Consider the following 72,089-nt stretch of genomic DNA (forward strand, 5'->3'; position numbering starts at 1 on the left):
AAGTAAATACCATGATTCTGCCCTGCCCAATAAGTAGGGTATAGGCAGGATAAAATGGAGCATGGGTGAAGCTAATACCGTGAAGGAAAAAATTATTTGATCCCCTGCTGATTTTGTATGTTTGCCCACTGACAAAGACATGATCAGTCTATCATTTTAATGGAAGGTTTATTTAAACAGCGAGAGACAGAATAACGCATTTCAAATAAGTTATAAATTGATTTGCATTTTACCCAGTGAAATAAGTATTTGACCCCTTTGCAAAACATGACTTAGTACTTGGTGGCAAAACCCTTGTGGGCAATCACAGACATTTCTTGTAGTTGTCCTCCTCTTTGCAGACTCTCTCCAAGTCATTAAGGTTTCGAGGCTGACGTTTGGCAGCTCGAACCTTCAGCTCCCTCCACATATTTTCTATGGGATTAAGGTCTGGCGACTGGCTAGGCCACTCCAGGACCTTAATGTGCTTCTTCTTGAGCCACTCCTTTGTTGCTTTGGTCGTGTGTTTTGGGTCATTGTCATGCTGGAATATCCATCTACGACCCATTTTTAATGCCCTGGCTGAGGGAAGGATGTTCTCACCCAAGATTTAACGGTACATGGCCCCATCCATTGTCCCATTGATGCGGTGAAGTTGTACTGTCCCCTTAGCAGAAAAACACCCCTAAAGCATAATGTTTCTTCATGTTTGACAGTGGGGATGGTGTTCTTGGGGTCATAGGCAGCATTCCTCCTCCTCCAAACACAGCGAGCCAAATAGCTCGATTTTGGTCATCTGACCACAACACTTTTATCCAGTTCTCTTCTGAATCATTCAGATGTTCACTGGCAAACTTCAGACGGGCCTGTGCATGTGCTTTCTTGAGCAGGGCAACCTTGCGGGCGCTGCAGGATTTCAGTCCTTCACGGCGTAGTGTGTTACCAATTGTTTTCTTGGTGTTTTCTAGCTGCCTTGAGATCATTCACAAGATCCTCCTGTGTAGTTCTGGGCTGATTCCTCACCATTCTCATGATCATTGAAACTCCACAGGGTGAGATCTTGCATGGAGCCCCAGACCGAGGGATGTTGACAGTTATTTTGTGTTTCTTCCATTTGCGAATAATCGCACCAACTGTTGTCACCTTCTCACCAAGCTGCTTGGCGATGGTCTTGTAGCCCGTTCCAGCCTTATGTAGGTCTACAATCTTGTGCCTGCCATCCTTGGACAGCTCTTGGCCTTGGTGGAATCTGATTGATTGATTGCTTGGGTAAATCTTCAAAATCAGCAAGGGATCAAATAATATTTTCCTTTGCTGTGTTCCTTCTATGGGCCGTGGCATCATCAGAATGATATGGAGCGCTTCCAGTGCCAAAATCATTGATCATCACAGTTAATACTGCAGTAGCCTCACCTGTAGAGCACACACACTTGTCTGTTTTATTTATTATTGCTGCCTGGGCTAGCCTTGTGCAGGAATCCAGGACTGCTCTGCAGGGATCTCTTTGAGACCGATGTTACCAGGTCACCTGATGTCTTGCACACCCTGTGGCTTCTGTCTAATATTCAGCCGCATCGCGAGATTCTGTCAGTGTGGTCGTGCAATGGCTGACCTGGTTTTTAAATGAAATTGGAGGCAGGAGAGTTTGAAATAGATTTGTTGTGGAGGTTGTCCAGAACATCCCTACTTGGTAAGATAAACAATTAAATTATTAAAAATACCCTTGTCTTTTTATGGATTGAGTCAGAACATTTCCATGGGGGGGCAAGTACCCCCTTCTTGCCCCCCCCTTACAGGCACCCATGCACATAATTCACCATCTCTATCTCTTTGCACATGCCACATGCCCAACTGTTTCTTGATAAGTGGGTTGATCCTGCATCTAAAAATGCAAGTGATATAGGAGCCAAAGAGGCATAACTGTGAAATAATTTTCATCGATTCATAAAGCAATATTATTTCATATTTTATATTTTAAAGCAAACAAAACATACAAGAGTTTTCTCACACCGATACTGGTGTATTAATTTAGTTTCTCACGGGTTCCCCTGTGTTTATGGAAAAAGTTAAATCTACCCATGGCAGAATGTGGCACAATCAGAGCACACATAGCACTACTCAACCTCAATGAACGTTTACAACCCAACATTGCAATAACAAAATAACAAATAGTGGAAGTCAGATATAAACTAAATGCTAAATGTATGTGGAAAAGCATTTTTGTACCAATTCACATTTATTAGTTTGTATTCCTCTTAAGTCAGCCAAATGGAGCGTTAAAATTAAATAAAAGGGTTAATGGCTGTTTTGTGCCAACCAAATGGGTGAGCTCAGCTGTGCCTATTCATTTTGTTGCAGTAGAAGACATGATGTCATCCATTTCTTTCATCTGGACCATCAAGGGCTTTTATTCCTCTTTAATTTCCTGTGGCCAGCAAAATGCCTTTTTGGATAGTGGTCTGAGCAGGTTTTCAATGCAGTGGGCACCATTCCCTATGTGTTCTCACAAAGAGATGTTAGTCTATCAGCTGAACTCACTTCTGTCAAGCAATGAGGTAGGGAAATGCACTTTAGTCTTGATGTTAGGTATTTCTGAGATAATCTATGCATAATAAATATTTTTTTGTTCATTTCCAGGTGGATTGATGGCAGAAGTACCCTAGTCACTTAAAAGAGAAATGTTTGCTATTACATCTTTTAGCATAAGTGAATTCATGTTTTGAAAGTATTGATAGCTTGTGTACATAACAGTGTAATTCTTTTGGAGAAATTTAGGTTCAAATTTTACCTCATGAAGGCTAAGATTAGTGGCAAAACCAGTGCCTGGGTGCAGGATTTCTTTGGTGACTCCTGGGCCCCTGAGTCCCCATAACTAACACACACACTAACATCCAAACTCGCTCAAATACGCATACTCACTCTACCACCATAAACTAACACACACTCTATCACCATATAAGCCCCCTCTCTCTTCAGTGCAATGTGAGTTGCCATCCTAATACCTTGGGTCATGTAGCATAGCATTATAGGACCCTGCTGAGTGCCACAGTTATAAGGACACCTGGATGTAGTGCCCTGCTTAACAGTAGTGCAGAAGCAAAATAATGGGGGGATACTCTTATGACATAGTCAAAAAGGTGGGGTTTTAATAATATTTTGCTTATTTCTATATGTAAATAAAATTACATTTAGTTTATACCAATTAGCCATAACATTATGATAACCTGCCTAATAGACCTCAGAAGGTGTGCTGTGGCATCTGGCACCAAGACTTTAGTGATGCATCCTGGTGCTGTGTGTTCTCCAGGTAAGAGACGCACACACACCCGACTATCCACACAATGTTAATGAAAACGTGATTCATCAGACCAGGCCACCTCCTTCCATTACTCCGTGATCCAGTTCTTATGCTCACGTGCCCAGTGTAGGTGCTTTCAGCAGTGGACAGGGGTCAGCATGGGCATCCTGATTGGTCTGTGGCTACGCAGCCCCATACGCAACAAACAATTCTGACACCTTTCTATCAGAATCAGCATTAACATTTTCAGAAATTTGAGCTACAGTAGCTAGTCTGTTGGATTTGATCGCGCGGGCCAGCCTTTGTCCCCCACGTGCATCAATGAGCTTTGGCTGTCCATGACCCTGTCGCCAGTTAGACTCCAGGTTAGCTAACTCCTTACTCTAATTAGCTTTTGTTGAAGTGATTGTTTGAATGTTTGAATGATGTATTCAATATGGACAAGAACAATACAATCATTTGTGTGTTATTAGTTAAAACAGATTGTGTTTGTTCATTATTGTAACAAATGAAATGAAAACAAATGCCATATTTTAAGCCAAATATTGTTGATTGGACCCTGGGCAAGCATTTGCTTGCCACCTCCGTGACATACAATCACACTACAACTCCTCTGTGGGACACCCCTGTGGTGCCCCCTCCCCCGTCATCTCCCCAAGAGTGCCTTAGTTCCCTCCTTTACTGTGCCACACCTCTCTTTTCTTCCCTCATGTGCTTAGGGTATAGATCAAATAGACATATGGAAATACAGCATTGCAGGTATACATCAACTAAATAAAACATACAAACCCTGTATTTGCAGGTATTAAAAAAATAACACATGAAGCAGAGCATTGTAGGTACAGAGCAATTAATAACACACAAACCCAGCCTTGTAGGTATAGATCAACAGAAAAATCCCAAACTCAGCATTGTATAGGTCACAAAAATAATGCATGGAACCCCTACATTTTTGACACAGATCCCAGGTCGCTAACCTCAAAAATCAGCCCTGGCACCCAGACAGCATGTCAGTGCTATCTTTGCCCCAAGCAGCCTCCTTGTGCCACCTTTGCCTCAAACAGCCCCCCTGTGCCACCTTTGCCCCAGGCAGCCTCCCTGTGCCACCTTTGCCTCAAACAGCCCCCCTGTGACACCTTTGGCCCAAACAGCCTCCCTGTACCATGCTTGCCCCCCCACGTACATATCTGTGCTATCACACACATACTCATTCATTCACTCAATTCACTAATACTAATTAATTCACTCAATCACACGTACTTGTTCATATGTTTTCACACACAGCACCACCATGCCAGATTCCTTTGCCCAGGTTACTACTAACATCACTGACCTAGAACACCTCCATAGTGACCTGGAGGATACGGTTACGCAAGGGAACCAATCATCTACCATACAACTTCTTATGATGAAGGTTGATTGGAGTAAATGAAACAACTTGAAAATTCTCAGTCTGCCCCAACACGTCAAAGCTCACCAACTTCTAAAGACTATCTAGCGATAGCTCCCGGGCATCTTGGGATTGGACCATCCAGAAGATCACCCACTAATCGCTTGGGTCAGGAAAAAAAGAAGGCTAAATCAGACCAGTCATCTTCAAATTGCTAAATATTCATAATAAGTCTAAGACTCTTGTGGCTTGCAGATCTAAGGGCGAACTAACAAATGAAAACTACAAACTGCTTCTTTTTCAAGATTATTCCCTGCTGGTCACATCATGGAGAAGGGTGTTTTCACCTGTGTGTAAAATGTTGGATAATATGGGAATATATTTCTTCCTCATGTATATGGCTTAACTGAAGATTCAACATGAAGACCAGACTTACCTGTTTGATACACCTACAGATGTGCAGGATAAACTCATGAAAGGCAAAGTTTCGTTGACCTCCACACTGTTACATTTGTTTATTGACTGTTCCATGTTTTACCTAATGGATTTGTTTTTGTTTCTTTCTAATCAATCAATTTCCCCTACTAAAAATTTCCATACAAGGTCTTTTTTGGAATGGGACCATTCCCAGGTGTCAGGACAGGGGATGTCCTTGGTTTAATTATATCTTGGTGAGATTGCTCGTGATCTGAACCCAGCCACCCCTAGTATTTTAGTAAAAGATCAGATTTGACTAGTTACATTGAATGTAAAGGGGTTAAATACCCAAATAAAATGTAAAAACAGTTCTTAATAGATTGCAGGACAGGAAAGTGAGGAAGAGACACTCTCACACTTTCAATGTCATGTCTCGCTTTTACGCACCTCCCAAGTGTGATGGCCTATGCTTTCAGGTTGCCTTAGGGGGGCTTGGCTTGACTCCATACAGACTGGGTATTAGTGTTGCTATAGAGATGCAATAGCAAGCCAGCAACAAATAAATTAAAGATACATTCTCAAGGTGTGGGATGCCCACCGTGATCCCTTTATTTAGCCACACTTCCTTTTCTTCAATGTACCTAAAGTTTCTGTTTGTGGTTATATGTTGACTACATCTTTTGCCTCATCTTCTTTTATTACACTTTTTGGAATTATTGCCCTTGTGCAGTCATTCACTGTTTTTCCCATCATCAACTGCTTGGAACAGTTTCTCTGTTTGCACGTGTGTGCGGCTATCTCTCCTGCTCCTGGACATCACCTGCAGTAAGAGACTCTGACATTGCACTCATTCACGTTCTCCTAAACTCTAATTCACCATCACCTTCTCCGCCAGGAGCTTCCATGTCCCTGTCTTTTTGCCGTGCAACTCTGCTTCCTGTCTTGCATCTTCTTGTTCTGTTTTTTTTTTCTTCCGCCGATCCTTGTATCTTCTTTCTTTATCCGCTTCTCCGTGGACATGACCTGCCAGAGAACTTCACCTCTCCCCCAATTGATGTGGGACTGTATCCTTGTGTAATATACTATGCATCATAGGTGTAGACTGATGCTGACATGATTGCTGAAGCAGCCGGAAGCTAAATATATGTCCTTTTGTTGTGTTTGATGCAATAAACTATTTAAGTTCTTTAAGAGCGTTTTGATGTTTGTTTTCTTTTCAATTTTTCACCCTATACATATATATATATATTTATAGTAACTTATATAATATGATAATGGTATCTAAAGAAAGCCCTTCTTGTCCTGAAAAAACAATATATAATTTGTGTGGGTTCGCCTAATGAGAGAGAAGAAAATTGCAGCTAAACATGAGCACCACAGAAATGTTAAAACAGCCATTGTCTCGAAAGGTACAAAAAGCACAAGTGATAGGTACCTTTAATAAATATTTTATGGCATAAGCTGTGACAACAACCGTCTTAAAAAACTGCACTTTTCACTTGTAACCTGAGACAAACTATGCATCATTATGTGTTACAAGTTTTTATTGTCATGAATGCATTTTAAAATATATAATTGTCAGTGGGTAAAAATGTAGCTTCAATAATAAAAAAAATAGTGGTGGGCCCAGATGTAAAGAATGTGAAGGCAGTCTGCCTATATTAACAAAACATATTCCCTGAGACTTTTAAAAAAAGCATTTACTGCAATTATCACACACTGATTACATTAAGTCATCTCCAAAAGTGAAGTTGGTCAGTATACCAAAGAGAATACATACCAGATGTCACAAAAAAATGACTGTGACCCTTCTGATGCAGCTATTGCACATGGTCATAGAAATCATTGTTCTGACCATCTGGAGATAAAAGCAGATCTGTCACGTTCTCTTAATATTACATTTTACAGTCCTATACACTAAATAAACCTATGTAATTGTAGCTACATAATGAATTTAATTATGCCCATAATGCAAAAATATATACCTATTAAAACCCACATTTCCTGTATAACATGGGAAAGGGTATCTTCATTTCTTTTTTTCTCATGATTTGCATATTTATTAATTCATTGTCACTCACCTACATCCAGTCTCATGCTCTTTTACACTCTCTCACTCACTCTCTCAATGTCTCCCTAACTTCTCCGCTAACTGCTTTCGTGTACCTGTCTCCTTGCCCCACAGCTCCGCTTCTTGGTCTTCTTTGTTCTGTCTTTGTCCCTGAACCTAGTCTCCCGGGGAACCTCCACAAAAGAGCGTATCCTCCAGGCACATCCTCTTCCCCCTAATAAAGGAATAGGAAGAGTGCTATCTCCACCGAGAGGCCACAATAATTCAGATGGATTGTGGAGAAAGAGAGGCGCAGAAATGGTTCTCTTTCTCCACAAATCTATAGGACCACCATACTGCCTCAAATGAGGCATGTGCTCAGAAAATCCATCAGAAGAAATCCCAAGTTTGAAAAACAAAAATGCATATGTTCCAATTTAGACCATGTTATTTCTCATGATCATGTGAAACCTGTGTATATGGGACATTGTTGAATCCAGAATACATTTTTCATTCATGTTCATATCTAGTCAGAGAAAAAAACGGGGTAATTGCATTTTTTGGAGAGAAAAAAAAACATTTATCACCAGCTTTGGAAGGTGTTGATGTGAAAACAGATGCAAAAAACCCTGGGCTGTCTACTTTCCAAATTTAGTTTTCTTGGATTAAATTAAAATATGGGCCCACCTTTCGTGCACATATCCAGTCAGAGGAAACATTGGTGACATTGTAATAAAGCACGTCCATATACCACTAAGCAAATACCACTGGTTGTCTAGTAATCAAAAACATACAGTTTTGTTCGGTTAAATAGAAATATGGAACAACCATACTGCATCAAATGACACAGGGCCCAGTAAATCTGTCAGTAAATAATCCAAGTTGGAAAAACTAAACTTTTTAATACTAAATTATAAACTATATAAATGAGAATCATTTTAGAAAAAAATCACTAGAAAGTGCTGAACACTAAACTAAATGCAGCATTACAAACACCATCTTAATATTGGTAAAGACTCAAAGCCTTCCCATAGATAGTTCCCCTGAAGGGAAACAAAACCAAATGGTTCTTTGTTAACATTATTTACTATGATTCATATTCTAATCCAAATATGGACTACTGCGGTGCTGAGCAATATCATGACATACATTTAATTCCTTACAAGGCTGTTGCTGAAGTACATTCACAATGTCCTGTCTAAATTATTGGATTAAGAATGTAAATTTTACAGTACATTGTAATGAGACAAAGTCGTCGCATTGACTATGTATTATACAGAACCAACTAGGCCAGGGGTGTCCAACCTGCGGCCCTCCAGCTGTTGCAGGACTACATCACCCATACAACTCAGCCAGCCCCTTAGCTGAAAGAGCATTATGGGAGATGTAGTCCTGCAGCAGCTGGAGGGCTGCAGGTTGGACACCCCTGAACTAGGCCATCCTTCCTGGAGATACTTGAGTCCTTTATAATGCACTTCATTGCAAGTCACAGTTTAGTGAATATACCACTATTTTTGCATTTTTTTGCATCTATTTATATTGTTGAAGTCTCGAAGTCAATTTATTTATCTACCAACAATTAACTTGTTCATAACAAGCAAAAAGAAATGAGTGGACGAGCAGGACATCTTCCACGCTGTTCTGAGCTCCTTTTCCATAGTCTGCTGAGTTATATTACGATTGCAAATCTGAGTTTTGACAGTCTGCTAGATTTCAACTGGATTAGCTAAACACATGGGGAACTGATACTTTGTAACAAAATTGCTTTTTGGTAATTATTGCATCTTAGAGCCTGTAAGCACTGTCATACCCCTTGAATATATGTATTGTATTAAGCGCTGTGTAAATTGTTGGGGCTATACACATAAAAGATAATAATAACATTGACATTAAAGGGACGTTCCAGCCATCACACATACAAATTATAATGTTTATTATAGCTGCATGATGCCTTTACACTTTTGTGGTATCTAGAGAACAAGGTCATGGTTTTGACATCGGAAAAGAGTAGTGGGTTCACCTGCCTCCACAAATGAGTTGAAAGAGAGTAAGAAAAAACTTGGACAATTAAACAAAAGCAACACATCTCTAATTTTATGCAATGCAGAGTAAGTGATGTAATAGGTGAACATAATATTTAGAACACAATGCGGTTTAATAGATGACAAAGCAAGTCAAACAACGTTTTGATCAGTTGCTTAGAAAATAATCCCCAGTGACAGAAAATGTCACCACTAACTTGTATTTCTAATGGATATCCATAAGGACCTCGGCAATAAAGTCTCTAGTGAAGATGGACATATGGATCCTGCAAAGTCAGTCTCTGGAGTAAGGAACTTTGTTTTAAAATTTACTAGGTTTCCTGGTTAATACACTCACACAGATTATACTTTTTTCAAAGCACACAAAGCTTTCTTCTGACACATGTATTCCCACTAAAAGAAATATAAACATGGCTGAAGAGCAATACTCCAAAATTTATTAATTTTCCCCGATTTTGGGAATACCTCATACATACTATATATATTATATAATATATTCTGTATACCTTTCTTAATGTGCTGACCCAGAATAAATAGCCCATTGTGAAGGTTCTCTATAGTGACTCACCCAATGCTTTTGTATTTCTTTTTTAAGGCAAGAAGGGCTTTCTTTAGATACTAGTATATGATCATATCACCTAATTTACAAAAAAAATGCTAAGCAGATTCTAATATTTGTCCTGAGTTTAGAAACACCAAATGTTTAAGGGCAATAAGTACAAGTAGCGTATTGCTATTTTAAAACCTTTTTTTAATCTGTTCATCCTGTGCCCATGTGCTATTTAGGACATCTTTCAAACCGGCTAATTCAACTTACCCTGTTAAACCATATATTTTTGAAAACTAGACACCATCTGGCATGGCAATTGTTAACCGTATGTTTTTGTGCGACGTGCCTGGCATGTCAGTTGTCGTCAAGGGATTAAAAACGAATCTCCATATTTCACATTAAAAATGAATTTCCAAAAATATTTTTTTTTCTGTTTTAAAACATTTTAGATAATACAATATTTTTAGCCAGCTGCATATTTGTTCTGTTATTTTAGCACAATCTTGACTATCGCAGTGCCTGTGGATATACAGTGTGATGTTTGAGCAGGAAAGTCATGCGAAGTGGAATTAACAGTGGTCAGATCTAACATGCAAGTTTCTCTTTAAGAAGCTGGAAAACACATCCAATTTTTTTAAGTGTTTTATGTTCTTTTTTTAAGATCAAAAGGTGGTTTGATTACTTACAGCATTAAATATAAGTACTGTATTTGCTCGATTATAAGACGACCCTGATTATAAGTCGACCCCCTAAAATCTGAATATTAATTTAGGAAAAAAAGAAAAAGCCTGATTATAAGACGACCCTACAGAAAAAAAGTTTTACTAGTAAATAATAATTCATGTAAACTATTTTTTTGTTTTTAATTTCCTTTTATTTACCAACCTGCCCCATTTATGCACATCTGCCCCCAGGCATGCCTTATACCCTCCTATATGCCACTCTGCCCCATGTTATGCCCTTTAACCCCCTATATCTTAGTCTAATAGTCAGACCTCATTTGAGGTCTGATTAGAAGACGACCCAGATTACAAGACGAGGGGTATTTTTCAGAGCATTTGCTCTGAAAAAAACCTTGTCTTATAATCGAGCAAATACGGTATTTCTTCAAATTGGTGTTACTACACAAAGGTGTTATTAAACAGTGCAACACTCCTATTATTCAACATTGTAAAATATCATGACTGCCTACAACGTTAGCCTCCATGTCTGCAGATAAAACGAGTCTTCCAAAAAAAAAAAAAAAAAAAGTCTTCTTCAAAGCTAAACTGGCAATACCACTTTCATCATTTTATTCAAGGCTCAAGAAATAGTATAAGTATATTTTGTCCATTAACCTTGTGTAAGTCATGATCTGTGTCTGAGTGGCAGGTCCAGCATTACCCAATTACTTCCTGTCCTGATATTCTCCTTGTCCTAATACAACGTTTGCCTCAACATCAAAAATCAAGAAAAGTAGGGAGATAACTTAATGGAATGGAATTATGCAGCCCCCCCCATATACACATAAGGAGAATTTGAATACTTTTATAAATGTTAGTTAAATCTGTAAACACATTACATATGATAGGGGAACAAATGATAAATGAATACGGGAACAAATGATAAATAAAGCCATCTCTGCTAAAAGTAGTAAAGCAGGAAAAGTGTCAAAGAGGAACAGTCTATGCAAAACTATAAAAACTGACACTCGACATGTATAAGCAAGCTCTAAAAACAGTTTTGCACATTCACAGACTTTTTAATGCATACCTCCCAAGTTACACTTTTCCTTTTAAGTCCCCCGATCTCTTTTCTAGGCACTCAGAATGTTTGGTGGGTATCATTGTATCAGTTTTCTACAGCCCTAAAGGCATTCTAAGTGAGTACTCAAATACCAGATACCAATGGGATATATGAGAAATCCCTACCCTATAGCAACAACTCTAGTCGCTGCCCTAAAAAAAACAAAAAAACAAAAAAAAACTTGTGTAGTTAGTGCAAGAAAATATTGAAAAAGAAAAACACAACAACCCACATTCTTAAATAAATTTAGAGTTAAAAGTTTATTCATTCAACATCTCACATTACAAATATTTAAAAATTATATGCATACTGGTATAAATAGTCATTTGCAAACTATTTAATAACATTAATATTTCACTAGCACTTCAACAAATGAACTCTTTAAAAAAGGAACTTGTGTTATATAACTTAGAGTAGAACATACAAAAATATGAACTTAAATGTGAAAATGACTTTTAATAAAAAAATGAATTACCTTTATTTAAAATGCTATAATAAATACTACAACCTCCCCATACACAGTAAAAACTATGTGTAAATTCAGCCAAGTGGTACAATTAACTGACATACTTAAATAACTTGTTTTTTCCTTCTGATAAATGAGCAATACATTGGAAAAGAAGAGAACATCGGGGTTAGTAAAAACTAGACATCCACTTGTTAATAGCTTCACTTCCAAAAAATATAACAAAAGGAATCTGATGTAAATTATAAAAACTAATTATGCTTTCAAATTTAAAGATATAAAAAATAAAACAGTTGAATACAATATTGTCCCAATTCTTACAATGTTATCAATCACAGTAGCTTTAACCCTTGTATATCTGGAGGCATGTGGTTCTCCATAAGACCCACGCTCTGCCAGGGCTCCAGAGGCTAAAAAGAAGGTAACAAAATAACACCAAATGACTAAAACCTCTTTAATTCCATTTCTTTAAAAAATAATCTCAGTTTTACATTAGTAGAAAGATTGATTTCTGATTCTTTTTTTTTTTTCTTTAGAAACACCAGCAAGAAAGGATTACTAGAACAGTAGAAAAAACGACATTTTAATGCCTGCAATTAAAAACAATGAAGAAATACACTGCAAAGATCTTCCAAACGTCAGAAATAAGTATTGCACATAACTTGAAGTTCAACTCGCCACAATTCATTATCACATTCAAGTTTTAAATCACCTTTAAACAGAAGGCTTAATGCTTCAAAACCAAAAAGGAAAAAAAAAAATACAAACAAAACAAAACCAAAAAAAAAAAAGTGGGATTATCAAGTCTTTCCAAAAGCACTGTTTCTAAAATGCTAGTCATTCACTACAAACGTTTAAAGTTGCATTACGCAGAGGTCTGTGTATGGAGAAGTATATATATATATATATATTATATATATATACTAGGCCAAAGCATTGGGCAGTGAGGGTTTTCATCACGTTAAAAACAATGTAATGCGGCTTCACTTCCACCCTGGGTATGCGATTACTTGAGTGGCTTTGCTGCTGAATATTAAGCTATGTTACTCACTGCCGCGGCGGCCCATTCAGCAGAAAGCGGGTTCGAGAAAATGAACAGGGAAATTATTGGTATGAAGAGACTCGAGAAGTGTATGCTATATATCACATGCTTAACCCCAGCTTATTCACGGAAGAGGTTGGTTAACTAGTAGCATACATTATACTAGGAGCCATGAATCCATATACAGGGAAACTAAAAGGAAAGCAGGTTCATTTTATACTCTGTAAATTGAAGTGTTACCAAGTCTTCTGTAAACACGCTTTTCACACAATAACAACAAGTGTATATTAGTAGAATAACATTTTGTTTGTTTTTTTTGTTATATTAGTCATGCATACTAACATTACACATCTTGAACCAGTTTTTCTGGTTTTATTTCTTGAATATTTCTTTTCAATTAAAACTGAATTCATATTTTTTTGTTTCTCTCAAAAACTGCAGATGTATTTCTGCATTAAAACACCTAACATTAAATTTTTCATTAATATTTAAAATGGCTAAACATTCACCAAAAGAAAATCTGCAAATTTAGTATAATTATGTAAATTCTTTAGAAAAAATGAAACATACGAAGAAGCGGAATACATTTTTTTTTAAATTATATCTCTAAACTACTATTTTTTTTTTTGTTTTTCCAAGGGACTAAAAGACGAGATTAAATTATCACTTTCATGCGTTTTTGTTTTTTTTCCAAGGTTAGATCTTGTACACTGTTAAATGAACTATACACCAAATGTTTGGTGTGGGCTAGGATATCTGAAGCCGCGCGAGCTTTTGTGTCTCTGCAGATTCTGAATTAGCATTACCAGTGCACGACATCCATCATTCGAAATGTATGCAGAGCACTGAAATGTATAAAAAGCAGAATAAGAAAATAAAAATTTATTAAAATTATTTATCTTAAAAAATGAAGTTATATGAAGATCTCTCCGTAATAAAAGTACAAAAAGCTACTCTTTGCAATATGAAAAATTGAGGTATTGCATAAAGAGATATCCCGCCAGTGAAAAGTGGGCCTAAACGCTCACTTCTGGAAACATAAGATATATAAAATTAGTGCATAACAAGTGTACAATATGTGCATGACAAAAATAAGTTAGCTACAAAAAACACTGTACCGAAATTCAGCAGGTCATGTACAAAGGGAAATAAAAAAAAAAAGAAAAAATATTCGTCAAAAGCTAGCTTCCAAACAGTGTTTTATTTCTGGAGGGTTAACCTTTTCCCTGTTCCTTTGCTGCAGAGGTTCCTGCAGTACAACGTCAGCCATTGTGATCTGTTGTCCTTTGGCAGTGAAAAGGTTAAATCACTGCCACTGTTTATCGGTAGGAATGGCACTCTAGCACACCCAACGCCAGCCTACAAGCTATTCCAAAGCATAAAAAGCTTAACACAAAACCACAAGTCTGGAGTTTTCATTGACTAGAATTATACAAGAGCACCCACTGCAGATTTTTTTGTTTCGTTTTGACATTGTGGTTTAGGGATTAGTTTTACGAGCAGCTCCCTTTTCTAAATTTCAGTATTTTTCAGCAAATGTCTCCATTTTGCACTGCTTTTTAAAAAAACAAACAAAAATAAAAAAAACACCGGCAAGAGTGATATAAACTAGCTTTGGGAAACGTTTAGCACTGATGGATGATTTGTTTCATGAAAGGCAAATATCTCAAAGTATATATTACTTTTGTACGTTGGTAAGGAATTAGGGCTGGAAAAGCAAGACTTTGGATATAGTAACCAGCAACGCTGAAGCAAGTCTTTGGTTTCCACAAACCCATCGAGATGATGATACAGAAATGCCATTCGGCGCAACACGGAAGCTACATTCTCGGCTACAGGTAAAAGGCTTAGTCTCTATTCCCATCGCCGATTCTCATCTTCTTAGGCCGACATCAACTTCTGGTTAGAGCTGCTGAGAATCTATGTACACCTAAGGCCCTTTTAAGCTTCTTGTCATCGCCCTGTGCATAGTGTTTCAGTTACTATCCAATAGTATGAGCTATTCTGAAAACAAACGGTTTTCTGGAAAAATAATGCATTGCCGCAACTGAGCCCAACGTCACTACAACAACTAAAAAACAGGCACCCTATTACTCTAATAAGAACCTAGAATGCTTTCAACAACCGATAGATATTTACCGACAAAAACTCTAAATTCACATTGCGCAAGCATTCAATATTTGAACAGGATTATACGGAAGAGTCTGTGCTCGGCTTTTGCAGGCGAGGACAATTCTGCAGTGCTTTATGTGTGGACTGAGACACCGAAACAGTAAAGATTACCCACTATCTAAGCCGCTTCAGCGCCATAAGCATTTGCACACTTTTCAAGTCACATTCAAACTCTAGCACATACATTAAAAATATATATATATATATATAATCTGTACCAAGATAAGATGACATTTAAATTTAAATGGGACAGCTAGATAATGGAGCTTATGTAAAAAGAAATGGCAGCCATTGGAAATACTGCATTAAGGGCAGCACCCTTTGTGTGCTAAGCAGTTGTGGCCGTCTTGACCAACTACGTTACAGTACAAACGTTTTATTTTATCACACCAAGGAACACACTACTGCAGATCAGACTGCATCCTCTAGAGTCAACAGACAATGCAGGTGGGTAAAGTGACTATGCCGATGAAAGACCTTCATTAGCCCCTTAGCTGGCTACTATATATGTTTAATGTTGACTGCAATCCACTGTATCTTCTTGTAGGCAATAAAGGGGTTAAGCATACAAACAGGCCTCTTTCTTACAGTACAGACTCAAGACAGTGTACGCAAAATCATCTTACGCTCGAGGTATCTAAAGTTTTTCAGTGTCAAAATGGAGAGCAAAAGCTGGCACCTGATGAAGGGTTAAGTAAATCTGGTCTATACAGATATATATTAACCATAAAAAAAAATCTATACATTTGTTCTTTCGGAGAGCAAATCCTTGCCTTCTATCACTTATCCTATTTATTTTTGCTTTGGTAGGAGTTTAGGGTTGGAGCTTTGACTTGTTTTAGGATATTCACTTTAATTATTTTTTAAGATTATATATAATTTTTTTCTTTTTATTTCTGAAAAAATAAATAAGTGCACTCCCCTCAGTAGTAACGTCACGCAGCATTTACATTCTCTTAAAAGCTTAAATGCAAATAGATTACTGTTAAAATACTCAAAAGCTCAAAGGAGATTTTAGCCAGTTCTGTAGATGTCAATTCAAGGATATAAAAAAATATAAATTTAAAAAAACATAGGTAAATATTGGAGGCATTTGCCATTTTATTTTATATTTTGAATTTCCTCCCAATAAGTACATTTGCGTTCTGCAATTTTTTTTTTCCATCTTCTTTTTTTTGTTTTTTTTATACAGGCAAATGCAAATTCTTCCAATTATGTATAAGAAAGAAAAAAACAAAACACACAATAGAAACAATAATAAATAGAAAATTAAAAAAGGAACAAAATAAAAATAAAATCTCCCTAAGTAAAAAATAAGCTGTGTCAAACAGACCAATAGTGTTATTGTGGTTGCATGGTTACATTAAACAGTATTATATTTATTTAATAATTTAATAAAAAAAATACTCATTTGCTTTCTCTAGGGCAATAAGATTTCTTATCTTCACCTCTCCTCTGAGTCAAAATAAAAAATTTAAAAAAATTATATATTAATTGTTGCAGTCTCCCTGCTCCCTTGGTTTTCAGTAAGGACAGCATGAAACTTGCATGCATCAGAGTGACATTATGAACAAAAAAAGGCGTTCTAATACAGTTCTCAATGACACAAGACTCTACAAAATACCTATGTGTAGGTCATTCTTTCGTTATACTATTGTTAAAATACAGACTACGACAAAGGGACATGCGTTCCTAAGGATGGTAGAAGGGAGGGAGAACAGAAGAGTGCACTTATTTGGATGCTTGCAAGGCGAGCTAAGCAACGGAGCTGCTCAGTTCCAGCGGAATGAAATATGCCTTGGGCGATCTCCTCCCTCCTTCACCAGTGGCTTGTGGAACTCCCGGCCAGCGCGTGAATGGATAGCAGCCCAGCAATATTCACAGTAATACTGCAGACAGGTAACGTTAGCACAGAAGAACGGAGCAAATTTGCCACTGCAACGAGCCCCTTGACATTCGTCACACAGCTGGTCATCCAAGACATATGGCTTCACTTCCACCTGCAAGCACAAGTTGCGATAGAAAAGTTTGTTTATTTGTAACAAAATGACAAATCAGCTAAGGTTCATCTATTTAACATACTAGACAGTGCAGCTTGCATTATTATTTGTCTAAGAGCAACAGCACACTCAAAAGGCACAACGTAAAAAAAGGAGGAACAGGTAGCAGGTTGAAATGCGTGTGTATATTAAGATTCAGTCCATATGATAATTCCTGCGGCATAAAAAGCCAGCGGTTCCAAGGACCATAAATGGTGGCAATACAGAGTGTGTAAATGTATACATAATTCAGTATATATAGTAGGGCCCTGCAAATCTCAACCAAATATATAATATACATATACTTAAATATAAAAACAGCCTGCTAGAGTCGAAAATGTAAAGACATATTGGCCTAAAACACATAGTGAATAAAATTCTAGTCTGCAGTAGCGATTCTATTTCAAAACTTAAATCTTCACACTATACAGGTTTATGGATTATAGAGTGTTCTGATGTTTGGCAATAGGTTTTTATCTCCGCAAATCAAGTGAAAAAATATGCCATTACATCACAAGTCAAAGTAGAATAATCCATCACAAATAAAAAGGCCACACAGCGACTCACCCGTTTATCTATCTCTCCGTGCTGCAGCTGAACAAAGCGGGCACTGATAGCAGCTATGTAACTCTGTTGGTTGGAAAATGCAACACGGCCGGCTCCTTTGGGGTATTTTAGCTCAGGATCCGTGTCTATGCCAGCGTAGCATACTCCTCCATACAGACGATCCATTATCATCGCTAATTCCACTGAAACACAAAGTCAAAATCAATATAGTGCTTAAACGAATATATATATATATATATATATATATATATATATATATATATATATATATATATATATTCTATTTCTATACAGACGCAGCAGTGTACAATGTCATGTACGATGGGTGCATTATTTAGCAAACCATACACTTTGCTCTCTTGCCTAAAGAGCAGACCAGGTTAGTTTGCTAATTTTATTTGAATGATTACATATTCACTTGGATAAGGACATCGAACCAACTCACTTTTTGTTAGACTATGCATGGGGACTTGTATATGGTTTTACAATAAAAAGAATAATAATGTTCATCAATTCTTTATCAATCCTGGACAAAACAGTATACAAACTATCATGTATTACTAATAGAAATTGAATGTACACAAATTGCTTTTTACATGAGAACTATACATCACGTAGAATTTACATTTCTAATCTCTTATGACCAGACAACGCAAAAAAGGATGTTACAACCTTGACTCAGGAAGTCTCATTGTTTTATGGCATTCATCAGATCGACCGACTTCATTAATTAATCATGGCATTTTCTTAATATTTAATGAGGGTATTTTATTTCACATTTTGAGATCAATGCATGGTGACATACTGCTCTCTGACTTCCTTTCCCTACATGCAATCATTTTTGAATGAGAAGAGGAACAGACTATCAATCTACCTAAGCTATTATACCAGCTGCATTCATTAACCAAGTTGATAATTTTCAACAAATCATTATTTTTAACATTGTTATAGGTTTTTTCATCTTTCTATATTTACTTTCTATCTTAGGTTTCTTGTCTCACTCCCCCCCCCACATTTACTTATGTACTTAAAAGAATCGCATAGGTTATGGCAAGTAAAGGTGATGGAAAACCGTTCCACTTAAAATTAAGGGGGTAGTAGAAGCATTATTAAACACTCATCTACAGACACCAGACAAGCCAGAAGGCTTGCTTTTTCCCCTCAGAAAACTCATGGCGCTGCCATAACCACAAGGGATTCTGGGTAGGTACATGCAAATAAGGTTAACAATTATCACCTTTTGCCCCTATATCCACTTCATACATTATAATAATATTATAAGTGGATATAGAGGCAAAAGGTGATTATTGCTGACCTTATTTTTGCTAGGTACTTAAAAGTAGACAGAGCAAACAGGTTAGTAGCATCGTAAGCGCTACGTACATTGCGAATGACACAAAGCAGTAAACATTCGAAATGCATCAGATGAATGGTCTGTAGCCATATAACCGACTGCCCCTGAAGAGTGCTCATAGCTTTTCACCGGCACATTATTTAAGGAGTGATAAATGACATACCAGCTCGTAGTGGTCGTGGAACCCCTCCTACGAAAATAGTTTTGCGTGGGTCAAGAGGTTGCGAGCCATCCATCACAAAGTCGCTGTCACTGAGGTTCCAGGGACGGATCTGGACCTGTAAAACATGGTAAATTGTATGATTTGGCGAATAAAGAGGATAAATATATAAAAATGTATGTGGACAGGGACAGAAGTCACAATTATTAATATTTTTAATTTTCCAGAGGTTTAACCCTCATCAGTTAAATGACCGCAGCCATACAACTAGTCCCGCATCACAGTGCATGCAAAACATTTTAATTAAATGTGACGATAGCTGGACTCAACTGGATAGTTTTTGACTCAAAATGATTTTATGCCAGTGTATGTTTGCGCATATCTTCAAACCTGAAGGACGCATGTGCAGTGTGCAATTTCTTGATAAATTCATGTAGGAAACATGTAAACATGTCACAGAAATCCAAAGGAATCTCAGATCCAAAACATTCCTATTTTCGAACCCTCAACATCTTTGCCTCCATATGTATTACTTATTGCTTCCCCTGGATAGCTTACAAGTGAAGCAGCAACACACCCTTTGTTAAAATAATTAAGCGTGTTTTTTAAAATACTGAATGGCGTCAAGGAACTCGTGAGCCTCTTGGCATGGATTTATTTGTATGAAGAGGAGACAGTTCTACCTAGTACACGAGAACTGTTATCAGGCAGATATGTAGCGAGGCACCAAGAACGGTTTAAACTAGAATATACTCACAGGCTTGTCTTTAATGGTAGGGCTTGACACGCACAAGTAGAGCTTGCCATCCTCTTCGATGCATGCGTCAATCAGAGCCTGAACGGAGCTTTCATCTTGGAAAAGCAAGAATGCATAACCTGGATTTGAAGAAACAGAAAGGCTTCAGAAATACTGCTTTTGGTCTTGAGTGTTATAATATACCAAGTCTGGTTTCACTGGCATTAACTCTGGACTCTTATTTCTTACCTTTTGGGGGGAAATAAGATTTGCTTTCTGCCTTATGTGGCCAATCCACAATAAGAGGACCAAAGCGTCGGAAGCTAGCAGTGATTTCATCTGCAGGATTAAAAAGAAACACTATTTAATGGAACAAGTTTACGGCGATACAGGTAATGCGGCGAGTAACACAAGGTACCAGTACAACGGTAGACTCCAACCCTCCTCTTCCCATGCCAGTTTATAGCCCTTTTCATGTTTGACTACAGAAACACTCTGCAGAACCGATTGGCTATGTTGGTTCAGCCAGCTGCTAGGGGAGAATGCATTGGGAACGCTGCCTACCAATGTGGGTTACATGGTGTAATAGGCCTCACCTAAGAGATCATTAAGACGAATGCTGTTCGTTTCACTGGTGCTAGAAAAATAAATACAAAATAAACCCTAGCTTGTCGTGACATTGGTCCCCCACAGACTATAACTGGAGGGATCAGTGTGGGTTCAGGACACCTACCTCTGCTTGGAAGCAAACAAAAAACTCTTCCTAGCTGACTGTTTTTGCATTCACAGTTTCTCAACGTAGCAAGAATTACACACAATCCCAGACAGTTCCCAGCTATACCCATTAGTCTTGAGCAGCTAGCAGATAATGGGATTTGTAGTCCGACAACACTCAGAGAGCAAAGGCTGCCAAACCCATGACCCAGCCTTCACATCATTTCAAAGACTTTCCTTCATCATTTCATGCTGCATGCTTACACAACGAACATCAAAAAACACTTCAAGATTCCCATAATATTCCTTCTCTATATAGATTTAAAATGTATCCCGCCAGGTATATATATATATTGTTTAAATAGGTTTCCTTTCCTCCCTATATTAAAGGAAGTACTTCTGATGTTGCAGCAGAAGCTACTTAATGCTTACTTTTGCATTTTTTTTTTGTCCAGGGCAAAGAAGCAAAGATAACAAGCCAAAGGACTGATGGGATCTCCTGCCAACTGTCCATGCTTGTTACAAATAAGGAAAAAGAATGTTTTAAGTTGCCCCCTTGAATATCGTTGAGCAACTTTGCAGACCTCATTTGCTGAACATGCCCTGATTTGACCAGGAGATGTGGACCAATAACTAATTAGGACACATTTGTGCAATTATTTGGACAGCAATTAAATGTTTTTTTTTTTTTTAGAACATATACTTGTTTTGCATGGCCATAAATCTACTTTACAAAAAAAAAATCCCCTTTTGCATTCTTGGGTTTGTATGGTTAATCCTTCTCATACCATAAAGTGCTTGCAGAGAACTGCAGGGATTTCCCAAATAATTAGGGCAAAAAAAAATTTACAACGAGCTTAAAGTGAGAGTTTGTGGATTTGCACAAGACCCCCTGGGTAGATGAATTCCAAATAAATACATGCGCTGTATGAGGATTCATGCGCTGTACGAGGATACATGCACTATATGAGGATACATGCGCTGTACGAGGATACATGCGCTGTACGAGGATACATGCGCTGTACGAGGATACATGCTCTACATGAGGATACATCTACGTGCCTGCAGCATGGGACACAACGGACCAAAAATAGTTGTGTAAGTACACTATTTGGATGGACGTGATAACATCAGCTTAGAAGCATATATATATTGAGAAATGCAAGTTCATTTGCTTTAAATATTAAATCCAAAAAAAGTATTACATTTACTGAATGCCTGGTTGAGTAACAAGGTGAAGGGCTGTTTTAAACATCTTCATCTCATGGCTCCCTTGCCGCTGTGTCGGTTTTCTCCCCCAAGAGATGTGTGAATTCCATTAAAAGGTAACAAATTGGATTTCGAAATCTCTGGATACATTAACAAAGCCATTCCTAGCTACTGCGTCCAACCTGCTAATCAAGTCCTACAAGCGTAGTCTGTTGATTCAGACAAAGGCCGTTCTGACAATTACTTTCCCTGGGCCGTAGGTGGGGGTAATGTTAGTGATGCTTCACTATGGGGAAAAATGGAATCCGAAAAGAAGAAGAAGAAGAAAAAAAAAGCTCTTTGTGTAATGAACCTAACAACCAGGGAGTGTTTCAGCGCTGCGGCTTCACAACGCACACAGCCAGGATTAAAACATACGTACTGGAGAAAACTCTGGGACTTGTGCTCTCTCTCGCATATATATAATATATAATATATATATATAATCATGTAAAATAGGATTACTGCAAATGCTAATGATGCTAAACTCAGAACTTGAGAAAAGTGCATTAATGGGAAGTCTGCGGACCGCATGGCTCAAGTTTCAAGGGGAACCCCACCATTTTTATTACATTTATTAGAAGATTAAAAAAAAACAAAAAAATGCAATCTTTTTGAAGTTTATTGTTAAACAGCTCTAGTTTTGTATAAAATAGGGTAGTATTCAGGCAGCTGCATATTAGCCATTTGCATGTGTTGTAGCTCTCTTACCTTAGCCCTTTAACCTAGACAAACCCCACAAGCCCATACACTGCCTGTGCTAAGCAATAGAATCGCTCAAACACTCTTACTAACGAAAGGCTACGGAGAAACGGACTTTGATTCTTTATGGCAATTCCAGGATATCAACATGAAGTGTTTGCGGCGCTTGAATTTAATATTTTGTTAAAGAGGCAACCATTGATAATTATTACTACACAATATATTTGCTTCTCCTTCTGGGTTATATCATATTTGGAACATTTGAAAAAGAAATGTGAAGGTGGTATGCAGATCGTTTATCAGAGATATTGCTGAAGCCCACAATATCACTTAGTACTTTCTTCGTAAGTTCTGGCTTTTTCCCAAGTTTTATTTATGTAAACGCGCCATAAAACGTTGGTGCAAATGCAATGAGAAAAGAAGTTCAGTGGTAGAATTACACACCTTCATCAATGTCAGGGGGCAGACCTCCGACAAACACTTTGCGTGAATAGCGTTCAACTCGTTCCCCATTTGGATGAGGAAAGCAGTGAGGTGACCCCAAGCCACTGTGCAGAGTCTGGTCATTCCGACCGTCATCCAGGAAACCATCTTCCATTGGGAACAGCGATGACTGACCTATATATAAAAGAAGATATATATATTACTAAAACATAATCCATGCAGGTATTATGCACAATATGATATTTAGCTGTGCATTTTCATTATGCTTTGCACATGTTTGATGAATACCCATGTTCCAGGTGAGGGCTCCAACATTACCTTCAGGATTTTAAATGCTTTGAGAGCTAAATATGTATTACACATGTTTTCAGACTTACTGCTGCTGTGTATTTTTTGTGGTCAAAGTTTATTTTTAACCGTAGAAGGTTAGTTGTGTTAATATAGCTATATACCGGTCTGCCAGTTAGCTTACCTGCTGGAGACACCTGTTCTAATGTCATTGTACAGCACTACGGAATTTGATGGCGTTATATAAAACAATAAATACCGTATATTCCGGCGTATAAGACGACTTTTTAACCCCAAAAAATCTTCTTAAAAGTGGGGGGTCGTCTTATACGCCGGGTACTTACCAAGCCGGAGGTTCCCACGAAGCCACCAATCTCTCTAATCACTACGCGCCGGCTATTGAAGCCGAGCGCAGGGATGCCGTCATGTCCCGGCGCCCGGCATCAATTGCCGGCGCGTAGTGATGAGGGAGCAGGGAAGCCCGAGGTCTGGCACTTGAGACCTCGGCTTCCCTGCTCTCTAATCACTAGGCGCCGGCTATTGATGCCGAGCGCAGGGATGACGTCATGTCCCGGCGCCCGGCATCAATAGCCGGCGCGTAGTGATTAGAGAGCAGGGAAGCCGAGGTCTGAAGTGCCAGACCTCGGGCTCCCACAACTGGATGGAAGAAAGAAGACAGAAGATAAGGTAAGAGATGGGGAGAAAGGCACAAAGGGGGGATATCTATATATATATATATATATATATATATATATATATATATACACACACACTGTTGTGTATATATATATATATATATATACACACACACACACTGTTGTGTATATATATATATATATATATACTGGTGTGTGTATATATATATATATATATATATATATATATATATATATATATATATACATATATATATATATATATATATACATATATATATATATATATATATACATATATATATATATATATATATACATATATATATATATATATATATACATATATATATATATATATATATATACATATATATATATATATATATATATACATATATATATATATATATATACATACGTGTGTGTGTGTGTGTGTGTGTATGTATATATATATATATATATATATATATATATATATATATATATATATACACATATACATATACACACATATACATGTGTGTGTAAAGGCAGGGGTGTGTGGTGAGGGCAGTGTATAAATGTGTATGTATGGACAGGCATATGTGTAGATATATATATAGATATATATATATATTATATATGTGTGTGTGTGTCTAAGGGCAGTGCATGTATGTATATGTCAGCAAATCAACCAGCAAATCACCGGTAAGGTACATCGCTTGCCGTGATTGGCTGGTTTTTGTACGCTGGGTAGAGGGGTAGTCTTATACGGCGAGTATAGTCCAAACTCTATATTTGGACTGTAAAAGTTGGGGGTCGTCTTATACGCCCAGTCGTCTTATACGCCGGAATATACGGTAAATGTCATGAGGAGTGGAAGCCTTCTATATATTCTTACATGTTGACTGTCAGGGGCGGTGGCTTTACAGGTTGGGAAATAAGCAAACAGAAATCTGTAATGATGGCAAAGAGAATCCGAAGGCCTGCTATATTGCAAAGGCCATATATTGCAGAAGAGACAGAAGATGCCAATAGTCCAGCTTCTCCTGTATCTACAATGAGCGAAGGTGTCATATAAAGCAAGAACCTGGACTAAGAAAATTCCCAGGACCCTTTATCGTTTTCACTCTGTAAATGGATGGTTTAACGTCACAGTTCCTGTATTGATATTCCCCGAGTGGCCAAGACTACAGCTTTACAATCATAGTACTTCACTTTACAAAAGGAGCTAGTAGAGCCTGTGGAAATTAATTACCCATTTGGTTTTTTTCCTAGCCTGAATAGGACCTGGAAGCATACGTTACTTATGATTACCGGAGCAGCGTGCACCTAGACATGCCATGAGTTCCGAGTTAGACTAACGCCACGGGCGTGACAGGAAAAAAAATCAATCCTTTATCAAAAAGACGTTTAATCTTAATGTGAACGTAGCACCAAAGGAGGTGGGGGGAAAAAGTCCCAAAACAGCAGAAACTCAAGCATTTTCACAGCAGACCTGGGGGTGGCTCGTCTCTGTTACAGAGAATGTTCTCACTTGCTATATTTCTATGGTCATATTCCTGAGGTCTTGGGTTTAAATACATAGCCATTAAGAAAGACATATATAAGCAGACCAGACTATAGAAATAAATATCGTACTGTGCTGCATAGGAGCCCAAAACAATATAAAATGAATCTTAGCTGTACAAATAAGGGCACTTTAATCTCGGGGGAAGAAACCATGAAGCACAGGAGACATAAGCCTACACAAATCTTTATACACCTGAAGCAAGTATGCCAAGGCGGACAGAGAATATTACAGAATAAATCTGTTAATTATACAACTTCACAGGCAAAGTATACTTAATCCATGAATGTAAAAGGCACCAAAGAATGTATTATTGGGAAAGCCATTCACAATGCAAACCAGAAGTCTGGAGAACAGTTGGCCAACTAACCAAATGTACGAAGCTTCACGGAGAAGCTAAAATAACAAGACCATCTTTAAGAAATGCACCTATATTATCTGGATTATTCAGAAGCGCACTGGGGCAGGTATTTTATAATTCACAGCAAAGTTGGTGAATTGAAAATGTTAGACGCCCCTGCAGACTGCCGTTCAGTGAACACCCCAGTCATTGGGAAAGGAAAAAAAAGAAAAATCCAGAATATGCGCATTGACCTCTGATATTTAGTGTATTTATTTACAGACCTCACACATCTCTACGTTCACATGTTCCTGCTTAAAACCAGGCATTGTAATCAATCCTAGATCAAGGACATATAGCAGGGGCGTCCAACATGCGGCCCGCGGGCCAAATGCGGCCCGCGAGACCTCGAGGTGCGGCCCGCGTAAGATCGGCAGCCAGAGCAACCGATCTTACACGAGCCGCACCTCAAGCCCTGCTACTTACTTGTGGGAGGGTCTTCTGGACTGCACAGAGGAAGCGGAGTTCACGTGACATCCTACTTCCTCTGTGCTTTAGCAGAGAAGGCAGAGGGAGGCCGCGCCCCCTGCTGAAGTCTGTGAGCGGCATCGAGGAGCTGCAGTGCAGGTAAGGGGGTGGGGAGGGTGTTTGAATGAGTGTGTGTGATTGAGGGAATGAATCTGTGAATGAATGATTATATGAATAAATGAGTGTGTGTGTGATGGCATGGATGTGTAAGTGCTGGAACCTAGGCATGATGGGACTGTGATTGCTGTTAGCAATCACACTCCTATCATGCCAAGTCAGCCAGTACATGCTGAAACCTGGCCAGCTGCCCCCCTTGTGTAGTGATGCTGCCAGCAGTATGGGGTCTGCACTTACAGCCACCCTGTACCAGTGTGTATTGGCTGACTTGGCATGATAGGAGTGTGATTGCTAACAGCAATCACAGTCCCATCATGCCTAGGTTCCAGCATTTACTGGATGGATGTGTAAGTGCTGGAACCTAGGCATGATGGGACTGTGACTACTGTTAGCAATCACACTCCTATCATGCCAAGTCAGCCAGTACAACCTAGCTCGTTGCCCCCCTTGTGTAGTGATGCTGCCAGCAGTATGGGGTCTGCACATCACTTACAGCCACCCTGTACCAGCATGTACTGGCTGACTTGGCATGATAGGAGTGTGATTGCTAACAGCAATCACAGCGAGCACAGTCCCATCATGCCTAGGTACCAGCATTTACTGGTTGCCTGGGTATGATAGGAGTGTGATTGCTGTTAGCAATCACACTCCTATCATGCCAAGTCATATTGCTAATTTTGTCCAATTGTGTGTTACCTACTTTTATTAAAAATGTGAGTTTTTATTATTATTTTTAAAGGTGGGGGTCATTTTCGGTTTTGGCTAAGTGAACCCTGAATGTTTTGGTCCAGAATTTTCATTTTAGTTCATCCCTAGAATAAATCTAGGGAATCATGAATTTGTAGTCGCAAAACTTTCTAGGACCAGAAATCAGTGAGAGGAAGAGTAAAGGTTTTGTGTCATTTTACTTTATTTTAATCTGCATATTTTATTAAAGGCCATATTTTTTGTCACAGTGAAAAATGAGTGCGGCCCGCGCACGTATACAATTCTGATGAAGTGGCCCACTGCAGAAAAAACTTGGACACCCCTGACATATAGGATACAAGATTTCCCGTTGCAGCCGCTCACTGTGCTGCTCGACTGCCTCCAGGTCAAACTTTACAATTAAGTAGATCGATACCTATTTTATTTTAGTAACTAGTGTTAAAGAATGTAATTCATTTAATGTGTTATGTTATGCCTTATTCAGATTACCAGTAGCAGTATCTAGATCCCAGCAACCTTGAAGTCTACCATTGGCAATGCTACCATATAAGTAGCTTATCAAAGCAATAATGTCAGAAGAGCATACATGGTTGTCAGAAATCACACTACACCATACCTAGAGGGTACGCATAATCAAAAATATGCATAGCACTCCATAGTTTCTATACAAACATACATTTCTTTCTTTAGGGTCACCATGAACAATTGCATGCTGTTGATTCTGGTCACCTGTGATGTGGCGCCTCATTATAGACACTTTATACATTATAGATGCACGATGGAAAGAAAACAGAAAGTATTACCTCGCCTTCGCCCATAAGTCCTTGCTGCATGTCAGGGAAAGAAAAGAGCCTATCAGACAATGTTAGGATCAGACAATCAAACAGCAGCATGTGTGCCAGGCACCGCTTATCAACGTTGTGTGTACATTACTGCTCAGCAGCCGACACAGGCACCCATCATGCAGTGTAACCCTATACGGATATTACAGGTGTGTGTGTGTACATATATCATTCAAACTGAGAATATTGGTCAGGGTTCACTTGCAGCTGAATTTATCATATGGAGATGCAGGGCGTTTGTCATGAACATACTAGTTCATTTAATACTAACTTTACTGCGGAGCGAATAAACGTGGTCAGGAAAATGTCCGGCAGGTCGCTGCTCGGGAGTACAATGTTTATGATGGAATACAGGGTTTAGTCCTAGATTATGACCGCATGGACAGTCATTTGTTCTGAAGCGGACGAGCCCATGAGAAAGTATTCTTTCAATACCGTTATATTCCGCAGCGCTGAAGAATAGGACACCGAGACATAAGAAGTGGGTTGCATCATTAGGACATACAGAAACAATTGGTTTCCGCTTAGACAAGCATTTACTCTACAAAGGGTACTGAACACACGCTGTCATTAATACTATAAGGAAGCAAAGTAACAGAAGTCACACGTAGCAGACTTGAAGAAGCAATTACAAGCATAAAAACAGTACAGATGCGAGGGAAGTGAAATAAGAAATGATCACAAGACGCTTCAGTTCCTTTTCTCATGGGGGGAGGGGGCACCATTCATACACACAGTCATCCGCGCGCAGCAATTACTCACATTTGGATGAGGTTACTATCAAGCAAGCAGAAGGAATATATATGCATTTAAAACCCCAGGGCATGTGTATACCAAGGGGAAAGCCTTCCGGTCTTAGGATCTGCATGTTTATTTCGCCCCGTTATGTTAACCCCCACTGTCACTTGGTGTCTGGTCCAGGCTGTGTTTGTAAAAGGTGGGGTGTGGAGAAGGAAGATAACTGAAGGACATTAAACTCATCAGATAACGCTGTTCCCGACACAGCTTGTGGCCCATTTCAGGATTCGCAAGACAAACTTTTAAAGTAAATATTTCCAAAGCAATTCCAATGGCCGGCAAACAAAAAGCAGAAGCTTTTAGTAGTTTTAACCGATTCATTTCGTCACACTAACGGCTGCAAGTGGAACGGTTCCCTTTTTCAGCCATTGAGCTGATCTTTTGAAAGGCTGCAACGCCACCAAATTGACATAACTACGGTAAATCGGGTATAAATCAAAGAAACACTTAAATTAGAGCTTGCAGTCTGTGCTTTTACATATCTTCTGTTCTTGTTCTTGTAATGAAGCATCTCCACAATGATCGATACAAACATCGGTGAGTTTGGCCTCTAACAGCCACTACAGCCTACATGAAAAGAAGCGATGGTGAGCCGGGAAGACGTCACCGCCCTCGGCAGCCCCGGTAAGGAAACGTGTATATGAAAGAACTCGGAGCTCTTCTTCAAAGCGCGAATAAAGTGTCTGACAATTCTTGCCACTCTTGAAGCCAATCAGCTGCAGAAAAGGCCCCATAGAGATCATTGGGAGCGCTTCCCACGCATGCCAGAGCTGGAGCCGCTTGGTGGAGAGTATGTCATGTGCGTGGGGGTGGCTTCACCTGGTTTCCCACAAAAATGTTGAGGAACCACACAGTTATCATATACAATGAAGTACGTATGATTGCCAGAGTGTGCCCTTAAAACGCATAGTGTTACGATAATTAACCACTTTACAGTGTAGCAACCAAATTCTACCATCATTAAACAAAAAAAGGGTAGTTTTTAGATTTTCATTCCTCATTCCTGACCAACGGACAATCAAACCAATGTCAATATCAAAGACATTGATAGGGAGGGGATGTCAACCATAATATACCAGTAAGACAAAGCACCACCTTGGAGCGTACTGGCGAGTTATCAGCGGCAGACTCCTGAAAAAGTCAGAACACAGCGGATATAGGATACCAGTGCAAGCGAACGTGGTCTTTAATGTCACGGTACCATAAAGAAAAAAGTTACATGTGCGCTATCATATTCATTCTCGTGGTTATCTATGAATTATACATCGCCAAGAGGAGACTGGTAACAGTGTGCGAGGAAACATGTAACGCACCCGATGGATAAAGTTACCGCTCGAAATAAGAGCAGCATTTCACTTAAAGCATACCATGATCGCTAAACAGTGGGCTTAGATGGGACTCGTTCACTTAGTATTCATCAATAACACGGTCACATTGTTTTAGAAGACGGGGTTAACACGCTCAGTGACGCTCTCCCAGCGATCACATTTATATTTGTGGAATTTAAGTAAACTGCTGGCTTTACACATCTGGCAAAAGTCTGCACCCCAAAAAAGTAGTTACAAGGTGCTGGGAATTTAGAAAAGAGTCCCAGAAACGGCCAGCTATTCCGTTTTGGCAGCCATCTGAATGCTGTTTTTGTCCTCTGTCCTAGGACACCACTTGTCTGTGGCAATTAACATTCAGCACATAATGAACGGTTTTGTTGTTCTTTCCAATTTATGGCAAACGTTTGCAAACAGGCGCTCAGTGTAAACCTTTCGGGTCAGAGGCTGGGCAGGACACTACTGAGAAGTGAAAGAGGTGGAAAGGAATAAAAGACCTTCCTAGACAAGCATCCTCTAAAACCCCTTCCTCATAGAAGAAAAACGATTGTATATCGCATCCGCTCATCCACAGAACTGTGACTAAGACTGCCGGTGAACGGGGCTTCTCTGGGATGTCGCTGGAAGCAAAGTTTGGCAACATTCGCTCCCTGCCTTCCCACCCCAGGCTGACGGGTTAAATAATCAAACACAAAAGACGGGCTTCCAACACCCAGACAGAATATTGTCTGCTTCTATTGACACGCTTGGGATTAAAGCTGTCGCAGAGTGAACACTGGCTGCACGAGGAATGAGAACATTCATATACACCACGGGGTATCGTATACCTTTAGGATCCAGGGAAATGTTATAGTAGTCACAAGTTTTATATTAAACAGGATTGGTAGCACTTAAGTACCGTAACATTTCCCCGGGTCCTGAAGGTATACAGTACCCCATCGGTGTTCCAAGAAAAGGAACAGGATTGGTGGCACATCTTTTCTTGGAATCATTTATTTACACACATAATGAGTGTAATGGTGACAGTACTCTCTAGATTGTAAACTAGTTTGGACAGGGTCTTCCTCACCTGTTGTTTCGGTTAGTCAAATCGTTATGTTATATACTACTTATGTCCTGTCTAACTATTCTACAGCACCACAGAATATGATGGCCGTATATAACATATATATATGACTGTTAACTGGGCATGATAGGAGTGTGATTACGTTATATATATATATATATATATATTTTGTTATTGAATTTACCAATAAATAATTGGTAACAGCAATCACACTCCTATCATGCCCAAGCAGCCAGTACATGCTGGAACCTGGGCATGATAGGAGTGTGATTACAGGCTCCCTATGCCATGCTACACACACACACACACACACCATTTATCCCCTTAATCACAGGCTCCCTATGCCATGCTACTTAATCACTTGCTCATACAACCTCCCCCATCCCCTTACCTGAACTGCAGATCTCTCACTCGCAGACATCTGCAGGGGCCCTGCTGCTTCCCTCTGTGTTGCTCGCATAGTGTGTGCAACCAACTCACAGGTAAGCAACCTGGCCCCTGCGGACGATTTTTTTCGGTCGTGTTTTATTTTTTTTTTCGGCATTTTACCCATAATTCCCTTTTCGTACGATATATTTGTGCATACCTAAATATAATCTTTGGTGAGGTTAGCTGGCCAGCATACTAAAAATGGTCTGGCGCCCCCCCTCCCCCAAACATTTTAATTCACGATAGCAGCTCTAAAGTGCATATTAAAGTACCACATACTTCAATATGAACGTTATGTTCGTGAGGCTATTTGGAGCAGTTTGTTGTGCCTTTAACAACAATTTTAAAATATGTTTCCAGTTTCAAAAACGTAAAACAATGAAAGCTATAGTACGGATACACTACATGGTCAAAAGCATTGGGAGACCTGACCGTTACACCAACAGGGCCTTTTTATGGCATTGCATTCTAAATACATATACATTAATATGTATTTGCTCTTCCCTTTGCAGCTATAACAGCTTCCATTCTTCTGGGAAGGCTTTCCACAAGATTTTGGAGTGTCTCCGTGGGAATTTTTGCCTATTCGTTCAGTAGAGCATTTGTGAGGTCATACAGTATAGCATTAATACTAATACTATAAGCTCACAAGCCACCCTGGCTATGAAGTCTAACAAAACCTAGCCAACAGACCATCTGAAGCCATTAATTCTGATATTACCTATACTATTACGGTTTACTCAACTTTTCCATTAATCCTTGGCCCAACATGTTTCTCATCTGCTTACACGGAGCGGCAGACAGAAACCCTTATATAAACATGAGAATAAGGACAAAACCAAAGAGGGAAAAAAAATTATATCTTTAATAGCAGGTTACAATACACTTTCAAGTATGTCTGTGCATTCCATGTCTGACATCGCGTTTAACACTCGTTAATGGCACCGTTCCACCTAGGGCCCCAGATAAAATATCACTAGACAAATGCTGCATAATGCAGAGAGAAGGGAAATGAGTAAAAATGTCATTTAATTTGTTCTCCACAATGTGTGTCCCATAAAAACAACATAATGGAACATACGGGGCAGGACTCCATTGCTAAGCACACTGGATGAGCAGAGAAGATTGGTTTCAGAGCAGATTTTAGAGTTCCCGTCACAAAAAACAGTAATGGTTACAGAAGTGAGATCACTTAGCATGTGTATAAAAGGGAAATAGGATTATTGAAGTATAAATAAAGAACAAAAAAACAAGTGAAAATCATTCCTCACTAACAAGAATAATCACAATAATGGGAAAGGACTAACTTTTTAGTGTCCAAGTGTCTTCATTTGAGGTACGTGTATGGCTTCACTAAAAATAGCAAGATTCAATGTGCTCATTGTTTAAAATCTGCTTTTAACGTCATAAAATATTGCGTTGAGCAATGCTGCGGGTGACCATGACCCGTATAACCCAGGGTGAGCCTCATAAAGTAGGAAAATATGTAGTTATTGGTCAATAAAAAGGGTACTAATATATTTACATAATTAATAATAACAGCCTTGCTTGCTTTTGTTCTTTCCGGTTTCAACACAGACTACTAATGTTTCCATAGGTTTCTGATACTAATTGGATGCCCTCTGGCCCAACCTGCATTTAAGAAATTAAAGCCTGGCCTAAAAGTCCAGCATATCCGACAGTTTGAGATATGATACGGGGCACAGTTCACGAAAACGAGCTCTAAGTATAATGAGGGAGCTCCTCTACCCCAATCTAATCAACAAATGGATGCGATATGAAGAGCAAAAAAAAAAAAAAAAAAATTAATAAAAAAATAATCCATTCCCTGGCATAAAAGTAATCTAAAAAGGGCGCAGGAAAAAAAAAAAAAAAAGATAAATCTTATAGTATATGCAAAGGAAAGGTCGACAATAAACCGTATTAAACATCTTTTACAGCTAGTATTTTATGTTTATTTTAATTTGTACTGGGGATTAATTTAAGCTTGCACCATTAAACCAACCAAGAATGCAACAAAGTATTACAAAGATCACAATAAAAGTTTTTTTTTTATTTTTAATACATATGGATTAACATTTTTGGTACGTATTAGAATATTTGAAAGAGTTGACTGTACTGTTAAGAGTCAATTATCTTTCTGTAAGATTTGGGATTAACAGTTCTGATTAGTGCGCACTAATCAAAAACACAGAGTCCTCCTCATTCTCCTACAAAATTAATTGCATAATCATAATCCCCAATGAGTATCCATGGTGCAGCATCATAGCCTGCAACAAAAATAGACCTCCTGCAGCTTCCTTAACCCCTTAGCTAAGAATGAGGTACCAGGTAAGTCATGAAAACATGTCCCTAGAGGACCAACGTCGTAGCTGGTATGTCATGGGTTTAAAAAGGATCCCGCGTGCCACGTTGCAGTGGTTGCGGGGTCTTCGTTGCTGCCAACTACTCCATAAGCAGTTAGTGTACAGTAGATCTACAGCACTTTTTTTTTTTAATAAAAAAAAACATATATATAAATTTTTTGTTTTCATTTTAACCTGACCCTCAATGGTTATTTATGTGTGATCTTATTGTATAGTGCAGAGTTAATATGGTGAGGGTCAGACAGCGATGAATTAAACAGGGTTAGGTAGGGTTGTAAATAAAATAAAAAAAAATTAAACAAATTTAAAAATAAAAATGATATAGGAATATAGGGTGGTCTTTAAAAACATTTAAGGTAGAAATGACCCAGCTGGCTTCCTAAAAGTCAGACTACATGTCATGGTTTGTTCACAGGACACCATTTTCACCCAGACATTTGTGTGTGTAAAGGCTGCAGTAAGGATATTAATCTAACGGCTTTGAATAGAGAGTTGCGCAATTAATTTGTAGTACTCATATTGGAGGTTGGGATAATCAAATTTTTTTTTGAAAAGGTGCAGAGAAGCCACGGAACAAAATACATTTCTGCTGTTTCTGCCTTGGGCTAATAAAATAAATTAACGCTGACACAGGGATTTGGGCTGGTTTCCACCACAAGTGAGATCTTCTACTTTAATTACCTTAACTCGGTGCCGCGCTAATAAGGAGACATTGTTTTTACAGTTAAAGCCTTAAATATAAAGACTTTACACAGGACTTTTCCTTAAAAGGTTACAATACTTCAAGGAAAAAAATATATGTGCTGCGTTCTGCGTGTCGAATCGGATAGAAGAAAGACTGGATCAGTGTCACGTAACAAGAAGTACAAGGAAGAGTACAAGAACAGTGCGGTTATGTAGAAAGGTAACAAACATTTAATATCCGGAGTCTCTGGCATAATGAATTCTAGCTTTAGAACAACAGATGCATAAATCCGTATATGTACTTTTCTTTGTGTAAGTAAGTAGGAGCTGCGGTCAGAACAAGCTGGAATAGCCTATATAACTATATTGTGAATGGAAGTAGCTGTGGGAAACAATGTTACCATGACATTACGGGTGACTTTACGACCAACCGGCAGCTTTAGAAAATGAAGAATATGCTTTATTTATAACCAGCGTTGCTTTCGTTTCTACACACATTGTGGCACATCTACAGTATCAGCAGGCTCTGTATGGGGGGCGGGGGTGGCATATGATGGGTGAGAGGACCCTTTAAACTTTATGATATTTCCCCCTACAATGGCATGGGGGGTTTCTGCAGAATACTCCATAAACATTTGCCCCTTTTTTAGGATTGAAAGAAGTGTCCTGCACGACATTTGCAGTACTGTGTCAAATATAGAATTGGAAATGTTGCAGTCTGCTGCCATAAATACATAAAAAAAATATAAGAAAAATTGCCAGTCTTGATATTAAGAAATGGCAACCTAATTAAAATATTAAATAAATCACTGTTAATATATAAGCATGAGAGATTTACATTTTTTTTTCTAAACACTGAATTTTACATTTAATATTCCAAAATAACAGTATCAGGTGATACAACTCATCAGAACATCTGTCCAATGATGGATTTAGTGCGTTATGAGAAACCAGCCAGGATCCAAAGTTTTTTTTTACAGGAGCGTATTTGCAAGAACCGATCCGCCTGGTGCTTCTCTTAACAAACGTTATATGTATGATCAGGCCGCAACCTGAAACGATACTGGATTTACACATCCTCACAGGTTCAAGTGTTCTAAGCCCTGAGGCTTCAACTCAAATGTTTGTGGGGAGGGTCGTAGGAAGGAAAATACATACGCTATTATATCTAAGACATAACATAAGGCCGGGAGCGTAAAAACAGAAGCCGGCTTTATTTGACTGCCTGCTGGAAAACTCCATTCAATGTCAAGCTTCGCCCTTAGGGGAGTACATTTATTATTTATATTTTTTCTTTAAAGCATATGAAAGTACAACATGCTTTTTCTATGCATTGCTTGTTTAGGGGATCACGTGGGACATTGGATCGTCCCGTTAGGGTTAGATGCAGTTTTATGTAGATAAAAGAAAGGACACATGACCTTTACCGCTAGCCTACACCTTAAAGTTTGAAACGGCTTTCAAACGTCAGGATATAAAGCCCACTACCGTGGTCCTGCTGGTCAGGAATGAAGACCAAGTAGCATTCCATAGAAGTTACAAATAAAAGTTTCACAAATTTATAGAATAGGAAAAGGATACAAAATAACGCCCAAGTGTTTTCATATTCCAGGAGGAGCAACAATCGGTAAATGAAAGCTGCATCGCACCACTTCCCTCAAGACACCGCATTCAAGCAAGGAGATTTGCAGGAGAAGCCAACGGTCTCTATGCGTCACAAGTGTCAGGGAGGAGGGTAACGGCACATCTACCATATCAGCAGGCCTGTATAACACCGGCTCTGTATGCGGGGCAGCCATTACGCAACGTACCATTTAGCGGAACATGTGGAGTTTGCCAGAATACACATAATAGCCAACATGCTAGTCAAAGTCCCACTGAGAATCCGTGGCACTATTCGAAACTGTGGTTCACAAGATACGTCCAACACAAATAACCGAGTAAATCAGCCCAAAACCGATGACTCAAAACACTGTGTGCAAAGCAGGCATATAGGGGGATGACCGCTTACGCAAACACTTTGCTTCTTACATGCTGAAGACATCACCATCCGCTTAGAAAAAGTCTCCTAGTTACCCAGCTTTCCAAAATGAATACTGCTGTCGGAACTTAGCTTCCTTACAAATCATCCAGGCTTTAATAGTGGCTTCCTATACGTTCTAGAATTTGTCCAAGTCCCACCCAACAAAGCCCACCATTTTCCGAGAGGCCTATCACCAAACACATCAACTCTCCTCTACCGCTATCCACTTCGGCCGCTCACCCTATGTGTAACCTACACACAAAGCCTATTCTCTTCTCACACAATCCTATCCTATACGCAGATCTTAAGCCGCGGTCACACACGTCCCACCTGATCATAGCAACTCATACAAACTGTACCACTGGCACTGTGCCTCACCCAGTGAACAGGCACTACAGAGGGATTTATTAAACTATTTCTTTTATATACGCTTTAGTGTCAGTTTGACTATATGTGTAAAGACGAACTGCTTGTACTGTTTATCATGCACTTTCTACATCACCTACAGGACCCATCTGAATATACCTCATGATGCCTATAGGACCCTATACATGAGAGCCATAAACAAAGTCAAAGAAAGAAAAAAAGCAGTTCAGACAATTATTCTAGTGCTTCAAATGTGTTATCCAAGAACTTTTTTTAATACAACAATGCTATTGATCAAGAACCTTGGGTAAAACAATACTGGATTCATTCATTCACACACACACACACACACTTTACATAAAGCTGCGTCGGCATCAAACTACGGCACGTAATCTGCCGATACTACGTTGCTCTAGCATAACATCTTCCTGAGCCAATTAAACACAAAAGCATACCACTGTAAAGCGAGGAAGGAACGATAGCCTTTGAAAAATGAATCTGTACTATGTTCTGATGCTTAGAATGCCTGGCCAGAGGAACTAAGGAAAATTTCCATTACATGGAAGGCATGGTAAAAGAAACGTTTCAAAATACATTGAGACTGAATACCAAAATGTAAAGTGTCAGAGCACTCTGCAGCGTCTTAAACTCCCGCCAACTCCCATTTCAGCCGAAGCAGAAAAAGCCATACCAGTAACATCTCGTTTTCACGCCTTCTAAAAATACAGACAGCAAAACAATGGATAGTGAATGAGGACTAGGACAGAGGCATGAATGAGGACTAGGACAGAGGCATGAATGAGGAGGGACGAGAATTCGGGCAGGAACGCAGAAGCTTTAGTGCCAAGGTAGACGGCTTAGGCCAACATCCATAAAATATAGGACTTTCTGCAACAGGCAATTTTGTCCACACCCCAAGCAAATGTTTTTCATAAAAAATACTTTGAATTATTTTATATTATCTCAAGTTTATTAAAGTGATAGGAAGAATTTTTGAGAGAAAATCAAAACTGATTATATATTTTTTTGTTCTGTGTTGTTTTTACATTGACATGCATTCTGTAATTGGGAAGAGGCCACAGAAATTGGACATAGCCTCATGGGTGAAAATTTTATAAGATCATAAATTTGACTAATAAGAGATGGAGAGGGGGAAAAAACGATGGTCAGAACAATTCATATTTACCTTTGAGTGAATCATTCTCTGCTCTCATTATGTCAATCAGAGAACTTTCCAGTGAATGCATATCAAACGTCCGTGTGCGGTCCTGCAAAGCAAAAGACAGAGGAAACAAGAGCGCATATTTAGAAGCAGTGATTTATGTAATAGAGAACCAATGACATATGCACGCTGAAGTGTTATATAAGAAATGCATTAAACCCAGTTGAAAAGTAACTGAATCTCAGGTCTTATTCATTTTGGCACTTACAGAATACTTGGGGAAAAAAAAAAAAATTATATATATATATATATATATATATATATATATATATATATATATATATATATATATATATAATAATAAAAAAATAAAAAACATAAAATGGAATATGCAGGACCCAGGCAAGTTTTCCATGTGGGACAGATGCTGTCTATGAGTTTATTCAGGTTTTTAAAGTGCCTAGTTTTATTTAACAGACTATAGTTATTACACCGTTCACAGGTCAGCATTGTCCGTATAACCAGCTAATTGTTAAATATGTGTATCGCTGAACATACAGAATGAAAATATGCTTTTGATTTGTAAGGCGCACATGATGTATATCATGGCGCCCATTTTTCCTAGCATAACACTGCCTGTGTGCAAAAATGGAAAGTGCTCCCCAACATTTACCGTTCACAAGAAAAACTTACTAGCCATTTATTCATGTAAGAAAGCTTTCGTACCCGGACACACTGTCCCGCATGGCTACCCCTCATATCCATGGTGTGGATCGTGGTCAAGTTGGTCAAAGGAGCTGCGCAACCATTGCAGGTCCCATGTGGCGTAACTGGTGATGCGGTATCAGCACACATGCATCCCTTGCAACTTTCCACTATCACAGCACAAGCATTATCTGATTAGACAACATTTAAGTGGCAAACCCTACACAACAGAAATATATAAAGGACTTTATGGGAAAACGCCACTTTAAGCAAAGTTGAGTCCTCAGAGCCGCTGCAAGGCATGGTTAATATGGCTGTCAGCACCGTAGTTCAACAGCACGGTGACTCTGTGCATCGCTGCGATATTTCAGCGCTTGGACTGTACAAGCTCAACCAATTCTCACTAATCTGGAAGAAGAGGAGCCCAGGGCTGTATTTTTACGTACCGGAGGAATGTGAAATGACACACATTGTGGCGTTAGCTCTTAATGTGAAACGGTAACCTTTAAAAGTGTTGATTTTATGTCTGTGCCATTTACCGAGTGCATTGAAATACCTGAAACCATTTTAAAAAAAAACTTAAGGTATTATCCAAAAGCACATTTCAAAGAAGATGCTTATGAAATATTAGGCAATAGCTAGGTGTTTTACATCGGTCATTAATGGTGCTCATACCTAGTACTGGAATTTTCTCCAAACAGACAGGAGTAATAGTAGCACTTTCCACCTTCCTTTCAGGAAAAAAATTAAAAAGTAATAATAAAAAAAAGGCTGGAGAGTTTTCTGCAGATTATATATAAATTAATATAACCTCTTGAATTATGGTCTCCAGCAAGCGGTCCTACCCTAGCACAGATGACTAAGTAGGGAAGGGCAAAAATAGACAAAACAGGAGATAAATAGCATGCCCTGCCTCCTTACTGGAACACAGAGTCCAAACAGGCTTAAAACAAGAACTAAAAGTAGAAAACAAAAAGGACAAAATAAGAAACAAAATGTTGGTGCAAAGAAATCAATGCTTTCAATGCAGCGTTCCTGTGCCGATCTACCCCGGGATACATACTGAACAGCCAGTTCCTCTTGCAGTCTCCCACAGGAGGATTATATGTATTCATGGTGCCCTCCATTCAAATGAGACACCTTGGGGGTCTAACGTGCACCGGGGGCTACCACAGCAAAGACACACTGATCCAAAAAGACCCGTGAGGAGGTTGGGGGCCGTCAATGACTGAATGACCACCTGCGCAACATCCACATTCAGTATTGAATGCAAGATGATTACTTCCCACGGTTGTAATTTATCATCATTTGGTGCTACATGAAATGAAAAAAGCGTCACAATCTGTTTAAAGCATTTTCTCTTTACCTACAGACAATAACTTAGTAGGATAACAAGGCGAAACGCTGGTGTTTTAGGATGCGTTTTTTAAAAGACAAAATGATTTAGACGTTTTAAGGCCCTTTAAAATGGTCCAGTATAGGGCCAGGTGACTGCTTGGGCACGACTGACTCCAGCTATTTTTGCCGCTACACGTATAACACAAGAGGCCATACAAGACATACACATACGTGGAAACTGTCTGGGTTTCCTCCCGAGTCGCTATGTTTTTGCTCATATCTCAGGGTCACTCGGCGAAGGGACAAAATCCCAGGGTCACACAGTCCGGAGCGGACGCAATCGTACTCTACAGGGATCTGAAGACGTCTAAGATTCCTCATTCGTGCTTTTGGTGCTAGAACGTCAGTTGATATCCCTGCTTGAATGCAGGTTATTCAATTAAATATATCTTTACATAAATGACAAATCAAGGTGTCCACAAGGACCAGTGTTAGAGCCGTTTGGTCAACACATTTGATGGGTCGCTACATAGACTATGCATGACGGGGCATTAAATGCTTAAAAGTGGCTCAAATTCGGTGCTCCTCCAGGGTATGCCGTTTAATAGAAACACATTTACAATTACGAGAGTTAATGTGCCAAGGCCCTTAAAACCAACCAGAAAACCCACTTGGCATTGATCTATATATATATATATATATTGCGCTACATGAACTGCTCATAAATAAGTCTGCTAAATAAGATTTTAAAAACACGGAGGAACAGCCAGGTGCGCAAGACAATCCATCATCACTCGTGATTAATATGTAATGACAATCGCTAAAATAGTTCTCTGCTCCATGCTGCAATATAATATAACACAATCATATATATATATATATATATATATATATATACATACACATATATATACATACATATATACACTAACCCAGCAGGGGAAATGCCAATTTCTGTACAAAAGGCCAATCACAAAAGGGGGATTTGCGTTTTTAATCTCATTCTGGTTGAACAAAATCTATCAAATCAAACCACTTTGGTCCATCATCCATTTTCATTTGTAATGGGGATAAAAGGCATCTTTTCCTCCCGCTCTATTGTGATCCTTAATTATAGTTTCTCTTATCGTCTTTGTAACCCTCGTCCATTTACCAGCAGACTAAAACTTGCTTCTCGTAGAAACGTGTGAAGGGAAGCCAACTGCATAGCCTGCACTTAGAAACATTACATATTTGTTTATTCCTTGTGATAGCATAATGGACAACGCAAATATTCTTAAATTCATGTACAGTGTACATTTCCAGTACTACTGCCACTGGACAGTTATTCCACATATCCACTACTCTTCGTAGCTTTTAAAGTTTTTAAAGTCCAGTTCACACCCTTTTTATTAATACGATGGCCTTAGTTAAATACTTAATCCTGTCTCTACGTTATTTATGTCCATCTGAATTCAACAAAATATTCACTGCGCTGCCTACTCACCTTCAAATTATGCAAAACGATAACCCCCAGGTCCCTTTTGTCTGAGGTAGATGTCAGCAAACCACCATTAAGTATTTTATGCTTGTCAACATAAAAAACGAGGTCCAAAACATTGGTCCATTGCGCCAGTTTCCTTAAGTCATCTGTCTTATGATTGATTTCCCCACTGGGATCAATCTTGCTACACATCCTTATCACTGATATAGATATACCGTATTTGCTCGATTATAAGACGAGGTTTTTTCCAGAGCAAATTCTCTGAAAAATACCCCTCGTCTTATAATCAGGGTCGTCTTATAATCAGACCTCAAATAGGTCTGATTATGAGACTAAGATCCAGATCCCCCGCAGCGATGCAGAGGACCTGGATCCTCCTGTGTTAACCCCCCCACACACACACACTTACCGGTGCTTCTGAGTCCCCGGTGCTTAGTCCGGGCTGCGTGTAGAGCTCTACGCGATACAATCGCGTAGAGCTCTACACGCTTCCCGGACTAAGCACTGGGGACCCAGATGCAGGGGACCTGGATCCTCCTGTGTTAACCCTCGACCCAACTTATCGGTGCATCTGAGTCCCCGGTGCTTAGTCCGGGCTGCGTGTAGAGCTCTACGCGATATAATCGCGTAGAGCTCTACACGATACAATCGCGTAGAGCTCTACACGCTGCCCGGACTAAGCACTGGGGACTCAGAAGCACCGGTAAGCTGGGGGGGGGGCATAACACAGGAGGATGCAGGGGACCTGCATCCTCCTGTGTTATGCCCCCTCCAACTTACCGGTGCTTCTGAGTCCCCGGTGCTTAGTCTGGACAGCGTGTAGAGCTCTACGCGATTCGCGTGGAGCTCTACATGCTGCCCGGACTAAGCACCTGGGGCTCAGATGCAGGGGACCTGGACCCTCCTGTGTTATGCGCCCCCCCCAACTCAGAAGCACCGGTAAGTTTGGAGGAGAGAGGGGGAGTGTTAAATGGGGGGTGTAAGGCATTTCTAGAGGCAGAGTGCTCTGTGAAATGCCTTTTAACCCCTTTAATGCCACTCTGCCTCCTGAAATGCCTTAAACCTCCCTATATGCCACTCTGGCATTTAGAGGGTTAAAAGGCATATCATGGGGCACAGTGGCATATAGGGGGTATAAGGCACTTCTGGGGCAGATGTGCATAACTGGGGGCAGGTTGGAAAATAGAAGGAAATAAAACCAAAATATTTTTCTCAAGCATACCTTTTATTAAAAAAAGCGTTTAAATGAATTAACATTTACTGGTAAAACTTTTTTCCTATAGGGTCGTCTTATATTCAGGCTTTTTCTTTTTTTCCTAAATTAATATTAAGATTTGGGGGGGTCGTCTTATAATCAGGGTCATCTTATAATCGAGCAAATACGGTGTATATATATACACACACACACACATATATGTTTAGCAGAACAAGCCTTAAGACGGGAAGAGAACCATTTGGCCCATCTAGCGTGCCTTTTTTGTTCTTGCCGTAAAGACTTGAGCATTAGTAGCCTTTCCATAGGCTAGTACATGCCAGTGAGTCTAATTGGGTCCTGGTTTGTGGACTATGCAAAATCCCAAGTCACCTGCTGTTTTTTTTTTTTTTTTTTATTATTAGGGGGTAATTATATATATATACACACACACACACATATATACACACATATATACACACATATATACACACATATATACACACATATATACACACACACACATGCATGCATACACACATAGCTCCTCCTGACTTGTAAATAAGAAGCTATTTGGTCAGGCTCTTAAAATTCTCAAAAGATTTCTTCCGTCTGTTCACTTAAACACTGTTCTCTGGCTACATACAATGAATAGGAGAAAGATCCTTTGTCACCAAAGTGTCAGACACAGAAAAAATAAAAACATGAAGATCCTTCTTCCATATTTAATTGTCATTCTGCTAGCGCAATACAGCGAGTGTATTGTAAATACCGGTCCTGAAACGGTTCGGGTGGCAGTGTCTACAGTCACATACCTGTCAAACCCAAACAAAGCAATCAGGTTGTTTCAAACCATAATGCTTTCACGAGGGAAAAATACATAATTTGTCTGCTTTAACTCATTCTGGGGCAGAGCATGCGATGTTGCTTTGGAAGATCTGCGACCACATACTAATTTTAAGAAGACCCACAGGCATACGGTTTTAATGATGGACGCCGCAAGGATTTTGCCATTCATTAGCACACAGGATAACGGATAACGGACAACGGTGCCCTCTTTTTCGTGTTGGTCTCTCCTTGCGCTGCCATTTTATGCATCCTCAGACGGCTGCGGCTCGCGCGCTCCTTCACAGGGACAGTGCGTCCATCGCTTACATTATTTATGTTTTACATGTTAAAGTATGACTGAAGTTTAAAAAAAAAAAACAAAAAAAAACAACCTACCTCGGTATCACACTCTCAAGCGTGCACTAAAAGCAGATAAATATCTAATTAAATCCTGCTAAAAGCTGCATACGTGTGTTCTCATTACAGGACATCATGAGAAAAAATGTATATAATAATAATAATAATAATAATAATATAGCACCTACAGGTATTAGGTATGGTACAGTGGGCTAAGCTGCAGTCCCAGTATGGACAAGGGAACGGCGATATATGAGCTGCAATCCAGAATCACCATCAATGTCTACACCCTGCATTTCATCTTTTGCATTTACCTGCTGCTAGAAAAAAAAAATGTATGTAGAATGTGTACAATGTAATCTAACCAATTGAATTTAAACGTCCTGTTCACAATACACAGAAGCAAAGAGGAATGGACCGTTCGACCGACCCAAAATGTCTGTGCTGCAGTGATCAGGATTAGCGAGAAAGCTCCAACCTAGAAGCTCTAATGTCTTCCGCCATCAATACTGCAGAAACAAGGAGGATGCAGGCGAGAAAGAACACGAGCAAAAAAAAAAAGGCTTCACGGCTACACCGATCATCTGTTACTGGATTAACATACCAGGGTATAATAATCACAATGACAAAGAAAAATACTTTCAATAAAAAAAACAAAAAGATAAAAACCATGCATAATGCAGAATTACATGGAGTATTTATTTCAAAGCTTATTTATTTTCATATATGCCTAAAATATATATATATATAAATATATATAATACCACTATACATATAACATGATGCAAGGTCAGAGACTGTTAATCATTTATAACTAATACGAATGAAACAAAATCACCTTCTTTTGCAACATGAATATATTCAAATTAAACAGATCTATTAACCTGGTCAACTAAATGTAACCAACACACATCTGCTGCTGATTCACTTCGCTCCATTTTTGATGGCATGCAAAGGCAGCCGACGTCTAGTTTACACCAAACACTGAACTAAATATAGTCCTCACTAGACTGAAAAAATGCCGCGCTGCAAACATCGCTGTACAGAAAAAGCTCCATCGGTATCTACGGAGGAAGGTAACCCCCCAGCTACTACGGCAACCGCAGGCTCATTGGAGCTTCACACAATTAGCCTTCTGTCACCGGCCTAAGCAACCCAAAGCGGAGGATATCCCGGCACCGCAAACTTAACCCTTCTCACATATAACCATTTACACCGAAAAGATTTCCTTGTACCAACATTAAATGTAAGCGCCGTCTGAAACAACAAGTTCCATCTGATTGCAGAGGCCGCGCAGGCTTTATATTTACCGCATTTACATCGCTATTAAATTAAATATATCAACATGGGACTTGCTTTCCATCTGCCAGCCCAAAGACATCACAGGACCATTCGATGAACCCAAAGTAAGAGAGAGTGTGAGTGTGTGTGTGTGTGTGTGTGTGTGTGTGTGTGTGTGTGTGTGTGTGTGTGTGTGTGTGTGTGTGTGTGTGTGTGTGTGTGTGTGTGTGTGTGTGTGTGTGTGTACAGAAAGCAGATGCCCCATTGCACCCTGGAAACGCCGTAGGGTGTGAAAGCCTGTAAGACCAGATAAGGTAAAAACCTCAAATGGTGGGGGCCAGCATAGTGTTTCTAATGGAAACACTACACAAAAGGAACAGGACTTTAGTCTAAATTGATCTTTAAAAAAAAAATGTATTGTTGATTTGGGAATCGATTCCAAGATTGGAAGAGATGCCATTACATGACGCACAGATCGGTCCTCCAAAATACAATCAAGGACAGGGCAAATTTGTTGGTTTTATTATAATGCGGCTGTTCAGTAACCTGGAAATCAAAAGATGACCGACACTAAATATACGTTAAGAAGACCCACGGCAAAGAGTCATTCCAGTGAAATACCAGTGAAATTGGTGCAATCACCATAGCAACTAATGAAATATTTCTGCATGGTAGAACAAAAAAAATAGGAAAAAAATGGACGAAGAAAAAAAAAATAGAAATTATTCTTATCTATTCTTCAAATGACTGGTATTGTGAGGCTCTGCTAGCAGCTGATATGCCCAGACGGAATCGCTGCCAACCGTGCAACTGCTGAGCAATGAACAAGTAGTGCTTTGCTGCAATATTTCAAGGTCAAGCATTACGCAACCATTGATATTAGCAAAGACAACTAGAGAGAGGGAGAGAAGTGTCACTCCACACAGCATCACACATTGAAAATGCGCCAAGCCTCGCATACCAGCAAAAATTAACCAGTCTGCTGCCAGTCTGGAGCCGCACTATATATACATGGTATAGACACATACAAACCACACCGGACAGACTGGCTACTCGGATTTGATCCGACGTACGTTGGGGGGGGGGGGGTTAGTGCACCTTACATATATATATAAAAAACCTAAAAGCATGTTTTACTGTAATAGCTCATCACTGCGGACTTTGTTATTCCTGCCTCTGTGGTTCCTATGGGAGGAAATGCTAAAAACGCTAAATGAATACAAACAAGCTCCAAAACCTGCATTTGTTTGAAATATGTCAAGCATGCGCAGAGTATTTTAATAGAGACACCCGACAGCTTAATACTGCTAAACGTATATTAAAAATACTCAAGTTTGTTTATGCAGTTCCTGGGGAAAAAAAATACTGTTTACATCAAACGTTTCACATACTATTGTTAACATAACTGTTAAAATCTTGCCGATACAGACAAACGCACGAACACACACAGGTATTCTCACCGCAAAAGGAAATATGTTGTCTGCTCGGTTCAAGCTGTCATCTATCCAGGATTTGGGTGCAAAGGCAGAGTTGGGCCTAGCATACTTCTGCAACTGGATGTGGTTGTTTCCAAAATTCTTCTTTAAGGGCGAGATGGAATTCAGTGGGGTTATACCTCCATTTAGTCCTCTGCGGTGGTCTCTACCTTGGGATCCACCCCAGCCTCCATATCCACTTCCACCAGGGCTCCAGGATGAAGATGGTGTAGGCGATGGGCTTTGGTAGCTGCTCCATGGTGAAGGTGGCTTATTAAGATTATTAGCCAAGTGCGGGAGTTGGTTAAAAGCAGCATTTCGGTGGGTGAATGGCGGTGGGTGTGGACTGGCAGGAGACCTCCTTTGCTGTTGGTGTTGGTTATGGTGATGCTGGAAATGAGGATGATGGGGGTGATGTTGAGACATGGGTCCAATTTGCGGGGAAAAGCTACCTCCAAACCCAGGGCTCACGTGATGAGGGAAATTCTGGAACAGCAGAGCACCATTATTTGCTGAAGCAGCGGGGACACCACCCTGGTGAAAGAAACTTGCATCTTCATTAATAATTGTGGAAGAGGAAGGGGCAATAGCAGCTGACCAGTTGCTGAAACCAGTTAGAGGGGATGCGGAGGATGTTAGGGTCTGATTTGAGGACCCCAACCCTGACGCGTCTTGATAATCAAATCCTGTCAACACAGGGGATTCTATTCTTATTTTCTCCTTGCCATTTTCTGAGGAGCTGTCTGCCTGGTTTTCCTCGGATTTCACTTTCTCGGGGTCAGGTAGTATTCCCGTTTCCTGGCTTTGGCTAGGGGAAAGCTGCTGTTTTTCTAAGGACTCTTGCTGTTCCTGTTGTTGTTGTTGCTGGGATTTGGATTTCTCTGATCCCAGGATCTCATCCTGAATGTTATGGGCAGCCGGAGCAGGAAAGAGCCAAGCTGACCCAGCGTTACTGCCGTTGGCAGCTGTGTTATTTATGAAAGCAGCAGGGCTCGTGGTTGCGTTTTGATGATGGTGAGGAGGCTGCAGATGTGGATGAAACCGGACTGGAAAAGCTGACTTATTCCCAGTATTATTTTGCACCAGCACTCCAAACCCGTAATCCCCCATTACAATTTCTCAGAACCAAAATACAATTTTCGTGCTGAGGCCAAATTGTGCTTTATGAATATACCCTTCCCAAAATCTCAAATTTTTTTTTTTTTGCCTCCTTTGGCGAGGAAGGTTGGAAAGAACGGGTGGAATACACCAAAATATTCTTTGGTTTAGTAAAAAAAAAAAAAAAAAGAAAGAAAATTAGGCTATATCTTAGCCTGCCTTGTGCCTCACCCCAAGCTTCAATCCATTAGGTGCACAAAGATCAATGGGGATTTTGGGGTCATTGAGAGCCTCTTTTGCCTTCAGACTTCTTTCCTACTAATAGGGACGATACCAAATACAAGGAGCTTCAAAGAGATCTTCTCTTTCTGGATGCAGCTTGCTGTGTGTCCTCCGCCTCTCAACACTCTGGCTCGCCCATCATTTCAAAGGAAAGAGAGAGACAGAGAGAGATGAAAATAAGATGACGTCTCAATTTTTTTTTTTTTTTTTTTAACATGGCACCAAATCCTTATACACCCCACAGACACACCAAATACATAATTGTTACGTACATACGAATTTATTCTAGGAGACCAATCAACAGCTCAGCACAGAATTAGCATACGTCATCTCGACAGCTCAAGTACGAAAAAAAAAAAAAAAGGACACCGAGAAAAAAAAAAAATTACCTCATGAAGCCAGCATTTCAGTGACACCAGCTGTTTTTCTCTAGCTATACTGAGCCGGTGCGGCGTTCTCGCGCTCCCTGTGGTGTATATATATATATATATAATTATATATGTTTATATATAGAGATATATAGAGGTGCGTGGAGGATTTCCGTGTCTGAGTGTCTCCCGTCCCGCAGACTCAGTGACATTACAGCATATGGTTTGGCATGTTTGTGCGGTAGTCGCTCTGATTCCCCCGCCCCGGTCTGTCAGAGATGGAAGGTGCAGCTAGTATAATTAAAACCTGTGGGTGTACGTGAGGAGGAGAGGATCCCTGTGTCAGTGCCCGGGAGCAGGGGGGGTGTCTTGTTGCTTGGATCCCTGTATATGTATGTATCTCCTCTGGATGTGCCCGTCTTCGCCGCTCCTCCCCGTCCTTCTTGTCAGCACCGAGCACAGAGTGAAATGACAACCAGCTGGAGCAAGAGACGCTTCCGGTTCGCGTAGTCAGGAGGAGGGCGCACAGCACCGCCCATACCTCAGACCGCGCCTAATTTGGTTGCGTCAGAACACATAACCCAATAGAATGACAGTGGAGGACCCATGGAATGTGTCGTCGCAAGGAGAGTTTGCCAATAATAGCGTACATGAAAGCAAAGAAGCCGCGCCCTAGAAGGTCAAGATAGGAGGAAAATAAGAGACTCCCTGAACTCCACCTAAGAAGGTCGTGAAGGGAGAGAAACCCGTACAGCCTATTAGGCTTGTAGACACGGGTCCTGGCAGCCCCACCCCTTAAGGTCTAGGAAACAGAGCAACGTCACGCCTAAGGAGGTCATTTTAGCAGGGGGGAGGTGGTGATGGCGTCTGCTGGTTGTCACAGTTAATGCATATTTAAGATTTAGTTTGTCCTGATAGCTAAACGGAAATCTAAAAGTATATACCGTTATTTGTTATATGCGGGTTCAAATTGTATGTGCATGTATATAAAAATATTACCTGAATTTACGGTTACTCATACTTTTCAGAGAACAGCTCTGTCTGAGGTGGCAGTTCATCTCCAGCACGCCAAGCCTGCATGTTATAAATTAAATGTAGGCCAACGCAAGGGTGTAAGGTAGCGTTTATCTGTCTCAACCACCATTTTGTTTCTAAAATGTGATCTGTGCATCTGTAAGTTCCACTTCATGGTCTTTTGGTTAAGGCTCAAGTGAGTAAATGTAAGAGAGGGAAAGCTTGGTCATCTGACCTTGGCTGGGAAAGCATGAAGCCTCAAGGTTAGAGGTCTCCAGACCTTGGTCCAGTCCTGGATGCAGAGCACGATTAGTTGGTTTTGTGAGGGTTACACATGTCACGTTCTTGATGCACTTGCTGGTAAGCAGTTGTGGCACCTTGGACCCCTCCATGAACTTTTTATCTCAGCCTAAAATGCTGGGGCTTTCGTGGGAAGCATGTTTGTTTTTTGAGTGATATTTTTTGATTGCTGGATGATGACTTACACCAAAAATGCCATGATGGAGCTGGGTTCTCTATAAAGATCCTGGCATTTCTGGTGAGGTGGGAGTTGGGTAGCTCATCTTAGTGCCCCTGCAGCGTGATTTCTGCGGCCCTAAGCCTTGTGGGGAATGGCCAAAAAGATCTGGCCCTCTTGGTGTTTTGGCACGACTGCCACTGTTTCACTTTTGTATCGAAGCCCTCAGGTCAGTGGCTCCGCTGTGAAAAAACAAAAAAGTTCTGTGAGTAGTTTTTTTCATAAGGGAGCCGTGGTAGCCTTTGTGGCCTGCTCCCTCCCTCCAATGGCTCTAGCGGCCCTTTTCCTTCAGGCCTTTGAGCCCAGGAGGGAAAGAAGCGGTTGCATGTCCCTTCAGGGAGAAGATTTGGGGGATCTGGTGCCTACCAAGGCCTTTAAATATACACAGTTTTGGCACTTTTTTTACCTACTACTCCCCCCCCCCATAGTGGAGGAATGACCTCAGGGTTAAAAAAAAAATGTTGCATAGATGCAAGCATTCAAGAAGTAGGGTGAACCATTGTCACATACCCCCCCCTCAGAAAAAAACAAGCTAATAGTAGGACACAAATCCCCTATACTGTCCCTGTTTTCTAGGAGCTCTGAGAATGTTTGGTGGATATGAGTGTATTATTGTGTTCTGCAGCCCTGAATGTCACAATAATGTGTATAAAAGAGCAGAAAAGTGTTTATAAATTAAATTGTTCAAATAAAATGTATAATTCAAAATGCCTTAGTTGCATAAGTACCCGTGACAAAGTCACTACATTTGTTCTTTGTTTGCACAGGCTTTGCTGAGATTCCTGGAAAATAAACTCTGTTCTGTTGGGAATTTTATAGGAACTCATACAGAGAATGCCATTGAAGAAACATGGAGTTTAACGTGTTGTGTTAAGAATGCTTTGTGGTTTTCCAGGAACTGCCTGGTCCTGGGTAGGGAGCAGATCACCGTCTGATACTGTCACAGGTTGAATCCCAGCTTGCTTAAAGACTACTCCATCATTGACAGTCTCAGCGAGGAAGACCTCCATACCACCTCTTAGCTGATCCCTTCCACCCCAGGTGGTGTTCCTGCCATAATACCACTACACCCATGGAACCTTTTACTTTTTACTACTTTGTCTGTTGCTTGTTTAGAATATGTTATAGGATAATGTGTAAATACTTGTTGGCTGCATGCTGCAACACAGTAGAGTATCTACAAATGTATGAGTGTTTATGATGTGAAAGAGGTTGATTGTACAAATGATATGCCTGTATATACACGGTGAAGCTGCTGATGTTTGTGTTCTGTGCTAGAACTTATAAGTAAGCACAATCGAACCTGTGACAATCACACAAGAAGTCACTGTAAAGAAGTGGTAGAGGCTGGTAGTGGTGTTAATACACTGAGGGAATTTAAAAATTCATGGGATGGGTATAAATCTATCATGAATCTAAGACAAGACCAAGGACTGATTAAGATCTGAGTCTCTACATCAGGAAAACTTGGCAGACAAGATGCACCGTATTACTCTTATCTAGTGGCACATTATGTCTTTCTCTGCCCCCTATTCTTGTAACCTAAATCAAAAGTGCCCCTTTTTAGGACATCTGTAATGTTAGTAGGTAGGTTGTCAATGAGATGCATGTCTAGTATGATCATAAAAAAAAAATAATCTCTCGCAGTTCCTATACCCCTTTGTGACAGAAGATGTTTTATGCCTATCTCACAACCATGGTCCTTGGTTGTGATGGAGGACAGAATGTTGTTTATTATGAGGTTCACTGCTCCTGCAATGAACCTCATAATAATCATGATCAGCGGATAATTGGACTGTCCAATGCAAGCCCAGTCTCCTCTCTGTTAGAAGTAACCAGGATCTTAGCTGATGGACATAGACTCTGTACTTGAGTGTCATTACATGTAACGCTGTTTAAATTCCCGAACGGAAATGTAGAAGAGGCCTAGACGGTGTACTAGAGACCCTGTAAGAACCGGCTGGGCTATCTGATGTCAGCCTCTGCCGCTGATGATGGTAAAAATAATAGATAAATGAATATAGGACTCCTGTTAAAAATGGTGTTAAACTGTGCACGCGGGAAACGGAGAGACTTCTCTTCACAGTGCTTCTAGGCCATAGTGTTTATTCAACCCTGGAGGCTCATAGTTCAACAACCTTGCATTACACGGAGGCTGAATAACTCAAGTCCTTGAGCTGCAAACAGGCCAGGAATTCTGGGTATCCTTGCTTGAAAACAATGAATTTTCTAGTTTACATGCCTGTGTTCAGAGCTGGGATATCCACAAACTGTGGCCTGTTTGTAGCCCTCAAGAACATGGTTGCGGTCCTCTGCATTACACGCTACATAAGGAAGACTTTTTGTGGTGGTGGTGGTGGTGGTGGTGGTGGTAGTGATGGGTAATTTCTTTTAAACTTGCTGGACTTATTTAAAACATATCTTGTCCCAGTCTATGTACCACTTTTGCCTATGTAGTTTCCTTTCTAGCTATTATGTTTTCAATACTTACATATTGAATGCTTTGGAAAGGTATACTCTATAGTTTGCAACCAAATAAGCTATTTTATTTCTCAGCTCAACTTGTTACAAAGGGAACAAAAGCTCTTGATCGTCTAAAAGTTCATTCTCTCATTATCAATATGACTGGCATCTATTTGTCTTTGAAATATAAGAATGTGTCTCTTTGTGTTTGCAAAGTGTACTGTGAAAAGGTTATTCCTAAGTATAGAGATAACAAATGTCATTGTGAACAAGCCAAATAGGCTTGACAACCATGGTGTTTCGATTTGTAAATGTAATATACTGATCATTGATGCGTTGTGGAACCATTTCAAATATTATGGCACTTATTTATAAAGATAATGCAAATGGCAGAGACTAGATCAATCTAGAACGACTAGGTTAGTTTTAATAGCTTGCCCTTTACCAAGTCCCCAATCTTAAATTATTGCTCACTTCAGCCATTACAGACGAGAGATCTTCATCAACATCTCGTACTGATCCCACCGATATGGAAAATCCACACTGGTAACGCAAGACAAATTGTATTGTGGCCCTTTGTAACGGCAAAACCTAGCGCTATGCATATACGCTATGGAAGCTTCTATTATGCCGATAAATTAGAAACTGTGTGTCTATAGCTCTCTATCATAAACAAATAGGTGGAGGATTGCGCCATAGCCAACAGCTGAAAGCATGTTAGGTCATAATGTAATTTCTATGATGCAGCTGAATAGCATCGTAATGCATTGATATACATTTATTTCTTGGCGGTATAGATAATGTTTAGCTATCATACCTACAGGAGACTCTCTCCATGTCATCTGTCCTACACAGATAACAATCATGGACTATTTATATATAAATATATACAGTGAAAGAAAAATAATTATTCGATCCCCTGCTGATTTTGACATGATCAGTCTATAATTTTAATGGTAGGTTTGTTTGAACAGTGAGAGACAGAATAACAGCAAAAAAATCCAGAATAACGCATTTCAAATACGTTATAAATTGATTAGCATTTTACTCAGTGAAGTAAGTATTTGATCCCCTATCAATCAGCAAGATGTCTGGCTCCCGGGTGTCTTTTATACAGCTAACAAACTGAGATTAGGAGCACTCTCTTAAAGGGAATGCTCCTAATCTCAGCTTGTTACCTGTAAAAAAGACACCTGTCTACAGAAGCAATCAATCGGTCAGATTCCAAACTTCAGGTAGTATGATTCAGAAATTATAAATTTCATTGTTTTGCAGGATCATTATTTATTGATTTTATTTAAATAAGCGACAATGTTATTATTGTGTTTTCTTTTTACAATGAAACTGTTTTGAGAAGCTCATGCCATGAAAATCCACAAGGCATGGTATTAGTGCATGGATTATAGGCAGGGAGCACTGCGGTCTTAGCGAGCAGAGGCCTGATTTGATACACATACTTTATACATGGATAAATAAGCTTGCTAGCCTTTAGATTTTTCTAGGATTGCCATTTAAATATTTCTAAACAATATAATATTGTACGGAATACAGTGAAACTGGACTGTCAACTGGGTACCCATTTAATGGTGGGCTTTGGGCAAATTTGTTAATTGCAAACCATATTTCAAGTATTTTTTTTGTTGTAATTCCCTTTTTAGTTGTTTTTCTGCAGTAGTACATAGACAATAATCGTGTAACCATACATAAAATATTATACACAAGATACAAAAATACAATGCTTTTGAAAACAGTGAAAAGCTTTTAATTTTAAATATATATTACGTCTTCATACAAACAATCTTTATCCTTATTTCCAATATACTATCCAACTCTGTTACTAAGATGCACGTTGGTAAGCTTCCCTGTTTAGTCTGGAATTTGAGTCCAATTATTCTTTATGAGATAATTCACCCATCTATGCCTTAGCCTAATACCCAGTGGGTTACATTTACTATAGAGCGATTTGGGAAAGAGTTCATCATTTCAACTCCCTAATGTCACTGTGCACTAAGAATGGCAAATTATAGCGATCTTCTGCAGGAAGGGTGGTGATGGCCCTGTGTAATGCATAGCTAAATCACTGGGTAGAGTCTTCACAAATATCTCACATTACTTATGAATTATGCAGGGCCAATTTAGACATTCTTGCAGGAAACTGGAGTTGGGCCGATGATTACTCTGTTTAGTGAATATACCTTGATGAACCCCAAAGTAAATTGTTGCGTGTATTTTATATACAGTAGAATTGAACTACTATTAAGTAGTTGTATGAATCTTGCCATGCATTGGAGAGTAATTTTATGTATTAGTTGGTGTGCACCCTTGGGTGCAGCAGAGGTTAACAGATGTGTCTAGTGTGACACGTAGTTAAATATCAGGCTGTATCCAAAATCCTCGAGCTGGGTGCACTGCAGATAAACAGAAACCAAAATAAATATTTGATGAAAGCACTCACCATTCAGAGGGACATCCCTTCCTGGAGACGCCAGCTCATTGGTGGAGGCCGTCTGTGCCACCTGCTCTGAGCCTATTTTTGGTCTCCATGAGGTCAGCGGAGAGATCAGTTTATTATGTGCTTGGGGGAGGGGCAGGGAGAACATGTGTATATATATGATGGGTTTATTTTCCATAAACAGTCCTGTGAGCTGTCAGCCCTGGCGTGTGTTAAGTCTGCTTTATAAAAAAAAAAAAAAAAACATAGCCGAATGCACATGTCCAGTGCAACAAATCTGGCGAAATTATCCTCATACGGAGCCGGAGTGGCACCAAGTTAAAATTAGAGGGATACTGATACCCACTAAGGGTACTAAAACCGTTTTGTTTATTTTGTTTTTTAAGTAAATGACAAATACTGTCTCACTAGATATAAGAAACATTTTAATCTATATTTCACTGTGGTTTCATAGTCACAAAGTAATTGAGACCGCTACTTATTATGAAAATTTAGAATAGAATTGTTAAAGAAGACATGGGCAGAAACATTACATGAACAGGAGCATGTGATATCTATCTATATATATATATCTATAGATACATCAAATTAAAATATTGGTGGTATTTGGTAATATATATATATATATATATATATATATATATATATATATATATATATATAATAGAGAGGATAACAGAATAATAGATAGGTACCATATATAGAGAGAGTTGGTACATGATTCAGGGTCAGTGGCTGGGAGCAGAGAAACATAAGTAGACTTGGTTGGTCGCAGCTTTCACATTTCCCATTCCTTTAAAAATTGATGAGGAGATCAGCAATAAATCTACCTTTTGGGTGTACATTGTTATCTACACTGAACAATGTTAATTTAGTATTCAAATGCAAGCAGGCATTCCGTACAAATAATGGGGGTTGGGTATAAAATGTGACTGTTTTCTACAGTTTGAAAAGTCACCTTATCACCATAGCAACCGATGGAATGTTCTTGCTGACTGTGCCATTCCACTGGCTGCCATGGTGACAAGACCACTTATAAAACTGTATACCAGATCCTCATTTTATACATAATCTCCAATGTTTTATACAAAAATGGTGCATAATTAAATCTATTGTTTGTTAGAGAAAACTGTAGTAACTTATGGGTGATAAGTTGCTACATTGAGTTAAGTATTCTAACTTGTCAATGCACCTATCCCTGGTTTTACTGAAAAGATTAAACAATTATTTAGTATAAGCCTATAATGGTGTTTTACATATTAATTTTCGCACAAAAAAAATACAGAAATGGAAGCACACCCTAAAAAACACATTAATTAACATTCCGAGGTCCTGCTTATATGACCAACATGTACACGCAACAGAGCAAGAAATCAGAGATTTGCTGTGATAACATGTTGGTCATTTCACCACCCTGGAATCTGAATTGATATGCTTTTTAGGAGGTACTTCCCTTTCTGTATTCTTTGTGTGTATGAGGCTATGACTAAACCTTAGGTTTAAGCACCCCACCTATCACAGAGGTGGCTTATTAATGGTGTCCAAAGGCTTAAAAAGCAGTGCAGTCCCAATCAATCAGCTCCTTGGACACCGATACAGCCAGGGTAAATTAGATATGACTCAAAATTGGGGTGCTTTGACTTAGTGACGTGCTGAGCAAATATGACCATAGAGTGTGATGGAATCCCCGATATTTATGCCTCAAATGGGTACTTTTTCAATGGATTTGCTTGCTTTGTTGTGTGTACATATTAAATGGAAGTCAGCTTCTTAAGGAAATTCTTCTGCGTCTGTTGCCCTCCCACAACAGTGTTTTGTTTTGGGAAATTTCTTATCTTTGAGGATAGCTATGTCAAGCGATACGTGATTTTAGAAAGGTTCTCTCCTTTGCGCCCGTTTTCTGCTTTATTCCGGTATATAGATCTTTGAACAATGCCAGAATTCATTAGGTACTGCGCTTATCATGTTACAATGCTGTATAGCACTATTAAGAACAAATGTGTAATAATAATAATAGAAATTGTGCAACTGAATGCATACCCATTCATCCCATCTCACGGACCTAGATCTTGTTGACAAAGGAAAGGTCATTGTTTTCAATGACTGAATTACTAGTTGCTCGTTTTCCTCCTATTGTTATTTCTAAGGTATTCTTCCCAACTGCTGCTTTCGAAAACAGAGGATTTTCTTTTTCCTTTTTACTCTCTGCAATTTTGTACTTGCTGTGTAATTATTTTTTCCAGTTCACAAACGGTTTTGTTGTGAAAAGACCTTGCCTCTGATATTAACCTTCTCCTTACTAAATGATCGAGTATGCTACAGTAGTAGCCAGATTTCAGTTGTAGCATTGAAAGCTTTCTTGTCATTATCTAGTAGGTCAGGGAGATAAGTAATTAAGAGTATGTTACAAACTCAATTTGGTTGGCAAACTGTGTTTCTTGTCAAGATTCCAATTACCCAATGTATAATTTTTTTGTTGTCTTATTGAGTATGTAGTAACAATCTTTTTATGTTTTGGAGTTGGTACCTAACCTCTCAGGGACAACTTTGGCCTGAAGTACTGTTGTATGTTAGGGGAATCCAACTGGTGGAGTAACCACCACTGTAACAGGGGTTTAGGGAGTGTTGTATTTATGAAGGTCACACGCCAGTTGCTCCCTCATACACACATACAAGCCTCGGAGGACCTCTTACTGCACTGCAGGTCCCCTTCCTTCAGAGCACCAGTATATGACACCATACAGCGCTACGGAATTTGATGGTGCTTTATAAAACAATAAATAATAATAATATCCCAGAACTCCACATTAGTTAATATGGATACTACAGAGATCTGGACAGTATAACTGGGCTGGTTTTAGAAGAGATTGTTTGTCTCCCCAGCAAGGCTCTTCCATCACTAGATCTGCTGCCCTAGGCCTAGGCATCTAAGGTGTGACTACATCACTGGGTGCCCTTGTGACCAAGTAGAATTTCCCAAGAGAACCTGACTTCTCTGAAACACTTTAGTCCTATTGTCTAGTGGGGGATGGAGCAGTTCTATGAATCTGTGACACATAACTCACATTCTTCCTCACAGGACACTTTTGTATGACATCATAACCTCCCAAAGATTAGATGGAAAGGAGGTAAGAAAAAAAAAAAAGTGCCAGAAAAGCCATAGATTTATGTTCCTAATACCAGTTGTTAAATTAGTATTGTGGGAATTCTGGTTGTCTAATGACAAAAGTCATCATTTCAGATGTATTTTCCCTAGCGTACCTTTTCCAGAGTTATTACAATCATATAACAGCTTCCATTTATTGGATAAGGTCTAGTTTTAAACAGATTTTATATAAAACAAAAAGACAAATGGTACATTTGACTAAATCTGTATATTTAGAGAGAAAGATCAGACAAGTGATCTGGGTGCTGGATATAAATATGCCGTTAGTTGCAGTTTGTTTTTTGAATAACTAAACCACATCTTTAACGCAAAAAAATATCATTAGGTGCCATAATATGATATGTATCATAACAAAATGTAATCTAATCGTTTAGCACTAGATGAATCACAGTTACAAGATGCGACCTAATGACATATTCATTTTAGAAACATACTTAACGATATTCTTAATGTCATTATATTACTTATTTCATTCTTTTCCCTAGCCTAAAATAACACGCAGCTTTAGGCATCACCCCCAGCAACTGCCATTTGCATAAATATAGACAGAGGTTTTAAAATAGCGACATCTATTCTGTACGGACTAGGGAGATAATAATAAATGTGACAGTTTTGCTTCCCAGACAAAAACACACACACGTGATATGCCCCTAAATCGTGATTAATGGTATTTCCTGCAACTCATGTTATATTTAATTTATATTGTAAAATATTATGATTAACAACAGCAACTTTTAATCTGATTCTGCAACATTACAAGATCTTGCTGCAATAGTTCCTTGCTCTTGTGATTTTAGGGGTACTGGAGGTCATAAAAATGTGTTTTTGGGCATAAATGTGTTAATACAACCAGTTTGTTTTTAATGTGCACGCATACACTTGTACAAAAACAGGGCTAATTATATTTTGAATTTGGGTTGCAATGTATAAAGAATAAACACACAATGTACCCCCGGATTCTTGGCATCCATCGACAATGATGTGCATTATGAAAAAAAAAGTTTGTAGGAAAGCATTGCAGTTAGGGCGTTTTTACAGCTTTACAGTTTTTATAAATCTCCCTGATTGCCCAATTTACATGCAATAGTGAAGGCTGGAGTGGTTAGGATTCCGTCACTGAATTCTGAATTTTCTTTCCAGTTTCTTGTTGGTTTGCACCAGTTTATAGGCAAACTGTGGGAGGTATCCTTTTGGCACCAATGACATTCAATAAGCCTTGTCAAGGACACTGAGGCCTTTGTACAGACGCTTTGCTTTTGCCTGGAGGTAAGTCTGGTAAAGTAAGTGTTAGTGAATAAACACCTGCAGTTGCCCATGTTAAAAGGCTATATATCAACCTAAAATTGTGTCAGGTAAAGACTCTCATAAAGATAAACGGTCCTTCAAGGGCCGATATGCTTTAAGAGGCAAATACACTTTTATGTCCCCCACATTATGTCTGTAAAAACCCCCCAAAAATCTGGCTTCTTCGCTTGTACCAGTTAATTTAGGTTTCATTTAGGGAGATTTGATCTTGCCCTGGGAGGGCCCTGTTGGGTTCAACAGCCTGCGTGTTGTATTACAAGCCTATTAATAATTAACAAATCCAAACAGGCAAGTGCATTTCGATGGCCCCTCCACCCCCCGTCGGCTTGTCTGTGGAATAAAAAGGTTGTAGCCGTCTCAGAGCAAACATGCTTTCCAGTTTCTCTTCCCCCATGTTAGGAAATAGACTGATTACTGGTGTGCACACTGCTAGATCACAGAGCTAAGAAAGCAGGTTTGTTAAGAGCAGCTGGGGCCCAGAGCCAGAAATCCCATTAAAATAAGCCCTGCTATTTCCAGCCCTACGCAGAGCTTTGCAACATGATTATATTCAGTCAGCATACTCAATGAGAATTATTTTGTGCGCTGTATGATCTGGAATAATAACTTTGCCTTCTTTCTATTCAACGCATCCTTGTTAATGTGATAAAATGATTTGTGATGGACTTAATTGGCTCTGAAGATTATCCTTTACACATTCTTGAAAGCTGTTTTCCAGAACCTGTCGTATAACTATTGCTTTGGAACATGGCCCCTAGCTCAATACCACACAGGTTATGATGTCATCAGTTACATTACATGTCCGAATGTCAGACAGTGCTTCAACCTTGAAAGTCTGAAAGGATTAACAGCATATGATTCCATGCACCTACATCCCTCCACTATAACGTCTAGATTTCTATTTGCAACTCTGTATGTATTGTATCTGTCTGGTAATGATGCAGGCACCCCATATGTGGAAGCCGAGAGCAGGTCAAGGCTACAGGCATTGCTTGTACTCCTCTTTCGGAGCCGGATTCTGCGTTTCTGGTGAGATAATGAAGTGAGGTAAGGATCCATACAGCTTTCCCTTTGACAAGATGCCCTGCCTTTTGTTTCTTTGATGGAATCCTGTAAAATTACATAATCCTTTAAACATTGATATAATTACAGGCGCTGCATCTGTGTACTTTAACTCTCACTGTCTGTGATTCACAGGGTTCTTCATGTTTACAAGTTCTTTCAAACGGAGACGTTGTCTCATCAATTATCTCAAACTGAAAAAAGTGGAGCTCACAGGACCTTTATGGTATATAAATGACTAGAGTGGTATGGAGCCTGTAATCCCATAAGGCAGGGAAGGGGTGGCAAGGGGGCTGTTGCCACTTGGGCTTCTCAGAATTTTGGGCCACCGCAGCCCCAAGTTTTGCTTTGTGATTCTAAATATTCACCAGGCTGTCTAGGGTAAATCTAGGTAACATTTACACTCTGACTCAATCCTTTGTTTATTATTTTTTTTTTTTTACCATTTATACTAGCTGTGTATAATTTATACACATGTAAAACTAAATAAATGTTTTTTTAATTTTAAATATGCAAATGTCTTACATACATATAAGTATGGTTTAAAAGAAGCCCTACTATTTGTGTGGATTCATTAAATGAGAGAGAGGGAAATAACCGGAAGACATGCCAAAACCCCTAAGCACTGGTGTTTAAAGGGTTAAAGTACTCACAGAGTATGTACAGGATGCATTCTTCTATAGTGGCAGTGTCAGGGACATAAACTATTGTTACGCATAATTATGAAAGGATACAATTTAATTTCTTGATCTATTAATCCATAATGGATTTTGGGCAATCTAAATTTTACTTTTTGTTACTAAAATTCAATTATGGTGTTTAGATTTACAATTCAATCCTTATTCCAAAATCACTGTGCTTGGGTTTGACATTTTTGTGTAATTTTAATTTGTATACTAGAAAAGGAAAATAGGTGATTTTACAAATGTTTGTTGATGTACAAAAAAAAAAGGAGATTATGCAAACTTGATCACAAGGAATGATCAGTGAGAAAACAAAAGAGAGCATTGTTTGAAATAAATTGTCCAGAAGAGCTTGTTCAGTTGGACAATAAATGTTTACCATATCAGCTTCCCATATTGACAAGAACTTTGTTAATGTATTGTGGTGAAGGGACAACTGTCTCTGATTCCAGGTGCTCTGCTTCTATGAAAAGACGCTCAGAGATCACCTGACGTGGAGAACTGGAAACACAACATGTTGGCATAGAGGTTCCAGTGTTTAATGCCGTGCAGCCATGGTCTTCTTTACCACTGTGCAGCCATTGTGTCTCAGCTTCACGCTTATTGCCTTGGCAACTAGCCTTCCTAGCAAAGAGTTTTCTTTCATATAGTGTAGAATTCTGCTTATTTTAAAGAGGCAGTGCCTGATTAAAAGGTCTCACTTGGTTTTGAGGTAGGGTGACGCAATTTCTCTTTTAATTGGGTATTTTAATGGATGTGTTGCATGGCTTCATTTAAATACTCGGTGTACATAATTGATTTTTTATATAGTTTGTAAAGTTGGGTTTACTGGCATTGGGTAGCTTGGCACAAACACTTGCTATAAACATTTTTTTTAACATTTACAGGTTAAAGCATACCTCTCACATGTACCCTCTTTTAAAGAGAAGGTTCCTATCTGAGACCCTTTGTCACGGTGGTGTCCATTTTTGCTATGTGCACGGAATGTTTAATGTGATTAAAATCAAAGCACTATCCTTCTGACCGTTAGCATAGGTCGAGCTGGTATGTGTCCTTTCTACTGAATGTAAATGGTGTGGCTGTGTGGAGTCGCATGTTCTTTAATTAATGGTAGAATAGAACAGAACCTGCAGAATTCTTATATGAAATGCTACTCTCAGGAAAATTATTCACAGATGTTTCATCATTGAAAGCTACTTCGTAGCCAATGCTAGGTTCAGCCAAGTATGGTCTTATTCAGTTGGATGAACTCTCTTGTAAATTAGCAGCATCAGACTCCTAGTTGTATATCTGAATCCTGCATTGAGAGAGCTACTAATGAGACCTAATGAGTTTTTTATATAAATGTAAATTATAAAGTAGCCCACGGCTGTTGAGGATTGTGGTACCCGCAACAGCTGGATGGGTGCATGATACCCAGCCCTGGTATGACGATACCTGGGAACGTCCCAAGTAAGCTTGCCCACGCATTTCTCTAACTCCATCCAGGAACTGTGAGAGGGTAGAGCCAAGATGTGTTCAGTCTAGCTGCGCAAATAGGCATGATTATTTGCAAGTTGGCGAGGGAGGATGGTCCCTGGGCACCTCCCCTCCAGGTATTAAAGGAAGAGCCAAACTCTACTCCTGCCAACCAAATATTTAAGGACTACCCATGAGGTCTAGGGTTCAGCTGTGATATCTTGAGTCTTTGGGGCACATCAAAAGAATTCTTATATGCCCAATTATGTTTATTGCCATTATATGTGAGGGTAAAACATACAAGAAATGTTTGCAAAATATATATTTTATGTGGTTAAGACAAAGGCCAATGATTTAAGTAACAGAAAATCAACTACTGTGGAAATAGGTAGGTCAACCGAGCTCTGGAAGCAGTAAACTGATCAGCATTCCGAAAGCTTCATTTTGAAATTGATGTGCAACCAGATAGCCAAGTTGTTGTTTTTCTGCCATGTCCCTGGACTGGGGCCTGTGGAAAAGCTGCTTAATTATAGATTAAAGGCCCCATTTAACATCAGCATCTCTGCAATGCAACCAGACAATAGTCTTTCTTAAGAAACCTACACTCAGCAGAGCCCTCCCTTCTCCAGACCAACAGAGTCGCTAATTTCGATGACTCATCTTTTCACTGCATTATCGTTTTTATAGAGCAAAAGCATGCTTGGCTAAAGAAGACACAAAGGCTGTAAAATGGTTAAGTCTGAATGTGATGCTTTTCTCTGTGGTGCCTTCACATAAGGTTTAGTTATTATTATTATTATGGGTTTTTTTTTGTTATTAATTAATAGGAAATGCACTTCAGTGCAAAATAGTTTCCAACCAGAAAACATTTTAGACTAGATCACCTTACCCATTGAACAAGACAGCTTTTTCCTTCATGAATCTCAGTAGAAGTCACAGTAGGTAACAAGGACTTGACTGAGCTACAGAAAATTTTTCAAAATCTGGGCAACTGGGAGGATTTGTCTCTCACGTTGTATATTAACAACATAATTGTAATGGCCTGTCAGAAACTGTTGAAGAAGATGTATCTGGAGTACCCTTTTTATTAAATTTGATTCTTGCAGCTTATAGCGCCCGCTAGAATCCTGTATAACTTGGGGACTTATGCAAAACATCGCATATTTCTTGGGGTGTGTTTAGCACTTTCCAAACATTATTTTAAGGAGAGAAAAGAATATCGAATATATATTTTTATATCATGAATATGTTAATAATGTCCTTTATAATGCTTACATGTTCTAAATGGCTCTGACCATGGGCCGTAAGCCATTTATTATCCATTAAATGGTGGATAGCTGATGCACAGTATAAGCTTGGTAAAAGAAAAGCTGATCAATACTGCATTTAAGGCAGTTTGATCATGGACCATTCTACACACTAGAATGAGATTTGAAGAGTATTAGCATTCTCCAACGTAAACCAAGTCTACGTTCTGTTTTTAGTCTACTCTTTGTATATTTGTGCAAGAATTCAGTGCATACCCAGCGAATCCCATTTAAAAAAACATCTAAAACATATATATAATATGGATTCCGTCACAATATATTGCCATTTATTGCGAGTCCTATCTAATTTGTCATGGCTTTTTTGCTTACCAAAGAGCTGAATCAGTGGGCCGCGTTACATTTTAGCTAAATTTTAACCCTGTTCCTTCCACAGCCTCGTGTTTCATTTCATTTTTAGGACATGTTTTCTGCATAGTCATAAACAATGTTCCCAAATTCTAGCCTGGAACATAAAGTATCTGTTTTGTTTTTTGGCATTACATCTTGTGAAGTGCTATATATATGGCAGTAGGTTGGCACAGTCAGTGGTCTTTCATAGATGACATTTTGCTTATCATTGATGGTTTGTGTATGTGTAATAAGAAATACTTTGGAGATGAGTCCCAGTGTTCAAGAAATACATGTGCATTTGTTCTTAATTTGGTTGAAATTAGTTGGTTTTAATAATTTACTAAGAATTTTTTTTTAAAATGTAACTTTAGTATGGTTTCATTGCAGGTACTTTATTAAAATAATTATGGAGCCTCTCCAAATGGGATTTGCATTATAATCTGGCATGGGATGTCAGAAAATCCTTGCTTTTCTCCTGTGTTATCTTATTTTCCCAGTTTTAAGACCTCCTAGCCATTGACTTCTGCATGTGGCCTTCCCTACATTCTTACCCAAGCAGCCCCTTACCTTCTGATTCATTCCCCTCAACCTCCTGATAGGTAAACTTGCAAGAGGAAGGCCCTTATCTTTTTGTGCCATAGATTTTGTGTGCATGTTATTGTTAATGTGTAAGGTATATTGTACATTTTAATGTTATTGTTCATTTTGCATTCTAATAGCTCGACATAATTGGTTGATGCTCTATTAATAAAATGTAATAAGTAAATAATGAATAAAAGATCACTACTAAATGTCTTTTTATGCCAGCCCTTGCAATGTAACCGTCAATGTAGCATTTCTGTTTGGATGAGTCAACCACTGCAGCTACCCATCTGGATCTAAACATTTTTCCCCAGACATGGCAAGAAGAAGTTCTCGATGACATTATTATATATTCAAATAGACCAATCATGTCAGGTCACCTACAAGAAGGGATGAACTGGCTCTGCATAATGCATAGATCAGTGAGGAGACTTTCGGGATATCTACCTACATTAAGTATGGATTACACGGGACCATCTTATAAATTATTGCTAAAGAATTGCATTGATTTTGGCTCTTCGCTGTACATAATAAAGTCTCCTGGAAACCCTACTATAGTGCTTATACTGTTAGATTGGAAAAATACCTCTTTTACCCAAAGCGCTTCTACAACAGATTGAAGTTTACGTTCGGTTTTGATTTTGTATGGCATTTACCTGATTCAAGAGCAGGAAGCATGGTCTCCTGAATTTATCTTTGACTAGTGCACTAGGATAAGAAGGTTTACTTTTCTTTACATTTTCACAGTAATTTGGATAAATGGGGAAGTTCTTCTCCTGTCTAATTCATTCAACACCAGAGGGCTGTAATAGTAATGAGCTATGGGAAAGATACTCCATCAAACACAAGTAATTAGTAGTTATGGCGATACCATTTGTTACAAATCAGCCAATACAGTCACCTGCTCATTCATCAAAAAGCCAGTAAGAAAGGATGACGTCATGGAACCATCTCGATATTGGAGTTACTACACACAGCGAGCAGAAAAGAGTGAAAGCAATCTTGTGGAGTGTACTCCCTACAGAATGTTTGCTTTTCAAAACTAGAGATGATCAAACATACTGGACCTTTTAGAGACAAGATGGGGTAGATGCCAAATAACGTCAAATACATTTCAAAGAGCCAAATAATGTTAGTTTAGATGTAAGGGTGTTTTATTTTACTGAGAGGGTGACAGATTAAGGGAAAAACCTCCCATCAGAATTGGTAGAGACTAATGTAATAAGGGAATTTAAACATGCATGGGATAAGCATGAAGCTATCCCGCATCTAAGACAAGACCAATGACTGATTAAAGTCTACACTACATCAGGAACATGGATCATCAGGATCCATAAGTCTCCTTTTTTTTTCTTTTGTGTATTTCACAATAATAGTCCTTGACCACTGTTTTGTTTAAAGGAGACTGTGCCCTTCATGGCAAAATTATAAGGAATCCTTTAAGGTAACAAAACTCAGAATCCGGAGTTTCAGCATATACTATTCTTCAGATTAACCCTGAAAAGGACTCTTACTCTATATGGTTATTATACATACCCTCCCCCACATACACTGTGTACAAACCACATGACCATCACATGCATATAATCACATTATTAGCATTTGCTAATATTCCCCTTTAATCACCCCTAACAATGTCTCTTTCAGTCAGTTTTTGCTGTGGGGAAGTGTTTGCAGAGAACTGGCAACATTTAAATAGCTCACCCAATGGGAAGTACTTACTTGGGAAAGCCTCAAACTTTAGATAACATTTTTCATTACAGTGGATGGAAAATGTGAGGCAACTCTGCTCACATTAGGTTGCCAACAAACCCACGCATACATTTGGCCTCTCCTGGGCCTCTTCAGTGAAGCGCAGTTGGTGTCCTTCTAGGCACAGCAAACAAGAAGGTCCACGTCTGGACTCACCTTTTTTTATCTTATGGAGTGTCCTAAAAGATTAACATATAGAGGAGGTTTGGATAACAATGTGTGAGTAAAGCTCAGCCAAGCATGAACAATGTTTAAATAATTTGCTCTACAGTGAGTCCTGCTCAAAAAATAAATGTTGGCAATCTCAAATGACTGGTACACAAAGGTTTCGGGCTTACCCCCTTTGTCAATGTGCAAAGCCATGAGAGAGGAGACGGCCATGGACTTTGTCTTTCTATTAGATCATATATGTAATATGACTTTACTGCTCCTTGTCTGCTCATCCTCTGCCCACAGACTTCCCACGGCCGTTAAAGTGTACTTGTCGTAAAATAAATGGTAAAGTGGCATTTTGGGTCCAGACGTTTTCTCTATTAATTGTTCTATCCAACAGGCAAACACATTTGTGCATGGTAAAGCATAGTAGACAAAAAGGGATTTGGGTTTTATCTATATTCAAACAAAATACAGATCAAATCTACAGATTTTATTTTGTGAAATTCTTGTGTTTAGATCAGAGAGTGCATTATGCATTAACGACTCCAGAAATAAACCATCAGAAATATATTATCCTCTATACCAAGGTTACTGGTTTCACTAGATAAATCACATTGTATACTTTTTTTGTATCAAACACAGGCATCCACGCTTTTTTGAATGATGGGTTCACTTTATTACACAGAGCGCTTTTTAAAATGAATTCTGCAGGCTTATAAATAACCGATTCCCTTGAAAATGTATTTGTCAAACATTGTTTTGACTGTATTATGGAAATCCCAGGGCCAATTGTATTCTCATTCTGTCCATGTGCATAAAATTGAGTTCTGGAATGCCGTCTCTGTTCTCTGCTTGCTATATGCAGCGTCATGGATTTTGTGCACTGCAGGCTTAGAAAGGTGATCCCGCCTAACCCTCTAGTATCTGTTTAAGCATTTGGCTTGAATTATTAATGCCAAATGCACTGGTCACTGGTACTCCATCGGCATCAGGATAAATTTCATTCTAACACGTGCAAAATAAAAGTGTCCTTGAATGAGAAAAAGGAAATACAGTCACCCTGCACATTACCCTGGCCTAGGGCTATAACTGTATCAGAGGAAATTGCACAATCAGGGAATAATTATTCATTTGGTGATTCTGACATCACCCCAAACATTTAAGGGTACAGATTTACTGAACGTAAAGAAGTATTTGCTTGAAATGACTTTGTATGCAAGCTAGAGTATGAAGCTAGATATCCCTTCAGCTGAGGATCATTGTGAAAAATGAATATTGCATTAAAATCTTTGCTGCTCTGCAGGTTGGATTTATTTTAAGCTTCTTGTATTAAAGCAGCCACCTGCTTATCTTAATAAAAGCTCTGCAGGTGCAGCCCCCCAAAGCATTTAGCACCAAACAAGCCTGTAACAAAGGGAAAGGGGATTTGGGGGGGGGGATTTGACTTTATTAATGCTATTTATTTAATTCATGCACATAAAAGTTGTCTGAAGTGAAACTGTTAGACTTACTTATGGTGAACTACTACCTTGCGGTAGACCTGCTTATCTATGGTAATATGTTGTTCCGAGCCATTGCATAGCGGCTACAGTTTTGCAGAATTAATAAGCCAAAAATACTTCTGGTTAGCAGTTTTGCAGTGATTTGTGACCCATTTGCCGCACCTTGTATCAGCTCTTTCAGTTATCTCCCTGTCCTCAAATCCTGAGCTTTAAAACCCCTTCTGCTCCCATAAAAGTGATTCCGCTGGTTCACTGCTGTATTCATGTGTTCTATTATTATGTTCGCACGATCATGCCTGAGTTTTTCAATCAAGATAAAAAAAAAATTTATGGAGGTCACAGTGATAAACATTGTTTACCAAAATCGACGTTGTGACATGAAGAATTCCATGACATCACACTGGGCCGTGCTTATACAGAAATATGCCAGTGTCAAATGTAAGCATTACAGCCTTTTTCTTGTATTGCTATGTAACTATCCAAATGGAATTCAAATGGCAATTTTTATTTCCTCCCCCAATGTGCTTAGGATACGTCTTTAAATATCTAGTGCCATCTGCCAATGGCTGACAAATGACCCCATCGTGGCTTATCAGATGTGAATTCTCTCTTTAGTGGCAGAGATTTGGTTTCTGTGTGATTCAGAATTTCATTTAATGGACACATTGTATTGTTTTAGATATTATTCTCGATGCCACAATCTCTCTTCATACACCCTACTTTAAAGAGGTTTTTCTTTTCCATGTTGACATCCATCATTCAAGATTTTCTTCCATTTGCTGCAGACGGTATTTTTTGGTTTTGCAATCTGTGACATTTATCAGTAGATTAAATGATAAAGACTGTGTCCTATTTTAGAACACACAGTAATCTACTACATGTTCTTTGGCCATCAGTTAGTCATTGTATGTTATGAAACTCGCAGACAAGGCAGAAGTTTAATAATAATGTCTGGTCAAAGTGCCTTTAAATTGTACTGTTCAAGTCGCATAACATATGATGTGTTTGTGTTTTAACTGTATGAGTTCAAGAAGGAAGCTTCCCTCATCCCACCCTTCTGCACAAAAAGGGTTAAAAGCTGTGTGCTTTCATCTGCGGCTAAAGAAAAGCTGACAGCCTTGGCCAATGACATATTTCCATACACTAGGTCACCTGATTAGCCTGTTTTGGAAGGGAAAAATGATGAAGCATTACTTTTGCAGTATAAATAGCTACAGCGTTCCATCAGGGAATATACTGACACAGTGAGCTATCAGCAAAAGGGAAATGCATTTCACATTTGATTCATGCAGCCTGCAGCAATTAACCTTTTATTGCCTGTATATCTTGTGCATTATCTTTTATTAAAAATCAATAATACAAAAAAATGACCCACAGGGTAATATCCAAGTCTGCAAATTTCACTGCATAGATTCCGCTTAAATTCATTTTACAGTTTTTTAATTGGGGAAGGGCTTTATGGGCACAAGATATCCCATTATGGGTGTTCATTGTAATGGCCCTAAAGTAGTTTTGGCAGATGACCTAAAATTCATCCTTAAAGGTTGCGCAGCGAACCCTAGAAGGAGAATACAAAGGATCCATCTGACAAAATTGCCCCATAATATACCAGATCAAAAAATGTGACCTGTGGATATTTTGGAATTGTGAGTAAACATGTAAACTTAACTAGTGGCCCTAAAATCAGATCAATTGCCCCTCAGAACAACTATAGCAGATTGGATGGAGCCAGTTCCACTGTCCTTGCTATGAGAATGTGTTGAATGTTGGCCAAAACCAAGGAGGTTATGGGTAAGAACTGGGTTCCTAATGAGGATTTTTGTTCACAGTAAGTGAAAGCTCTTTCTTAGCACATCTCATAATATAAATGATTGTATCTTATTTAAAAAAAAAATATATTAAGACAACTTACCATCCTAAATTGGCATCCTTCTGGAAACATGCAAGAACACAATGACATAAGAGGAGCATTGACTTAAGCCACTTCTGCCTTCTGGCTCACAATTCTCCCCTTCTTTGAAGCTTGGCTCGACCCCTTTTGTTCCTATTCTGAAAAAAAATAAATAAAAAACAAGGAGGAAATGTGATTCTACTGTAGTACAGTATTTATCCTTTCAGTTGTACTAGCATGTAATCTGATTTTTTTTCAGTTTTACATACACCTTTCAACAAGTCGGATAACTACCACCAAGAATAATAGTTGTAAGCCAGAAACAAATACATTTACTACATTTTGCAGCATTGGGCCAAGAATGGAATCACTGTAATCATCTGTAATCACTGCTGACAAAGGAACATGTTAATCATAATTTAATATTGCACCATGAGATAAACTCTACACTTTAAAGGAGTATGACTTAATTGGCTCTCTAGGCAAACCTTCTTCCTATCAGTATCTGAGACCCTGCCATTTGTACCTATGTTGGGACCTGGAGGGGCTTATTGCTAGTGAACTAGTATTGAGGTCGCAATTTTGATATAACTAAAAAAAAAAGATGTTAAACGACTTGTCTAGTCATTTTGCATGAACTCCAATACATTTTACCACATGCAAATTGGAGCATGTGTTGTTGTTGGAGTGAGAAAATTAGTATGTAAACATTTGTACATGCTCAGTAGCACTCTCGTTGAAGTAACTGGGGCATCAGCCAATCTTGTGTATGCTAGCAAAACACAATTGCATGCTGCACGTGATAGCACACGTGTAATTGGCTGCTGCAAAAGCCATCAACTAGAAAAATATTTTTCCTAGTGAGCTAGAGAATATGTAATATAGTACAATATACATTTTTTTAACCTCTCATAAATGTGCCATTTAATAAAAGGAATGCCCTTAAAGGATATTACTTTGGTAGGGATATACATCTGTGACTGGTGCTCTATTCCTTTTGTTGCCAATTACCTTGTCCTTGTGTGATCCCCTGCGATATTCCCACACCTACAATAATGTTGTTTTCCCACAAGGCCACCTTTATAATGTTGATGGGGTACTGAGGAAGATTTTGTTTCAATGTTCCATTGGGTTCTCTGGTGATTAGACTCCTCTGGAAATTTTGTACCATAATCCCGCTTCATAAATCACTCCCTCAGAGTTAATCTTTGTCACTTGGCTAATTTCATGTCTTTTGGTCTGAAAAACATTTTAATATATAAGTGAGATGCAGCACTGAAACATTAAATGTATAGGATAAGAACGTTTGTAAATTGGAAGCATATTGGGTTTAAGTATTATAATAAGTTAAGTAACTACATGTTACTACTCATAATGCCGCTCCTGTATGATTGGATTGTTTACAGGAGAAATAACAAGATTTCCTCAGAATACCAACCAGATTTTGATTTAAGGTCTACAAAAATGCAGGCAAACATCCAACTTGTTTCCTTCCCTTTTCAACTTCTTCTGAATTATGGTTACTGTTTTTGGCTACACGACCTGTAATCTAGTCCTTTGTTATGGTTCTTCCAGAAGGACTGATTGAGAAGGTGACCTTGGTAAATGTAGGGCTT

The 72,089-nt window shown here is 39.1% G+C and overlaps 1 protein-coding gene across 2 annotated transcripts; it reads right to left on the minus strand.

The window, feature by feature from the left end:
* Positions 1-15,982: 15,982 nt before the first annotated feature.
* CPEB4 (cytoplasmic polyadenylation element binding protein 4) lies at positions 15,983-49,279 on the minus strand. 2 transcript variants are annotated; one of them, XM_053462258.1, is made up of 10 exons: positions 48,834-49,279; positions 47,050-48,570; positions 38,430-38,511; positions 28,148-28,171; positions 23,156-23,329; positions 20,297-20,386; positions 20,069-20,187; positions 19,315-19,429; positions 17,798-17,979; positions 15,983-17,191 (listed from the first exon to the last, which is right to left on the minus strand). In XM_053462258.1, exons 2-10 carry the CDS (start codon positions 48,172-48,174, stop codon positions 16,964-16,966), a joined length of 2,139 nt encoding a protein of 712 aa, XP_053318233.1. In that variant the 5' UTR covers positions 48,175-48,570; positions 48,834-49,279; the 3' UTR covers positions 15,983-16,963. The 2 variants fall into 2 exon arrangements, with proteins under 2 accessions (XP_053318233.1, XP_053318234.1); XM_053462259.1 differs by lacking the exon at positions 28,148-28,171.
* Between the last annotated feature and the right edge of the window lie 22,810 nt (positions 49,280-72,089).

This window comes from Spea bombifrons, chromosome 4 (assembly GCF_027358695.1).
Source record: "Spea bombifrons isolate aSpeBom1 chromosome 4, aSpeBom1.2.pri, whole genome shotgun sequence".
NCBI lineage: Eukaryota > Metazoa > Chordata > Amphibia > Anura > Pelobatidae > Spea > Spea bombifrons.

What these genes read in the sequence shown, in the direction of transcription:
- CPEB4 (XM_053462258.1), bottom strand. Translation starts at nt 48,174, where the DNA reads ATGGGGGATTACGGGTTTGGAGTGCTGGTGCAAAATAATACTGGGAAT. An exon ending in AGAGAATGATTCACTCAAAG is followed by an intron (nt 28,172 to 38,429) that starts GTAAATATGAAT and finishes CCTGACATGCAG; the next exon opens with CAAGGACTTATGGGCGAAGG. An exon ending in GCCCCCTGACATTGATGAAG is followed by an intron (nt 20,387 to 23,155) that starts GTGTGTAATTCT and finishes TTAATCCTGCAG; the next exon opens with ATGAAATCACTGCTAGCTTC.